Source organism: Acomys minous (genome assembly GCF_964271855.1).
Source record: "Acomys minous genome assembly, contig: scaffold_85, whole genome shotgun sequence".
Taxonomy (NCBI): Eukaryota; Metazoa; Chordata; class Mammalia; order Rodentia; family Muridae; genus Acomys; species Acomys minous.
This window is the reverse complement of record NW_028182126.1, coordinates 27,956-96,617: the sequence shown is the minus strand read 5'-3', so window position 1 is coordinate 96,617 and position 68,662 is coordinate 27,956. Positions and strand designations below refer to the sequence as shown.

Here is a 68,662-nt window from a genome sequence, read left to right as displayed (position 1 = left end):
ATTTTGTATTTTCTTCTTTAGCCACAGGCATCATGATTTCAGCCAAGAAGACAAACATCAGAGCTCAGGGATCAATTTCCCTATTAGGCTGTTTTGGACAAACTTGAGGCAGGAAACTTTTCATGTGACAACAACTTTGGCTGATGAAAACAGCATCAGAGGTTGCCATGGTAGGTGAATTGGGAGAAGGTCACAAAATGCCCATGGCAGACACACACAGACAAAATCAGTGGGCCATGCTTTTCCAAACCAAAAACAACCAGTGAAGTCCCCTCTTCTTCCTGGCTATAAGTGTCCCCGAATATTATTCTATGATACATCTGTGTCTGGAGATCACTAAGATGTCTATACCTAATACAATTTTTTATTACTCACTTTGGAAAAGACCAATAGTCCTGCTGCTTTCATCACTTCCAAATTATCTACTTATTACTTCCTTTATCAATCACTAGGTACAGGCGTACTTGTGAGCCACCCCTGCATGTAGACCTCATCCACGATTTACCCTGCTCTGAAAACATCACTGTGTGAGAAGTTCTTCTCAGTTCTGTCACAAGTATAATAACTTGAATGCATCACAATGTGTCCTTTAACGTGACATAACGAGGGAAGCTATCTTGAGCAGAGCTCTATTTCTATCCACCAGCAGTTTAGGGCAGTGAATGCACTATATATTTTGATATGGTAATGAATAAGTACCCCTCCTCCAAAATAAATTGACTCCCCTAAGAAAAGATGGAGAACAGAGTGAACAAAACCCAAATGAAACATTAAAACTCTACAATAATAAATGGTGTTTTTCTTGGGCTATGGATGTTTATCTTCATTGGGAGTTCGCTTTATGTTATTATTGCTCTTATTCGGACAGTAAACAAGGTTGGACTCAGGGATTTCTCATTTTTTTCCTTTATTCTTATTTCTTAGATCTAGAAATAAGGGTGGAAAAGAAAGAAGGAGGAATGTAGAAATAGATAGGTATGACAGAAAAGAAAGATTATTGTACCTACTCCTCAACTTAAGGCCTTAACTGTTACTCACAAACAAGGTTATTTTAAGTTCATATTGATGCAAAATAAGTTCATAAAGAAACAGAGCTTAGGAGCTGTTTTGTATCTGGGAAGGTTTTATGTCTCAACCTGGACTTTGTTCAGGTTAGTTTTTATTCTGTGCTCCAACTACAGAATAGTGTACTTAGTAGTTAGTAGTTTTTCTTCAAACATCCTCCTGTTCTACTCTTTGACAGAAGCAAATTTTGTTTATAGAAAACAACCTCTGTACAGTGACTACAAGTACCAAACATTGCATTTAGGTTGCTCAGTGTCCCAGAAGGATGTTAAAAGTTGATGAAAACCAATTACTTTTGCTCATTTGGGTTCTCCTCAGGAAAAAAATGTAATGGAAAGAGTATCATACCAGAGTTCTCAGCTGTGGATTCTTGAGTAAATTTAAAAAATCACTGTCATGGTGAAACAATCTCAACATTATTATGAATGTGTTTTCTGGGCTAGATTTAAAATCTTTATGAACTTCTTAAGTTTTCTATATCCCAACATAGGTTCCAATAATTGTAGAGACAGCTATTTGAAGATACTTCTCTCTTCAAATGGCCTAGAATTTTGTGATGTAACAAGGTATCCTAGTTTTTTCTGTTGCAGTGGGAAATATCATGACTAAAACAATTTAGGGGAATAAAGAGTATATTTCTATTTACACTTTTAGGTCATAGACCTGTTGTTGGGAGAAGTTAAGGCAGGACTATTAATCACAGCTAAAACTAGAGCAAGAAATATGGAGGAATGCTTCAGGCTGACTTTCTTGCCAGCCTGATAATAAGCTAGCTTCTTCTTTCAACTGATGACCACTTGCCTAGGGAATGGTACTGCCCATAGTGGGCAGGAATGCCCTACCAAATTATCAATAAAGACATGTCCATATCCATCCTATTGAGACTTTAGGTGAGAGTAGCCTGGAAGAATGGGGAAATAGAAGGATCCACAGGGTCTGGAGACCTACAAGAAGAACTTTAAGACAGGCAGATCTGGGTCCTGGGGTCGTCCTCAAACTAAGGCACCAGCCAAGGAGAATATAGGCAGTAAACTTCGAACCCCTACCCAGACCTAGCCAATCAACAGGATATTCCCACCGTTGAGTGGAGAGTGAGATCTGACTCTCACACGAACTCTGGTGCCCCTTTTCTGACCATATCCCATAGATGGAGAGGCCTGGTGGCACTCAGAGGAAGGATAGCAAGTTACCAAGAAGAGACTCGATAACCTAAGAACATATACAGGGGGAGAAGATCTCCCTCAGTCACAGACATAGGGGAGAGGAGAAGGAGGAAGTGGGAGGGGGGAGGATTAGGAGGATACAAGGGAAGGGCTAACAATTGAGATGTAATATGAATACATAATTTAAAAAGACATGTCCATATCACAGATATATGCATAGAACAACTTTATAAAAACACAATTACTCCACTGAGATTCTTTTTCAGTTAATTCTAGGCTGTGTCAAATTGACAGCTAATACTAACTAGGACACAAGTTTTGGAGAAACTTCTATCATGGTGCCATAGCATTAACAGACTGCCTAGATCTTTCCTCTCTGCCTAGCCCCTAAGATACCTTCTCTCTGGCTGGCCACTCATTACCATGAAAGCAGGCTTCTTAATTGTATAATAGACATCAAGATCATGAGGGGGTGGTAGAAGGGAGAGGGAGGTAAAGTAAAAAATTAGAATTTTTTGTGAAGAAATGTCTTTAGTGGATGTAACAACTGTCAACAAAGCACTGGTTAGCCAATCAGCAGGGCAGAAGTACAGGAATTGGAAGGTGGGACTTCCTGGAGAGTGGAGAAGCCAAGAGTTTACAGTTAGCTGTTGAGAGTTGATAGTTGATGGAGAGTAGGAGGAGAGAAGCCACTGAGGATCAGATGGGCAAGTGCTTGGGGTATATGTAGGTTATGAGGATTAACGTAGTTTAGTTTATTGTTTAACAAGTAACAGTTTAGATTCTGTCTGGCTTAGTGCTTGCAGCTTTGAATTACATTTCTGTCTCTTTGTGTCAGTTATTTGCTTTGTAGGCTGAACAGATACATTTTACTGTAACACTTGGTTTTTTAAAATTATTAATACATTACATGACAAAACAGTTGCAGAGATAGGAGAGAACCATAGTAACCCAGAAACTCTCAAAATATAATGAAGAGAATTGGTGTTTGTCCCAAGAAGCCTTTCTAAGAATCAATGAGGAAGAGTTGATGAGAGTACTTTTTCTAGTTTCAGAGTAGTGATGCACACTACTCTTGTTGGGTCTTTGTGTTTGTTTGTTTGTTTGTTTTTCAAGACAGGGTTTCTCTGTGTAGCCTTGACTGTCTTTGAAGACTAGGCTAGTTTTGAATGCACAGTGGTCCACCTTCCTCTGCCTCCCTGAGTTGTGGGATTAAAGCCAGGTGCCACCATGCCTGGCTTATTGTTGGGTCATTTATAAGTGGATATTAGCCCCAAATAGGTAGTCCTCTGAGAGACTCCATCCAGTTGGGGCTTGGGACAGATACTGGGACTCAAAGCTGGATTCTTAGCAGAGCACTGAGAGTTGTAGGGATGAGTTGGGGGCTAGAAGGTCCTGGAGGGACCAGAGCTCCACAGGGAGACCATCTAGGCCTGCATGTCTGGGCACAGGTGGGCCTGCAGAAACTGATGCACAAGTCAAGCACAATGCATGCAGAGAACCAAGAACCCTTGTTCAGATGTAGCCAATAGACTACTGATTCTCCACAAAGCAGAGAGGGGCCACTGTTGCTGAACCTCTGACATATACTCTAGTGCCCATGATTTGGTCACTGGCCCTTGGTAAGAAGGCCTAGTGAGAACACAGAGGAAGGGGACACAGGCTATCCTGCTGAAAACTCATAGGCTGTTACCAGAGGTCTAGAGGAGGAGAATAGTCAGAAGAGGGAGGGTGGGAGGAAATGGGAAGATAAGAGGGAGGGGATAACAATCAAGATGTACTGTAAGTAAATTATAATAAATAAAATATACATTTTAAAAATCTGAGTTGTGGAGGGTGTTGCTGCAGAGACTGATGCACCAACCAAGGACCATGCATGCATGGCAGGGACATCAACACTCTGCTCAGATGTTGTCAATAAGCAGCACAGTATCTTTGTGAGTCCCATAATATTGTGAGTAGGGGCTACTTCTGACATGGACTCTGGCCCCTTAACGTTGATCACTTCCCCCCTGTAGGGCAGCCTTGCCAGGCCACAGAGAAAGAGAATACAGGTAGTACAAGTGAGACTTATTAGGATGAGTTCAGATATTAGGGAGGGGTGCTCCCCCTGCTTAGGACTAGAGGAGGAAGAGAGAATGAGATCTGGAGACGAAGAGGGAGGGAGCTACAATCTGGTGTAAAAGAACCTTACTCCTGGTTTGGCATCCTTTAATTGGGCAATTACCTATGCTGAAGTTAGGAAAGCAGGAAGAAGGACTTGGAATCATACCCGCTTAAAGAAGAAATGAGAAATGAAACATGTTATATATCTGAAATAGGCAGCAATGGCTTGTCTGTGAAAATTAAACTAGTTCTAACAGTTGTTGACTTAGCTTGTTTGACCTTTGAAATGGATCCAAGATATGTTAGTATTACCGTTGACTGCAATCTGTAAATCCTTTTACAGTTAAAAGTATTGTTGTATTGAGGATATCATCTTTCTCTTTTCTGTAGCTTTTAGGCTAGTCACCTAGCTATCTGGAGCCATGAGTCATGGTGAGAAAACCTTAGGGGCCACTGGAATGAGGAAAAACATTCAGGCTGATAGCCTGGCTATATTGGGGTCACAGGGTGTGGTGAGACTCTAAAGGAATAATGAGGTAGCACAGAATTGATCCCTTGGCCTTCAATTGAGTTATCCAGTCCCTCTGAGAGAAGAGTGGGTTTAAGGTGGATTCCTGAGGTGAGGATAATGTCTGTTTTGTAAAATGTGATGGGTGAAATAAGTGGTATTTTGTGAGGTGCAGCATTTTATATCCTAGGGTAGACAGGAAAGGTAATAGTTGGTCGTTAAGTTGTGAGGAGGGAGATGGAAGACCTCCTCATACCAAGATGTATATCGAGTCCTTTCTCTAAGTGGGGTTTTAATGCATTGACCACAGCTTCCTGGAAAAGGATTGGGCTGATAGCTTGAGTCTCCTCTGTCCCTGTTAATGAGGGTGGGGGTACTGAAAATGCAAAGTATTCACAGTCTTGATGGTGGAAAGGGTTAGAAAAACAATCTTTGATATCTGTTACATAAGAAAGGACATTGGTTGGGATGTCTGTGCTATTGCTAACTAAGCAACACTGATAGAGATGGCTGGGGCAGAGAGTAGCCCCTGGTGTGGAAAACCCATTCTCAATGTATTTAATTGGCCTCTCAAACCTTGTAAGCAATTTGAGATTAAAGAGATGAATTGTGAGGGAAAATAAATATTTTAACAAACTTTTGGGAAACCTGCAGCCTGGTGTCTTCACCCCAATTCAAACCTGGAAATGGAGAGGTTGTCAGGATTCCCAGGGGATTCTGACATCCTCCTTCCTCCAGTGCAATCTATGGGAAGGGCCTGGTTTGGTTCCGTTGCTGTTGCCACTGACACCAGTGTTGTAACCTGGGAAAGAGCTTGCAGTGTGCCATGGTGCCTTCTTGCCCATGGCACATAACAGGCTTGATACTCATGCACACAGCAGAAAGGACTGTGAATGAGGCTGGGGATGGTGCAAGCAGGGTTGGGCTTTTGTTCCTTGTCCCTGTCTCAGCTGGCTGGTGGGAAATGGCAGAAAAGTGTTAAGGACTGAGTGGAGCCCAAGCCAGACAGAAAGAAGGGCCTAGTGTAACTTGGGCAGATCAGTGGCTGTTTTGTGAGCATCTGGTAATGGGGGTCTGGCAGGGAGCCCTGAAACAGATAGAAACAGAGGAAGGAGCCTGGTTTTGTTCAGGTGGACAAAAATGTCTGCTTCAGGAACAGCTGAATGCCTGATCCTTCAGACTGGCACTGTGGTAGATTGAGCTGTGCTACTGCGGATGGGCACTGAGGTGTGCCAAGAGGCTGTAATAAATGGAGTCTCAGACAGTCATGGTGGAGGAATGGTGAGCAAGAGAGTGAGCACCTGGAGCATGCCAGCCAGCTTTTAATTATAAGCCTTGCACAAAATGGAGGGATTCTGTTGGTCAATGTGTCTGATTTGTTATGGCTAAGGGTACCAGGATACTTAATCTACATAGAGCAGTACAGTATATCATTTACATGTAGTAACATGCGGCCCTATAACAAGGAGAAAACACTCGTCAATTATCCTATGGGTGAAGGGAATATCTTCTAGGTAACAGTAGAAGTCATTTTCTGAAGGCTTTGATCTCCTCAGCATAGACTTGGGTGCTTCCAGAAATTCACTGTGCTTATTGGGCAAGTTCCATATCAGGAAAAGTTGGGGCTTGTAATTTTCCTTGAGGATTATGTTACACTCCTTACAAGATCTGTGGTTTTCAGAGCAGGTGTAGTGAGAAAGATAGAAAATTGAAAGAGGGCACCAGCATAATTGAAGAGGTTTTTTATTAATTTTTTTTGTGTGTGCCACATCTTGGTGTTGGAGATGCTGCTGTTCAATACAATGAATTAAATATAGTGGATTTAATTGGGCCCTGAGGTGGTGCAGGCCAGGTAGCAGGACTCAGTCAGCAAAGGCAAGGTGATCATAGTTGTCCTAGTGGGAAACAGACAAAGAATGTCTATAATGGTCTAATCCATCACAATCAGCACATTCCAAGTGAATTTTATGATTGTTGAGACCATTGATGCTATCTACTCCAGTATAATAGATAAGGAGCCTATTGAGTCATTGTTGGGTCTGTATAAGTGGAAACATCTCAAACAAATTTAAAAAATGCTGTATGAAATTGTGATAAAAAGGAATCTAAGACCTGAGTCAACTTCCTGACCTGAGGTGATTTCACATCCAGGACCTCTTAAGAAAAGACTGGCAGATTTCCTTGAGGGAAGATCTTGATAAAACTTCTCAAAAACTTTTACTTTTTAACTTCTAGGAACATAATCGAGATAGACCTGCTGCATAATACAAGAGTAATTATACAAGGGGAATAGAAACCAACCAGAGATTTCTGTGTTCATTGGACACCAGTTCTGAATAAATATGGATTCCAGGAGATCCCAAGAAATGTTGTTACACTTCAGATAAAGTAAAGCCTTTTAAAGGTCAGGTGGATAATAGAGTTTTGGCCAAAATTCAACTCACAATAGCGGTCCCCTAACTCAACTAGCAGGTACTTTAAAAGGGAATGATTGAAAATTTTCTGAGAAAGATATCTGGAAAAGATGTATGTGAATAGATCTCTCCAAATGGGCCAAGAGTTTGACGTTCCTTGTTTTCAGTGAAAATGCACACCAAAAGGTGATTTCATCTGAGGAGGAGGAGTTCAGTTGTCAAGTCAATAAGATGACACAATCTGGGGACAGGTGTCCTCTTTCTCCAGCCTATCCTGTCATTACCCAATGGAGCCATAAACAAAATAGTCATGGTGGCCGAGGCAGGTGCTATGCATGACCTTAACAACATGGACATCTAATCACCAATGCTTACCTGGCTAAAGGTGCTGCAGAGTGACAGATATGCTAACAGCAGAGACCCACATTGAGCAACAGACATGGAACTATTTCCTGAGGTGACTAGCTGATGACATCAGGTGCCTAGATGACTACTCTGGGCTGCTTACTCCATAGGGAAATGTTTTGTCCTTAACAACATAGATACTTATTATGATTATGGATTTGCCATTTAGCACATAATGTTTATGCCTAAACTACCATCCATGGATGTACAGAATGCTTTATTCACTATTGTGGTATCCCACAGAATATTGTAGGGGACCAAGAAACACACTTCACAGCCAGAGAAGTAAGACAACAGGACCACAATCATGGAATTCACTGGTCTTGCCCAATTATCTCCTGTTTTGATGCACTTGCCTTGTTGGAATTGAAATGGCCTTTTGAAAACATGGTTACAGTATCCATTGATAGCAATAACCTGGAGGTTAGGGATGGGTTCTCCAGAAGGGTGGTATATGCTCTGAATAAGTGTGCAATATATTCTGTTTATTCCAGGGCTAGGATCCACTATGCAGGAATAAGGGATTAGAAATGGGGAATAGTTCCAATATCATCTCTAGTGACCAGTAGGAAAATTATGCTTCCTATTCCTGAAAATCTTGAGCCCCTATGGCCTAGAAATATTTTTTCAAGAGCAAGAATTGTTCCTGCTAGGAGACACAACAAATATTATAATAAACTTGAAGTTCATACTTCCTCAAAGGCAACAGTCGGTTTATGATGGTTAAGCTGATACAGTAAGAAAAACTACAAGTTTCAGGAGGGTTATTGACCAATCTTACCAAGAGGAAACTGAATTGCATCTCTTCAATGGAGGTAACAAAGCTTATTTCTGCATTTCAAGTGATTGTTTAGGGCATCTCTTGGTGTTAAAACATCCTGTGGTTAAAAATCAATGGGAATAATTTCTAGGTCCAGGGTCTCATCTGTTGAATTTTTTATGCAACTGTGTTTGTTTTTCTTAGCTTATTTCTTAACCAAGCTATCACCCAAATAATTAACTCTCTTTTATAATACAAAGCTTCATAGCACAATCTGAGCAGTTTAAGTCTGTAGTTAACCCTCTAAGGTATTTTGTCTTACTCCCAGCCAACATCCCATAGATAATTGCAATTTTGCAGCTTTCCTTGGCTCCAATTCTTTCCTCCTCAACTTCCTTTGCCCTCTCTTTTCACTCCTTCCCTAATCTCTCTTCCTGTCTAGCAGGAAGTCCAGCCCTATTCTCTGGCCTGTTAACTGATTGGCTGTAAGATGCTTTATTGACATATCAGGGGACAATTGCAAAGCAGAGTTTACACATTTAGATTGAAAAATCAGAATTTAAACTATAGAAAACTTTATGCCTACATTTCTCCATTTTAATATAATAAAAGGCTACTTTTATTACATTAACAAACTATATACAATCATGAAAATTATTAGGTAAGACTTAATTTTGTATAAATAAACATATTTTATTATCAATCAAATTTTTCTCATCTAAACAAGTTAAGTTTAAGTATGAGACTGTAACTATCTAGTCTTCAACTCCATATGAGATTCAACAAGGAATAAATATTATCTAATTATGTAGGAGGTGAAGGCAAGCAGCTTCCAAAAGCATTGTAATGATAGAGCTATTTAGCTGCCTGGACTGTCATTCAAAATTTTCTGTAATGTTAGAGCCTCATCTTCAGTCTTCTGAGCCATAATACTTGACAGTTTTTCTGTGAAGCAGGAATTATTAAGTCTTGGCTACCTTGTCCTGCAAATCTTGACAGTCAACCCTCCTGCATCCAGTTTCTCATGTTTGGACTGTATTCTGTATGTAATTGACACAATTGCCTTTTCTAACCCAGTGGCTATCTTGCCAAATATGAAGAAGCCTTTGATGCTCCCTGAAGTAGAATGGGATGTTGCCAGAAGTAGTCTTGTCTTAGGTCAAAAAAGCCTTAAGTTACTATCATCTTTAAATGGCATATTCTGTAGATCTCTGAGGTTTTTTGAAGACGATCTATGTATCTATTTTATCTGAATTGCTTGTTTTTAGCTATTTTTATCAGTCAATCTAGGAAACATGTTTTTAATAATTATTGTTTTGAGGTGATGTTGGGTTTTTTATTATTTAATTAATTTATTTAGATTACATCTCAATTGTTTTTTTTTCTTTTTTTTCCTCCTTTATTAATTTATTCTAGTTACATCTCAATGGTTATCCCATCCCTTATATCCTCCCATTCTTCCCTCCCTCCCATTTTCCCCTTATTCCCCTCCCTTATGACTGTTCCTGAGGGGGATTACCTCCCCCTCTATATGATCATAGGGTATCAAGTCTCTTCTTGGTAACCTGCTGTCCTTCCTCTGATTGCCACCAGGTCTCCCCACCCAGAGGACATGGTCAAAGGTGAGGCACCAGAGTATGTGAGAAAGTAATATCCCACTCTCCACTCTACTGTGGAGAGTGTTCTGTCCATTAGCTAGATCTGGGTAGGGGCTTAAGGTTTACCGCCTGTATTGTCCTTGGCTGGTGCTTTAGTTTGAGCGGGACCCCTGTGCCCAAATCTGCCTATCATAATGTTCTACTTGTAGGCTTCTAGGACCCTCTGGGTCCTTCTACTTTGCCTTTCTCTCATGATTCTCTCATCTAGAGTCCCACTAGAATGTCCTCTCCTCTGTCGCAGTTTCCTGGTAAGTGAAGGCTTTTGTGGGACATGCCCATTGGGCTAATATGCAGATATAAGTGAGTATATACCATTTGAGTCTTTCTGCTTCTGGATTAACTCACTCATTATGATCATTTCTAGCTCAATCCATTTATCCTCAAATTTCGGGAATTCCTTGTTTTTAATAGCTGAATAGTATTAGATAGTGTATATGTACCACAGTTTCTTTAACCATTCTTCTATTGAGGGACACTTAGGCTGTTTCCATGTTCTGGCTATTATGAATAAGGCTGCTATGAACATGGTTGAGCAAATTTTCTTGCTGTTTGCTGGAGCATCTTCTGGGTATATTCCAAGGTGTGGAATAGCTGGGTCTTAAGGAAGCCCTATTCCCATTTTTCTGAGATAGCACCAGATAGATTTCCAAAGTGGTTGTACTAGTTTGCAATCCCACCAGCAATGAAGGAGTGTTCCTCTCTCCCCACATCCTCGCCAGCATGTGGTGTCGCTTGAATTTTTTATCTTAGCCATTCTGATGGGTGTAAGATGGAATCTCAGCGTTGTTTTGATTTGCATTTCCCTGATGATTAAGGAGGTTGAGCATTTCTTTAAGTGTTTCTCAGCCATTTGATATTCCTCTGTTGAGAATTCTCTGTTTAGTTCCATGCCCCATTTCTCGATTGGGTTATTTGGTTTGGTGGTATTTAATTTCTTGAGTTCTTTATATATTTTGGATATTAGACCTTTGTCAGATGTGGGGTTGGTGAAGATCTTTTCCCAGTCTGTAGCCTGTCGCTTTGTTCTCTTTACCGTGTCACCTGCCTTACAGAAGCTTCTCAGCCTCATGAGGTCCCATTTATTAATTGTTGACATTAATGCCTGGGCTGTTGGTGTTCTGTTCAGGAAGTTGTCTCCTGTGCCAATATGTTCCAGGCTCTTTCCCATTTTTTTTTCTAAGTGATTTAGTGTCTCTGGTTTTATGTTGAGGTCTTTAATCCACTTGGATTTGAGTTTTGTACAAGGTGACAAATATGGGTCCAGTTGCATTTTTTTTACACATAGACATCCAGTTAGACCAGCACCATTTGTTGAAGATGCTATTCCTTTTCCATCGAATGGATTTGGCTTCTTTGTCAAAAATCAAATGACCATATGTGTGTGGATTCATATCTGGGTCTTCTATTCGATTCCACTGATCAACCGGCCTGTTGCTGTGCCAGTACCATGCTGTTTTAATTACTATTGCTTTAGAGTACAGTTTGAGATCAGGTATAGAGACTCCTCCAGAGCACCTTTTATCGTACAAGATTGTTTTAGCTATTCTGGGTTTTTTGTTTTTCCATATGAAGTTCAGAATTGAACTTTCAATGTCTTTAAAAAATTGTATAGGTATTTTGATAGGGATTGCATTGAATCTGTAGATTGCTTTTGGTAGGATGGCCATTTTTATTATGTTAATTCTCCCTATCCATGAGCAAGGTAGATCCTTCCATCTTCTCATGTCATCTTCAATCTCTTTCTTCAGGGTTTTGAAATTTTTTTCAAACAGGTCCTTCACTTGCTTAGTAAGAGTAACTCCTAAGTACTTTATATTGCTTGTGGCTAATGTGAAGGGTGTAGTTTTCCTAATTTCTTCCTCTGCAAGTTTGTCATTTGTGTATAGGAAGGCTACAGACTTTTTGGAGTTAATTTTGTATCCAGCCAATTTGCTGAAGGTGTTTATCAGCTGTAGGAGTTCTCTGGTGGAATTTTGAGGGTCACTTATGTAGACTATCATGTCATCTGCAAATAGGGATAATTTGACTTCCTCCTTTCCCATTTGAATACCCTTGATCTCCTTATGTTGTCTTATTGCTCTGGCTAGAACTTCGAGTACTATATTGAAGAGATATGGAGAGAGTGGGCAGCCTTGCCTTGTTCCTAATTTTAGAGGAATTTCCTTGGGTATCTCACCATTTACTTTGATTTTGGCTATTGGCTTCCTATATATAGCCTTTATTATGTTGAGGAAAGTGCCTTGTATTCCCGATCTCTCCAAAACTTTAAACATGAATGGGTGTTGGATTTTATCAAATGCTTTCTCTGCATCCAAAGAGATGATCATGTGGTTTTTTATTTTCAGTTTGTTTATGTGGTGGATTACATTGATGAATTTCCGTATATTAAACCATCCCTGCATGCATGGAATGAAGCCTACTTGGTCATGATGAATGATATCTCTGATGTGCTCTTGTATTCGTTTTTGCAAGTATTTTATTTAGTATTTTTGCATCGATGTTCATCAGAGAAATTGGTCTGAAATTCTCTTTCTTTGTTGAGTCTTTGTGAGGTTTAGGTATCAATGAGACTATGGCCTCATAGAATGAGTTTGGTAATGTTCCATCCCTTTCTATCTTTTGAAGTAGCTTGAAGAGTATCGGTATTAGCTCGCCCTTGAAGGTCTAGTAGAATTCTGCACTGAAGCCATCTGGCCCTGGGCTTTTTTTGGTTGGGAGACTATGAATGATTACTTCAATTTCTGTAGGGGAAATGGGACTATTTAGCTTGTTTATCTGTTCATCACTCAACTTTGGCAAGTGAAATTGATCAAGAAAATCATCCATTTCCCTTAGATTTTCAAATTTTGTGGCATATATGCCTTCAAAGTAGGATCTTATGATTCTTTGTATTTCTTCAGTGTCTGTTGTTATGTCTCCCTTTTCATTTCTGATTTTGTTGATTTCAATACTGTCTCTCTACCTTTTAGTTAGTTTGGCTAATGGTCTGTCTATCTTGTTGACTTTCTCAAAGAACCAGCTCTTGGTTTTGTTGATTCTTTGGACTGTTTTCTTAGTTTCTAATTTGTTAATTTCACCCCTGAGTTTGATTATTTCCAGACGTCTCCTCCTTTTGGGTGTTTCTGCTTCTTTTTTTTCTAGGGCTTCCAGTTGTGTCGTTAAGGTGTTTATGTGCGATGCTTCCAATTTCTTTTTAAAGGCACTTAGTGCTATGAATTTTCCTCTTAGCACTGTTTTCAATGTATCCCACAAATTTGGGTATGTTGTTCCTTCATTTTCATTGAATTTCAGAAACTCCTTGATTTCTTTCTTTATTTCTTCCCTGACTCAAGTGTCATTTAGCAGAGAGTTGTTTAGTTTCCACATACGTGTAGGCTTTTTGTTATTTCTGTTGTTGGTGAATTGCAGCCTAAGCCCATGATGATCTGATAGGATACAAGGTATTATTTCAATCCTCTTGTATCTGTTGAGGCTTTCTTTGTGAACTACGATGTGATCAATTTTGGAGAAGGTTCCATGGGGTGCAGAGAAGAAGGTATATTCTTTCTTGTTTGGGTGAAAGGTTCTATAGATATCTGTTAGATCCATTTGACCCATGGCAATGGTTAATGATGTTATTTCTCAGCTTAGTTTCTTTTTCTATAACTTGTCCTTCAGTGAGAGTGGGGTGTTGAAGTCTCCCACTATTATTGTGTGGGGATCGATGTGTGGTTTAAGCCTTTTTAGCAGATCTTTTACAAATGTGGGTGCCCTTGTATTGGGAGCATAGATGTTCAGAATTGTGATGTCATCTTGGTTGACTTTACCTTTGATGAGTAAGAAGTGTCCATCCTCATCCCTTTTGATTAATCTTGGTTGAAAGTCTATTTTGTCCGATATTAAAATGGCTACGCCTGTTTGCTTCTTGTGACCATTTGCTTGGAATATTTTTTCCAACCTTTTATCCTGAGGTAATGCTTATCATTATGGGTGAGATGTGTTTCTTGAATGCAGAAGAATGTTGGATCCTGTTTATGCACCCATTCAGTTAGTCTGTGTCTTTTTAATTGGAGAATTGAGACCATTGATGTTGAGAGATATTAACGACCAGTTACTATTAAGGGTCTTAATTTTGATGTTGGTTCCAGTTGAGCGTTTGTGTAGTTGTGTTTTTGCCATGGTATAGTTATCTATTTCCTGAGTAGTTTTGATTGTAGCTTGACCCTTTGGGATGAAGTTTTCCTTCTAGTACCTTCTGTAAAGCTGGATTTGTGGATAGGTACTGTTTGAATTTGGTTTTGTCATGGAATATTTTGTTTTCTCCATCAATGGTTATTGATAGTTTTGCTGGGTAAAGTAGTCTGGCCTGGCATCTGTGGCCTTTTAGGGTTTGCAGGATCTCTGTCCAGGCCCTTCTGGCTTTGATGGTCTCTGCTGAGAAGTCGGGTGTAATTCTGATAGGTTTGCCATTAAATGTTATTTGGCCCTTTTCCCTTACAGCTTTTAATATTTTTTCTTTGTTCTGTATGTTTTGTGTTTTGATTATTATGTGACGGGCAGTTTTTCTTTTCTGGTCAATTCTATTTGGTGTTCTGTATGCCTCTTGTATGTTTATAGGCATCTCTTTCTTTAGATTGGGGAAATATTCTTCTATGATTTTGCTGAGAAGAGTTTCTGGGCCTTGGAGTCTGATATCTTCTCTTTCTTCAATGCCTATTATCCTCAGATTTCTTCTTTTCATGGTGTCCTTAATTTCTTGGATGTTTTGTGTCAGGAGTTTTCCAGATTTGGCATTTTCTTTATTGGTTGCTTCAAGATCTGTTATTGTATCTTCTAGACTTGAGATTCGTTCTTCCATCTCTTGGATTCTGTTAGAAAAGCTCAGCATTGTGTCATTCGCCTTCTTCTCTGAGGCCTCACGTTCTCATTTTTCTTCTGTCTGTGTGTTTATCATTGAATCCATTTTCATTTTCATATCTTGAACAGATTTTTTAATTTCTTTCATCTGGTTGTTTATATTTTCCTGAAATTTTTCCAGTTCCACTCTATGTGCTTCTTTTATGTCTTGCACCTGCTTCGCTGCTTCTTCCTGCATCTGATTTCGAATTTTATTTGTTTCCTCCGTTTCCTCATTACCAAGGATTTGAGGTCATTTTCTTGTGTTTCCGTTGTATGTGAGTTCTCCGGGTTGTTTTCTTTGGGATAGCTGGGAACTGGAGACGTCATATTGTTTTGGGGTTTTTTGCGAATGCTTTTATGCTGTCCCTTAGACATGTTGCCATCTCTGTTTTTGTTGGGTAACTTCCAGAGTTGAGTGGAGGGAGTCTGATGATAGATTCACTTGTTTTCTCATGATTTCCATAGGCTGAGAGCCCTGATACTTCACTGGTGTGGATGGCAGGAGGTTAGCCCTGTAGTTTTGCGCTCTCACCGCCAATGATCCTCAGCTCCCCTTTGCTGTGGGTCCTGCAATCGTTCTGGGTCTCTGAATGATCGTTGGGTCAGGCCAAGGTATCCACAACCTTTTGGGTCCCCTGCCAAGTCCATCCAGGGATACTGGGCCCTAGCCACATGTCGAGCTCAGCTAGTTTCTCAGGGCCTGAACCGTCTGCCACAGCAGGAGAACTGCAACTGCACTGAGCAAGCACCTGGTGGAAATGAGTGCTCCGCCCAGCTTGCGTCACAGCAGGAAAACCAAGGCTGTGCTGAGCAAGCACCCAGGGTATAACTGAGTGCTCTGCCCAGCCCGCGTCACAGCAGGAAAACTGCGGCAGCGCTGAGCAAGCACCTAGGGTAGAAGTGAGCACTTCGGCAGGCTTGTGTCACAGCAGGGAAACTGAGACCGTGCTGAGCAAGCACCCAGGGTAGAAGCGAGTGCTCCACCCAACTTGCGTTGCAGCAGGAAAACCAAGGCTGCGCTGGGCAAGCACCCAGAGTATAACTGAGTGCTCCACCCTGCTCACGTCACAGCAGGAAAACTGCGTCTGCGCTGAGCCGGAGCCCAGGGTGGGAGCAGGCACTCTGCCTAGCCTGTGTCACAGCAGGGGAGCTGTGCCTCGGGCAGAATTGCCCGCCGAGCCGAGCCAGCCTCTCCACAGCACAGCTCACTGAGCAAACCCAGGACTCCGAGCAGAACCGTCCGCTGAGTCCAGCCTGGGTCTCAAGGCACCACGCGACCCAAATCCTGTCCAGAGTCCCCTCTCCCACAGCAACTCCCACCATCCACCACACTAATCGCCTCCACTGGAAGGCTCTGAGCTGCAAACCTCAGCCACCACCGCTGTCGCCGCTGGAGCTGCTTGCACTGCTGGAGCCGCTGATGGCACTGCTGTCTCCACCACCGCCGCTCTGATCTGAGAAAGTCCACGCTCCTCCCGTGTGCAGGGGGAGGCAGGTCCTCCGCACCCTGGTCCCTCTGAACCGTGGAGCACTTCTGCTGCCGTGGTGTGGGGACCTTGGTGTTCCTGGCTCAGAAATCTGTGCAATTCCCTGAATTGTTCACTGGAGCTTTCAAACAAGGTCCACACTGCTCGCCGCCATCTTGGATCCCCTCTGTTTTTAATAATTAAATAAACTAGTATCTAACATGAATATGAGTTTGATTTTCAGACTAACATAAATTTCATACTTATCTTTTTTTGTCTATGAATACTTATTTTGGATGGTTTTATTTTTATTTTTTATATTTTTCTCCTTTATTAATTTATTTTTGTTACATCTCAATGGTTATCCCATCCCTTGTATCCTCCCATTCTTCCCTCCCTCTCATTTTCCCCTTATTCCCCTCCCCTATGACTGTTCCTGAGGGGGATTACCTCCCCCTGTATATGTTCATAGGGTATCAAGTCTCTTCTTGGTAACCTGCTGTCCTTCCTCTGGGTGCATAAACAGGATCCAACATTCTTCTGCATTCAAGAAACACATCTCACCCATAATGATAAGCATTACCTCAGGATAAAAGGTTGGAAAAAATATTCCAAGCAAATGGTCACAAGAAGCAAACAGGCGTAGCCATTTTAATATCGGACAAAATAGACTTTCAACCAAGATTAATCAAAAGGGATGAGGATGGACACTTCTTACTCATCAAAGGTAAAGTCAACCAAGATGACATCACAATTCTGAACATCTATGCTCCCAATACAAGGGCACCCACATTTGTAAAAGATCTGCTAAAAAGGCTTAAACCACACATCGATCCCCACACAATAATAGTGGGAGACTTCAACACCCCACTCTCACTGAAGGACAAGTTATAGAAAAAGAAACTAAGCTGAGAAATAACATCATTAACCATTGCCATGGGTCAAATGGATCTAACAGATATCTATAGAACCTTTCACCCAAACAAGAAAGAATATACCTTCTTCTCTGCACCCCATGGAACCTTCTCCAAAATTGATCACATCGTAGTTCACAAAGAAAGCCTCAACAGATACAAGAGGATTGAAATAATACCTTGTATCCTATCAGATCATCATGGGCTTAGGCTGCAATTCACCAACAACAGAAATAACAAAAAGCCTACACGTATGTGGAAACTAAACAACTCTCTGCTAAATGACACTTGAGTCAGGGAAGAAATAAAGAAAGAAATCAAGGAGTTTCTGAAATTCAATGAAAATGAAGGAACAACATACCCAAATTTGTGGGATACATTGAAAGCAGTGCTAAGAGGAAAATTCATAGCACTAAGTGCCTTTAAAAAGAAACTGGAAGCATCGCACATAAACACCTTAACGATTTCATACTTATCTTAAACAGTTCACAATAGCAGCTTTCAAAATGACTAGAATTTAATATTGCAGTTTTAATAATTACTTAGGTACAATACTTTAGCATGTTGTAGCAAAATATAATACAAAGATCTAAATAAATATAAGATTTTAGGTTTAAAATGTTCTTTGGTTTATAAGCAGATTCAATAATCTAACCTTTTACTTATCATCCTTATAACCAACTCCTTTAAGCAAAAACAAAAATCTGTCACCCATAGTATGACAAAAAACCGTCCACCACCACACTGGCAAAGGAATGGGACATAGTTTTCTTTTGCAGGGGAGGAAGAAATGTGTGGTATTGTCCAGTCTAAAAAAGCTAGTTGAAACATTTTCTATCCAGTCTCTAAATGCTGAGAAAGTTCCCAGCTCAACTGAATTCATGACTGGAACAGTCTGTGATGCTGGATCACCTAGGTAGCCATTTTGAAACTGTCCCAGGTGAAGACTTTCAAGGAAACATAGTCATTCAGGCCATCTAGAGGGAGGATAACCTGGGCTACTTATCTTGGCTTTTTTGGTGTCTGGTCCTCTTGCTGTGCAAAATATATTAACTTTCAATGGTAGTATACATACATATACATATATATGTATACACACACACACACACACACATATATATATATATACATTTATACATACACACATACATATACATATGTGCACTGAGCACAGTTTGGTTAAAGACGATTCTCTCTAAAATAACATTTTATCTATGCCATTTAAAAGATTGGCACGATAAGTGCTGTGGAATTTGTAGTCAAAGATTTATTGCCATGCATAAGTAATATCCTGGCTGGAGATATTTTCATATCTCAGGCAGTTTCAGTTCTGCTCCTATGTGGAGGGATCAACAAAGGATATTACCTTCCTAAGGACTTCACTTTCTTAGACCCAGCTTCCCTTCTAGACTTTCCCAGTTAAGAGGCTTGAAGCTTTTCAGTCTGTGTCTTGCTCCCGCTTCCAGGAGACGCCTTTTTAATATATATAATACAAGGCTTCACAACACAATCTGAGAAGTTTAAGTCTGTACTTAACCCTGTAAGCAATTTTGTCTTACTCCCAGCAAACATCCCAGAGATACTGGCAGGTTTGTAGCTTTCCTAGGCTCCAGCTCTTTCCTCATCTTCCCTTGCCCTCTCCCCGTGGCTCCTTTACTAACTCTTCCTATCCTGGCTGGCAGGAAGTCCAGCTCTATTCTCTCCCATGCTCTGCTTTATTGATATAACAGAGGGAAAATTGGGGAGTAGGTTTTATACAACATTTATACAGAAAATCAGAATTTAAACTACAAAATAACCTTAGGCACACATCCATTCCTGCACTGAATGACTTAGGTGGCTACCTGGCAAAGACAGGCAAGATCTCTATGAACCAGCCTCCTGGTTGCATCAAGCCACTGTGCAAACACAGGAACAGTGAGCTACAGCCAGCTCCTGTATCCTCCATCTACAGGACATCATTCCCCAATGCCAGGTAGCCAGAAGGACAACCAACACCTCAATTCCTGGAGTCCCTTGCTGGACATCTGGGTACAGGCTTTAATAAAGTCAGAAATATTTCAGAGTTTTTATTGGCCTCCCCAATGACTGACATGCAGGCCTAGCATTTCCAAAGACCAATTGTTTTAAAGGATATTTTTGCCTCAGGGGTAGGAACCATTCTCTCCACTGTTTCTCTTAGTCCAGCAATGAATTCCTCAAAAGGTTCCTCTGTCTTATGTGGTATACTAGAGAGACGTCTGGTATTTGTATCTCCCACAGATATGTGTTTACAGGTTTCTATAGCAGCCACTATAACTATCAGTAATGCTTCTCTAGGCAATTTTAGTCATCTTAGATAATTTGTCATGAACTGAGTCCTCATATTCAACTTTCCAAAGTAAAATACTGCCTCCTTTTAAGCAGGCTTTAGCCACCTGGAACCAATCAAAAGTTGTCATCCATCGAGAGGCTAACTTTCCACATGAATGAGAGTGTATGGAGATGTGGGTCCATAGGCAGATGTAGCCTGTTTTAGCTCCTTAAGATGTTTAAATGGCAGAGGATGCCAGGAAGGCTCCTCATTCCATTCATCATCTCCAATAACCACAGGAAAGCATCTTAGAGGTTCACCCTGTTGTTGGGACTGCTTAACAGCAACAGCAAAGCTCACAAGTCCTTTTGTCTTCCTTTTACATTTTTTAGGGGATCCTGGGGGTTTGGCTTATGGCCAAGTGCTGCACAGAAAGCCACTTTGGTTCATGGTATATTTTTTTCCCCTTTCTAAATCAAGTTCTTCTTCTGAGGCCAAATTTTCCTGTCCTGATTCATCAATATCTTTTTCTGAACTGCTTTCCTGGGGCTCTTCTACTAAATGATCAACAGTGTTCCTAGATCTTGTGTGGGATTTCAATAAATGGAGTTCCTTCATGAGGAAAAGAGGCTAGAGATTCTGATTTATGTGAGGGTTCTCCTTCATCTGCTAATGCCTGTGGAAGCACATTCCATCTAGTAAACAATGTCATTGGCAGGCCTTTACCTCCAGTCCCCTTGAATTGGATTGAAATGTCTGTTTCTATATTATCTTTTTTCTTAAGAGTACGTTTGATAATATGGGTGAAAATCTACCTATCTTTGGATTTACCTTGTCCCATCTTGAGGGATATGTAAGGGGTATACACAACAAAATCAGAGCTAATGGCACCTGACAGAAATCTGGTACTGCTGGTACCACAAATGCAGCTGGGTGCTGATGGCATGTACATTATCAACCTGTGCTGATGGCAGCACGTGAATTCAACTCTAAGACTGACAACTGAGACTAGCTTTTGTTTCTCTGTTACTTTCTTTGTTGTTAGGGGTCCAGTTAGACTGGCAACTGACGCTTAGTTCTCTGTATCTGCACGACTAAGACGGATGATTCTTTCTGTTTCTTTTTTCTCATTTCTGGAGCCACTTAGACTGGTGACTGGTGTTTTCTTTATCTGTATCTGAGGAATTAAGACTGCCGATTCTTTCTCTGTTTCTTTCTCTCTTTTCTGGAGCCCGTTAGACTGGCATTTTTTCTCTATATCTGAAAGACTAAGCCTGATGATTCTTTCTTTTGTGGGACCAGTAAGACTGGCATTGACACTTCTTTCTCTATATCAAGACTCACGATTCTTTGTTTTCTCATCTATCTTTTTTAGGCTCTCAGGATGAGCTTGTCCACATCAACTTATCTATCCAAGGTCCCGGTCCAGGCGCCAGTTGTTAATGCCTGGCTTCTGCCCTAAGACATCCAGAGCAGGGTCTCAGGTGCTGGATATAGATGCCCTTCTAGTTTGCATCATTTCCTGGGTCACCACAGCTGATGGCTCAGGCAACTGATCAGGATCAAAAGAGCAAGGAGGGAAGGGAATTCAGGATTTTTTCTCTAGGGACTGACTGTACTGTGGTCAAGGAGGATAATTTGAAGTGACCACAACCTCATATAACTGAGGCTATAAAAGTGGCTTTAGCCAGAAACTGTATGTGGTGGGGATTGTCATAAAAGGAGGCTCTTTGATCTGTAGATAGGCCTTTTTGTGTAGATCTCCAGTAAAGCTAATGTGAACTTAGGGTCAGGTAAAAAATGGCACTGAGTCTGCTAACTTATTTGCAAATCTACAGAGAAATAAGAAATAAGAGAGAGATAGAAAACAAACTACTCACACACCTATCCACAAATCAAGCCATAAAGAAAATACTAGAAGAAAAACTTCAAAACAATGAGGGTAAATTACACCCAACAAACACAGGAAATAAATAATTCCATACCCTCAAATGAAAAAGAAAAAAAGCACACACAAATACCTACAAATACCACCAACATCAAAATCACAAGAATTAACAATCTTTGGTCTTTAATATCCCTCAACATTGATGGTCTCAATTCACCAAGAAAAAGGCACAGGCTAAGAGAATGATTGAAAAACAAGACTCATCAAACAGTTGTATATAAGAAATACACCTCAGGCAGAAAGATTTATATTACCTCGGAATAAAGGCCTGGAAAAATGTTTTCCAAGCAAACAGACAGAAAAATCTAGCTGGAGTAACTGTTCTAATATGTAATAAAATAGACTTTCAACCAATATTAATCAAAAGAGATGAGAAGGGTTTATTCATACTCATCAAAGGAAAAATCTAACAAGATGACACCTCAATACTGAAAACATATGCTCCTTGAAAGGGCACCCACATTCGTAAGAAAGACAATAAATATTCAAACACACATTGAATCCCACACATTAACAGTAAGAGTGTTCAACACACCTCTCTCATCAAAGCATGATCATCAAGACAGAAACTAAACAAAGAAATAACAACACTATTTGATGTTATCAGTCAATTGGACCTATTAAATATATACAGACAATTCTATCTAAACATAAAAGAATATACAGTCCCATAGGATTTCAGTTGTAACTTCCCAAAGGGATTCAATGAGGGCTTCTAGATCTGAGGTTGGCTGCAGTTTATGGCCCTGATTTCAGACTCGGTAGGCCTGGAAGAAGCAGCATTTATGGCAGGGTCTGCAATTAGTTCTGGGCCCTGACAGACTAGGGCTAAGATGAGCTGAAAGTTGGGAGAAGTTTTTCCTCCCTGATTATTAGGATTATTGTTGCATAAGAGACTCAACTTCGGTCCACCATCAGTGTAAAAACAACAACAATAACAACAACAACAACAACAACAAAAAAAAAAAAACCTGTGGTCATGTGAGGTGCTACGTGAAGCACCTCCTCCCAAAGAAAAGAGATTTGGTTTTGTTGAATTTTAAATTTGTAATTTAAATATGTAATTTAAAGTTACATATCTCCCTAACCTGAGGGTCTTTCTTATGTGATAAACTGTTCCCCATGGTGATATATAAAGATTGGTGATGGTCAATGTTCTAAATGCAGTTTTCCAAGAGTGATTGACATGCCCCCACAACCACAATCATGCTGAGATTTAAGAATCTGGCAGCCATCCTAATGACTTGCAAGTGACCACAGTATCACAAGTTTTTTGTTTTTTTTCTGAAAGGCTAAAATACAATTGCCTATACCCAGGTTGTGTATAACATGGAGGACCACAACCAAGAGCCTTAGTTGTTCTGCAAAACATATCTGATACCTTGCTCAGTCACCTACTGAAAGCAAACTAGAAAATAAATAGTGACATGTCCCTCAGAGTGTGGAAGCCTCCTTAGGCCTGATAACTCTCTCCTTTTTTTTGCTCTAACTGGATGTTGTTTGTTTGTTTTTTGTTTGTTTGTTTGTTTGTTTGTTTTTGCCCCATAAGGTGGGAGCCAGCTGTCCTTATGGTAGATGAGGCTGGCCTTGGTCCCACATCCTTCAGGCTGTTCTAGGAAATGCTTGCTTCTGGATGAGAACTTTCTTGCTCAGGGGTGGCTAGGCCACTTTAGGGTGAGGCATGTTGCCTGGGCACTATGCCTTCTAAGGATGTGGAAAATGAGTTTCCATTGGGTGTCACAGCTTACATCTCTTTAGAGTGAGGCTGCAGGTCTAAGACGGTAGTAAAGACTTAGGATTTCCACAAGCCTGTGATGGCTATACTTGTTACAACTCCTTGTTTGAGCTGCTGTGCCAACCACAGCAGAGGCAGGCTTATTTCTGAAACCTCCTGGCTGGGTGGGATGCTGGTATGCTGTCATGCAGGCCTGGTAGTGCTTCACCTGTGGTCAGCACCAACGTATTGGCGGTGGTGAAGCAGGTTCCAGCAGTTGCAAAGGGAGTTTCACCCTTGCAACCTGATTATGGGGCTTCCAGTGATGGTTCTTTCCAGAATAAATGAGGTCTCAGATGGTCATGGTGCAGGAATGGTGAGCAAAACAGCAAGTGCCTCCCACCTCCAGCAAGCGAGCCAGTCTTCGTTTATAAACCTTGGGCTGTTGGCAAGGTGTTTCAAGAGTCAAAGTGTTTGATTTGTTATGGGTAAGGGTGCCAGGACACTTAATCTACATAAAGTGGTATGCTCTCTCATTTATAATCAGTAGCCTGGACCCTATCCAAAGATGTATAAAATAATACTTAATTATCTATTGTCTATGAGGTGACTTCTAGGTATAATTAAATCTCAGTTTCTGGAGGTTAGGATCTTCTCAGCATGGGTTGGAGTATGCTCAGGAATCTCCTGTGCTTGCTGGTGAAGTTGCATATAAGAAAAGGGTTTGGTTTCTAATCTTCCCTGAGGGCTATGCAACCATCGTTCTAAATTCTGGGGATACCAGACCAAATGGAGTGAGACTTGGTAAGAAAAGAGAGTCTGTCTTCACAGACCAAGCATGAAACAGCTATCTGGAGAAGTCAGACTTCAACTTTATCTAGCAGAGTCCACAATACTCATTTTTCTCCCTGTAGAATATCTTTTCCTTATATTAGGAATAAAACAATCTCTACTTCTGAGGGCAGACCAATACCTTTCAGCCTTTTCTCTGTCTACCTAACCTCAGAAAGGGGTACATGGTATTAAAACCTTCTGTCCCACGTCTGAGAAGCCCAGCTTTTCAACCACATCAGAAAGATAACAAAACCAATAATGGAATGCACCTGGCCAAACTACATCAGCTACTGCTGCCTCATACAGATGGCATTTAGGATGTTATTAGAATAAGAGACTCTAAAACTCTGTTTTCATACAGCCATAAATTTTCTTCTGGGATACTCACTATCCAAACATGATTTTTATGATCAGGTTCAAGATCTTTCCCTGAGATCATTTAAAATTATATTTTCACTTCCATTGTGAAATATCCATCTATGGGTTGTCTCTGCCAATGTTATATGCTAATCAAAGCCAGATTAAAAGCATAAAAAGGGCAGGTTTATTTGATAACTGAGGCTCCTGTGTGAATTCAGCACCCTCACAGGTCAGGGCCAGAAGAAGTCACACCTCAACTATGGTAGGTAGGGTTTTTAAGAATTGCAGGTGAAGGAACATGATGTGTCTGCCTCCTGCTGGGCTTGAAGAGATGGTGGCTGCAGGTGAAGGGGTTGGGGCTGTCCTTAGGAAGGCCAGGGATATGGATGCTTTCCTTCAAGGGGAACTGGACCATGTGGGGGAGGGGAGGGCAACTAGAGATTCCATCTGGACATCCATTGCTTCTAATTCTCTAGGAAAGAAATTTAATTCATAATTATGTGTATAATGTTCATATTACCTCTGCTGTAGAGGTTTAATTACTCCATGCATCCAGCAAAGCTTGTTACTAACTGAGCTCAGCATGGTTCAGTGAGTGGACAGGTAGTGCAGTGGAATTGAGTTTGTGGGATTTTAGTTAGTGGAATTCAGAGGCAATTTTACCAGGAAAGTTTTACAGAGACACGTTGTTGAGAGCACAATTTAGACACAGGTGAGGATGGAATGAACAAAAGAATGTGGAGGAACCAGAAAATTAGAACAGATTGTTGGAGTTAGTTTGAGGCCAAGCAGAGCAGTTTAGTCAGATGCTGAGAGAAGTCAAGTCGAATCAACCAGCTTGGAGTGGATTTTGAGCCAGAACAACTGAGATGAACCAGGCAGCAAGAGTACAGAAGGAACAAGAAAGGGTGAGCTTATCCAGAAGTTAGTCCCATAGACTGAAAAAAAATTATGTCTATTGGTTTGTACTGAGGCTAGGAGCTTCCAGGACTAGGCCTAGGTTAACAGACAGAGGCAATAAGCTTCCAAGAAGACAATTACATCAGGCAAATGCCGGGTGTTGTGGTGCACACCTATAATCCCTGCACTTGGGAGACAGAGGCAGGTGATCGCTGTGACTTTGAGGCCAGACTGGTCTACAAAGATAGTCCAGGACAGCTAAGGACAACACAGAGAGACCCTGTTTTGAAAAACCACACCAAACCAAAACAAAACAAAATATATACTTTTAAACAAATACTTGCTTTTTAATATATATTTTATTAATTTATTCATATTACATCTCAATTGTCATCCCATCCCTTATATCCTCCAATTTCTCCAGACCTCCCACTTTCTCCCACTCCCTTCCTCTATGACTGTGACTGAGGCCGACCTCCTAACCCTCTATATGCTCATAGGGTATCAAATCTCTTCGTGGTAGCTTGCTATCCTTCATCAGAGTGCCACCAGGTCTCCATATCCAGGGGACGTGGTCAAATATGGGCCACTAAAGTTCGTGTGAAAGTCAGTGCCCACTCTCCACTCTACTGTGGAGAATATCCTGTCCATTGGCTAGATCTGAGTAGGAGTCCAAAGTTTATTGCACGTATTGTCCTTGGCTGGTGCCCTAGTTTGAGCAGGACTTCCGGGCCTAGATCCACCCATCATAATTTCCTACTTATAGGTTTCTAGGACCCTCTAGATCCTGTTATTTCCCCATTCTCTCATGCCTCTCTCACCTAGAGTCCCAATAGGATGTCCTCCCCTGTGTCCCACTTTCCTGGTAAGTGAAGACTTCCATGGGACAAGCCCCTTGGGCTAGTGTCCAGATATGAGTGAGTATAAACCATTTGACTCTTTCTGCTTTGGGGTTAACTCACTCATTATGATCATTTCTAGTTCACACTATGGACTGCTACTCAGCTATTAAAAACAAGGAATCCCTAAATTTGTGGACAAATGGGCAAAGCCTTGTCTTAATAATAGCCTATGAACTACAAGATCGGTCATGCACATCCTATTCCTGAGCTCTAGGTTTCTAAGCAATTACTAGTTATCAAATACTACCTATTTATGTAGGTCCCCAAAGAAGAGGATTCATTTTCTTCCATATGCCAAAATAATGAAATATGAAAATAGAATATTTTACTATAATTTCAAACTTTGAATACTCACCTGAAATAATTGAAAATGAGAACCTGTTAAACTAATGTTTGAAAGACAATCAGCCCTAGTAATGTTCAATTTATACAGTAGAATATAATAAAATATTCCTGAGTCCAAAATCAATAAAAGCAATCACATGACATTTAATCTTTTATCATAGAAGGACAAAGTGAGTATAGCATGGCTGAACACAATGACACATCTTCACCATCAGCACTTGGTAGACAGAGGAAGGCAGATTTCCATGAGTTTATGCCACACTGGTCTACCAATGGGCCTTCAAGACAAGGAAGGATACAAAGTGAATTCTTATTACATTAAGAAAGTATAACATGATTCTCAAGCATAAGATAAAGTTAATGGTTCCAGTACAAAGATACTTCAGTACAATGGATGAAGATTTATGGACCCACATAATCAAATCATATTACACCTGAACATTAAAAGTGTCACAGTATGGCACTAGTTCAAATCATTGTGTTACATTTACTAACATAGATTAAGTTCATTTTAAAATGAATTTTATATGTCTATTCCTTCCTGAATGTGTTTTGTGTCTAATGTCACAAGAGTTCTTATGTGGCCTTAACAAAATGATGTAACATTTTGGGGCAAAGATCAAGCCAAGGAGAGCTGTACTGGAAGCCAAGATAGAGAAGGCTTCCATAGCCACCATGACCTTCCCCTTTGTGCTGTGGTAGACAGGGAGGAAGGTGACCCAGACACAGAAGAATACCTGCATGCTGAATGACAGGAACTTGGCTTCGTTGAAAGTGTCAGGAAGATTCCTGGACAAGAAGGCCATGCTGTAGGTCCCAAGTGCCAAGGAACAGAGGTATCCCAGGACACAGTGGAAGGCAACCTCTGAACCCTTGTTGCACACAAGGATGATGTGACCATGTTCAGCATGAGCATCTTGATCAATGAAGGGTGGAGAGGTAAACAGCCAAGCTGCACAGAGAACAGTTTGGATCAGTGTGCAGATGGGAATGATGAAGTTAGGGGCCCTTGATACCATTAACCACCTCACCATTCTAGCTGGAACAGTGACCTTGAATGCAATAACCACTGTGATAGCTTTGGCTAAGACTGTGGAGAGAGCCACAGTGAACAAAATTCCAAATGCTGTCTGCTGCATGATGCAGGTGGCTGTGTTGGGCTGTCCAATGAAGAGCAAGGAACTGAGGAAACAGGCGATGAGTGTCAATAACAGGGTGTAGCTGAGAGTCCGATTATTGGCCTTGACAATGGGTGTGTCTCTGTGCTTCACAAAGACTAAAAGAACCACAGCTGTGAGTACAGCTAAGAACAGTGCTGTGGTGGTGAGAGCCATCCCCATGGGGTGTTCATAGGCCAAAAAGCTCACAGATTTCTGGAGGCAATAGTTCTTTTCTGAGTTAGCATGATGACTTTCTGGACACTTCACACATTGATCCATATCTGTTCAGAAAGGAGAGTTATTTTGAATTAATCCTCAGGGTTTTTTTTTCTGCTTAAGCTGTTATTCAGCTTCAGGTCATTGAGATGCTTCTTTTTTTAAAGATTTATTTATTTTATTTTTTGCATATGAGTGCTTTATCTGCAGAAGCAGGCATCAGATCACATAATAGATGGCTGTCAGCCACCATGCAGTTGCTGGGAATTGAACTCAGGACCTCTGGAAGAGTAGATGAGGCTCTTAACCTCTTATCCATCTCTCCAGCCCTGAAATGCTTCTTGAATGGGCTTGCTTTATTTTTTTTAGTATCAAATTTTAAGTATTCTATGAATTATTTCAAATTAATACAGCCCTATTTGCCTATGGTGACAAAATCAAAGAAGCTCATTGCTTTTCCTTTTTTGTGTGTGTACTTTCCCTGAATTTGTGACTTTTGTTTTCTTGTTGTAGATTTTAAATTACAAACTTGATCTGACACCCTCAAGTACAGTTCTTAAGAAGAAGGTTGGTTATATATAGTTGTCAGAACTTTCAAAGGAGAGGAGAGATGACATCTCAGTACAACTGATGGATGCTTTGTGCTTGGAATGAATTTGTGACTTTTTTGCATCTATTTTATAGTTCATAAATATAATTTAAAAGTACATTGTATAATTATAACTGTCCTTGCAGAAGCTCCATGCAACAGCAGCTCTAAATTGATGCTGAGACTCACCATCAAACATCTAGCAGAGCATGGCCAGTTTCACGGAACAGGTGGGGTTAGGACAGAAGGACCTGGGGGATAAGAACTCCCCAAGAATGCAAAGTGTCAACTAACATACGTCCAGAGGACATATGGAGACTAAAGCCCCAACCAAGGACCATGTCTGGAATGGACCTAGGCCACCTACACACATGTACCCAATTGGCAGCTTAGTATTTCTATGGGCTCCCTAGGAAGGCAAGCAGGAGCTTTCTCTGACATACTATCTCCCCTTCTTTCTGATAACTTCCCTCTGGTGTGGCTGCCTTGCCCAGCCTCAGCGGAAGAGGATATATTCAGTCCTGATGTGACTTGATATGCAGCCCTGTGCTCATTTTGGTGGCTTGCTCCCTTTTATTAGTAGTAGGGGAGGCAGGATAGGAGAGGAAGGAGGAATGTATGACTGGAGCAGAGGAGAGATGTAAACAAAACAAAACAAAACAAAAACGTATACACCTTGGATTTTAACGCCACATTTCAATTAAATCTTTGTGTGTTTCTAAATCTTATCACCATATCAATACATCTGTCTATTTTCTTGTTTGAGCAAAACATTTATGAAGTTTGTTTTTTATGAGAATCAAATTCTCATTTAATAACTTGGGTGATTTTTGTTTATTAATCATGGACCTCTAATGAATTTTTCTTCTGATATTTTCTCAAGCTTATCACACTCTCACAATTTATTCTTTTATTTTGAATGCTTTGTTTTCTTTTCTATAGTAGAATGTATGCTTCAAGTATAGATTTTGACTTAATTTAGGTACATGCTATATGTCTCATTAACTAATTTATATAAGGATAACACTACTCTTTAAAAATATTTCCTTATTCTACAATATTGCATCAGTATATTTTGAATTTCAAAGTTTGATCATGCATGCTTTCATCCTACTTTGTCTTTTATGTATAAGTAATATAGTCAATAACACAAAACCCTGACTAAAGTGCTACTATCTGCGCATATTGACAATATTTATGGACACACATTATAGCTAATGTGCAAAGGATAAACATTTATCAAAACAGTATTTTCTGGCATTATGAACCCACATTCAAAGTCAAGGGGAGAGAGAGCATATCACACAAGGAAGAACTTGATGATGCCATTTAGCTTAATGATATTATTGTGAAACACCTTTTTAAATCTTTGTGTTTATGCACAGTGACAAGCAACACTCTCATTCTTACACAAAGAAGCCTCTCCTTACAATGATCTGTGATGAAGGCCAAGAAATATAATTGGAAGATCCTGAGAATAACTAATGATTTAATGCCCATTCATAAACAAGTATTTGTATATCACACATTGTAATGTTCAAGAAATATAATGGAAATGAAGGTGTAAACAATTATAAGATGAGAACTGCAAATTGTCTGCTTCTAGGCAACATATGCATTGCACTAAGGAACTCTGTACAATTACCCACAAGTTCCCTGGTTCATGAATAAGAAAGAGTAAACTATCTTACTAACCTTACCTACTAAACTATCTCTGCAAAGATATTCAAAGAAAGGAGAAGTTAGTTATTACCCTTGTGTAACAACTGATGACCAAATCAGGCGCCAAGGTACACTCAGAATCCAAGGGTCATGAAGATGATGATAAATAAATAAAATAAATCACACACAAAAACGAAGAAAATCATGAAACAAGGAAAGGAACAATTATGGACAAGATGAGTTGACAAGTGTTAATAGGGGGAATCATACATTGGTTACATTGAATACATATGGAAAATTATAAAATAAAGAACTTGACAAAAATAAACCAAATGTATGCCATTCTTGCGAGAAAACCAGGTAGATTGTCTGCAAATCTTCCACTCTCTAGTTTTCCCTATATCCTATCTGCTGTCAGAAGTCTATGGGAGGGGAATAGGAGAGAAGGAGGAGGGAGAGTGGGAATGGGAAGATGCAAGAGAGAGGCTAACAATAAGGATGTAATCTGAATAAACTATGACAAAATTTTTAAAAGCCTATTCTTTTCTGAGAGACAGATAAGGACTGCTTTTTTGATAAAAAAAAAAAAAAGGAGATGGGAAGGAACTGGGAGAAGTGTAAGGAGAGGAAAATATATGCAGATTATGTTGTATGAGAGAAAAGTCTATGGTTAATAAAAGGAAGACAGATTTAAAAAGAACATACTACAGGAAATCTATCTTAAGTTAAACAAATGAAACTTAGTCATGATGAAATAAATTATATGTAATAGGGAAATAAGTACAACTCTTCAGTCACCTACTGTGTAAAAAAATACAAACCTGTACAGGGAATAATCATAAAGAGAATGTGAGAAATCCAAACCTTAAAAGAATACTACATGTAATTGAGCATGGTGTGAAAACAGAGAAATGTTGTGATAAACACTGTGTTCTTGGTGAAATAAAGCAGACTGATAATTTTAGTGCAAAATAGGTCACCTGAGGGAACAGTGTCTGCAATGGAGCAACAATGTAAGTCAAGATGATTTCAGTGTCTAGGCTGTGTCTCTTCAAAGGAAGGAAAAGTAACAGCAATGCTCAAATTTTATAGTCAAGGAAAAAAAGTTTATCTCTTACTTCTCTCCCATCCCTCTTCTTTTTTTTCCTCCTTTATTAATTTATTCTAGTTACATCTCAATGGTTATCCCATCCCTTATATCCTCCCATTCTTCCCTCCCTCCCAATTTCCCCTTATTCCCCTCCCCTATGACTGTTCCTGAGGGGGATTACCTCCCCCTCTATATGATCATAGGGTATCAAGTCTCTTCTTGGTAACCTGCTGTCCTTCCTCTGATTGCCACCAGGTCTCCCCGTCCAGGGGACATGGTCAAAGGTGAGGCACCAGAGTATGTGAGAAAGTAGTATCCCACTCTCCACTCTACTGTGGAGAGTGTTCTGTCCATTGGCTAGATCTGGGTAGGGGCTTAATGTTTCCCGCCTATATTGTCCTTGGCTGGTTGCCTTAGTTTGAGCGGGACCCCTGTGCCCAAATCTGCCTAAGTATTGCAGACTCCTGTGATCAAGTCTGAGAGTTCTCTGTAAACAAGATTTTACCTGTCTCATTGGAAATCTCATTGTCTGCACAAGGAATGCAATCAAAGCAGCAGGCAGCCTTGCCTTCCTGGGCAGCTTTCCTGAATCCAGGCCTACAGCTCTCACTGCACACAGACTGAGGGATCTGAGAGAAATAACAGCTATTAGAAAATGCTCAGCACTTTTGTGAACATTTAGAGTAAATAGAGAATTTATGAGTATCATCAACAGTAAATTTGCAAATACTTATACTGACAAATGAAGGTAATGTGTTTTGGTATTATTAATTTTGGCAGTGGGTTTGATTCTGATTAGTCCACATGCTTAAATCTTGGTACAATACCACAAAGCTGTTGTTAAGAGTAGGTCATTAAAGTAGTGTTCTAGAAGGTCAAAGTATGATTTTTGGTGAACCTGTCTCTGTACTTACTGGCTCCTAGTGGGGACTTTTATATTCTATATGGTTGGCAATGTTGATTGACATCTTTGCATTGTTTGGGTTCATCATGGGAACATATCTTAGGCATCTGTGAGGAGTTTTATGACATATTTACTTGAGGTGGAAAGAGCCACCACAAAATGGGCATAATCATTTCACTGTCTACTGTGACATAGAAAATGAAAAGGAGATAGAAGGGCAGCAGCCATATTCTTTGGTCTCTGACTGTGATGTAATCACCTCCTCTGACTCCTAAAATATTCTCTCTGCACTAACATATAAATACATGCTCACAGTGTCATCTATTTCAAGCCTGTATTCCTTTACTTGCTTTTGTTACTATTTATCTGATGTAGCAAAGCAAGTATAACACACACACCACACACATACACACACACACACGCACACATACACACATGTCATGCTATCCTACCTTTTAAAAGCTTACAAAATAAAAATGCCATTTTACCCATCACTGAAATATACTCATCTGCTGACAAACATAAAGCTCTTATTGTTTGAAACAGTAACAGAAATCTAACAGACACTCTATTCATAAGAACTGTATAAGCATGAATAAAATTTAGGAAAAACTTTTCCATTGATCAGAGTCAGGGAATGAGAAATTAGTCTATGTTGGATATCCTATGAGTAGATTCTTATTGTTAATTGTATATGGGTTGGTATGAAATAAATGTCCAAGTATTATTTTCCTGAGAATTATTTTTACTTTTCTGAAAGGTCAAAGCGGTGATATATGTCATAACTCACCTTTGTAAACTGTATTGGCCATTGAATCATCTGCTCAGTTAAAGAGAACTGCTGACCCTGAGGAGTCTTTGGAGAGAAGGTTCCTACTTTGACCTTTAATCTCATGCCCTTTGGGAAATTCCAAATATTGAAAATGTCATACTCTGAATCTAAGTCTCCTTTCCCATCCATTACGATGTGACCTCTCACATGATCTTTCTGTAGGGTCTTCTTTAGGAAATGGAGGAGCTAGAAGAGATGCAGGAACATATGTTGAAGTACATCTAAGGGACTATAGTCATTTTCTGATGTCGTAAAAGAATCTCAGTTGGCACAACTATATCCACTGGAAATGGTGAAAGTCATGAAGCCAGCACAGCTGTTTGTCATTGTTATATCCTGCTGCAGGGTGTGGCTGGCAGGGCCATCCCTCTACATAGGGTCGGGGCCTCCCCTCTCTCTGAGATTCACTATATCAACAGGACAGTTTGGTTCCAGGTCACCCTTTTCCCTATCTCTCTACCCTCTCGCCTTCTTTTCCCCCTCCAATGCCGCTTCCAAAATACCTATATTTATATTATAGTTTCCTGGCCAATTAGCTCATTCTGTTTATTTAATCAATCCGACACCATTTTCACAAAGCAGAGCCCAATGCTGTGATCACTGTTGTTCTGTGTTTTTCAAGTTTTATCCTCTGCATGTTGCATTTTGTGGACATTATGCATTATGACACATTTTATGTCTTTTCCTGAGAAAATTATTACTGGGTTTTTTAAAAGAAAAATCCTAAATGTAGAAAGAGTATCTTGTGTATTGTACAATTCAACACCTGTCACTAAGAACATATATGGCATATAGAAAAAGATAGAATTGAAGGTGGACATCTGTTAGCCAGAAAGAATTCTGGGATATGCAGGTGTGAGAGATTCGTTGGTGAAGATGTGAGGACAGGTGCAAGATACCTGAGCAGAGGTAAGCAGACATGTGGCAGAATGTAGATTGGTATAAATAGATTATTTTAAGCTGTGAGCTAGTCAGTGAAGAAACTAGCTATATGGTTTAGAACTTTGTAAACACATTTTAAGTCTGTTTATTCCCACAGCATTGGCCTTGGAGGAAAACACCCCACAACATAATGACATACCATTCATGGGACATAAAATCCAAACTAACATGCTAAAAGTCCGGGACAGAGAGAGAAATCTTAGCGTCCCCACCCCCTGAAAAAAAGCTTCAAAGCTATTTTTTTTAAAGAGGCCTGAAGACAAAACAATTCTGAAAATAGGGACACAAATGGGTCCAGAAAAAAGCAGCTGGAAACAAGATTTTTCTAACTAAAAAGCTGGAAAGGAGCAGCAAATTGCTAAGGTTAAGCAGAACTCAGCCTCTTTAAACAGAGCTCCTGGATATCAATTTTTAAAAAGCTGACAATGATTGAAAGTGGTCTGTGAAAACATAGCTCAGTGGGTAGTGGTCAGAGCGTGCAGCCATCTCTCCAGGAAGTCCAGTCACAGCCAGCAGAGTCCACATTATCTGGAGCAGCCAGCAGAGCAGCAGGGATCCCACTGAGAAGCCCACAAACAGCTGACAACATTGCAGGACCACCCCTTCCTATCTGGTAGGTCATGGCAGAAGGTTTAGCCCTTTAAGGCTTGAACTCTGTGTAAGAGGACAGCCTTGCATGAGCAAGCACAGCACAGCACAGGAAGCTGGGTCCAAGTTCAAACACAGGAAGACACCAAAAAAATCCTGACTCAGTCAAACAGCTCAAAAAGACCCAAAACTAAACTAAACATTTAAACTCGTGTTTTAGTGCTGATGGATGCTTATCATTAAAAGGGTTTAGTTACAAGTTGTTAATGATTTTGATTAGGGAAAAAACAAGATATAGAAACAGACTCATGGATTTATCTTTCCTTTTCTCTATCCTTTCTTTCATTAGGTATTGGGAAAGGTGTTCAGAAGCAATGGGAGCAGGATTTAGGAATAATATAGGATTAATAGGAAAAGGAGGTAGATTATTGAATCTCCTCTTAAACCAAAAATCATTTTATGAACTGATAATCTAACACTGCTCTAATATTTTCTATGTTGATATAAAAATAAGGTTATTATTATTTATAATAGTCTGGAATTTTGAACCTTGATACTGAATTATGGTTGCTTTTGATACCTATACCTTGGTATTGATTATTGTATATTGATAAAAATTTAAAGTTATTTTGATACACATAGGTGCATATGATTCAACTTTTGTATAATGTATTAGATCTATACAATTCATTCATAAAGAGAAGGCTTACTTCCAGTCCTTTTAAAAGCTGCTATTAAAAACTCTTTAGGATAATTAGGTAATGCAAGTTAATAGTCAATCAAAATCATGGCTAGGTCAGATATTAGTCTAGCTTATCACATAAATATACATCCTAGGTTAAACACATAGTAAGTAGCTAGGAAAAAACATTTGCCTATTGAGATATACTAGAGAACGGTAGATAATTATTAAGCACTATATAAATATGTGCATATATACAGATGGTCTTCAAAGGCCACAGAGACCAGCCTTAATTGCATTTAAAAATGTTTTATTATTTTAAGGAGTTTGCTTAAAAAATGGCAAGCTGCAACTGGGCAAAGAAATGTCCTTACTCCATCGGCAGACAATGGGCAGAACTTGGACACAGGCAAAGTCAACTGCTAAGCTCTGTGAAGACAGAGTAAGCAAGTCCTTCCTAATTCTTGCTTCACAAATATGTGTCAGATATTCTGGGCAAGAAGGCTGAAGATGGTGTTTCAACATTATACATAAGTTCTGGATGACTATAATGGCAGCCAGTTGTCTGTCAATTCTCTATTTTGTAAAATGCTTGCTTATATTTCTGACATACTAAGGTAGTATTTTGTTCTCAGGCCTTGATGAGGTTGAAGACTTGACAGTTACAGACTTAAAATTAAGCTTAAATTATTTAGAATTTAGGAAGAAATTTTTAGGCCAAAAATTTTAGGTTGTTAAATAAAACCTATAATAAAAACTAAGGCACCAACCAAGGACAATCTGTGCAGTAAACATCAAACCCCTAACCAGATCTAGCCAATGGACAGGACATTCTCCACAGCTGAGTGGAGAGTGAGGTCTGACTTTCACACGTACTCTGGTGCCCCATATTTGACCACGTTCCCTTGATGAGGAGGCCTGGTCACACTCAGAGGAAGGATAGCAGGCTACCAAGAAGAAACTTGATAAACTATGATCCAATAGAGGGGAAGGAGGTCCACCTCAGTCACAGACATAGGGGAGGGGAATAGGGTGAAAGCGCAAGGGAGGGAGGAATGGGAGGATACAAGGGATGGGATAACAATTGAGATGTAATATAAATAGACAGTACAGCACTTTCTCCATGTACATATGGAGTTGACACTGTGATCTTACCTGATTTTCTCATAGTTGTTCTTATTGTATATAGTTGATTATTAGAAGAAAAAGCCTTTTATTGCACATAAAAAGGGTACTGTAGAGAGAAGATCTTGTGTGTTGTGTGGATACAACACCTGTAGATAAAAATCTATGGACTATAGGAAAGAATAGATAGAAGGTGGGACATCGCCAGACAGAAAGTATTCTGAGATATCCTGGTGTGAAATAATTTTTGTTGAAGATGTGTGGAGGAGAGATGTATGGAACCTGAGCAGAGGTAACCACCCATGTAACAGAATGTAGATCACTATGAATAGATTATTTTAAGTTATGAGCTAGTAAGAGAAGAGCCTAACTGTATGGCCATGGTATTTGTAAACATATATGAAAAATCTCAACTGTTCACACTAAAGAGATTATGAAGAGAACTATGAGGCAACTTGTTATGTGAATTTAATGTTGACTTTTTCTCTATTCTTGCCATGCCTTTTATAAAAGACACTTACACATGGTTTTCCATTTACCTCCAGAGAGGCAATCCAGTATGCTTATGATCTAAAACTTATGCTGCCCTATTGGAGTGCCATTGAAAAGAATGAAAGTCACAGTGCTGATATTACAACACACAGGAAGGGATATTACCTGCCAGTGGAAGAATACCATTTCTTCTCCATTAGCATATTGCTGTATCTGTATTTGTTGAAGACTCATCTCATGAAGACTGTAGGCCACAGCATACACTGCATTGTATATATTATAACTCTCCTCACTCATGGCTGTGTCAAAAATATGTCTGGGCAGTAACTCCAAAGAAGCATTTGGTTGACAGTTCTCCAAAATTTGACAATGAAACCCATGAAATGAGCAGTTGAAGAATAAAGCCCAAAACTTAGGAAGAAAAATGTCTTCTGGATATTTGTAGGGAGTAAGTGTGTGAAGAAAATTGGTAAATCCAACCATCTCTTCATGGTGGTGTGAAAATATGAGACTCCCATGAAGTGAGCCTACCATGAAATAATCATAATGGTTGTCAACATCCCATGGAAAGTTCAAGACCCAGACTTTCCATGTCACTAAGAGTTTTGCAATGTGAAACATTAAGCCTTGTGAAGAAACAATGTTCCCATAAATAACTATGACATTTGCTGATGATTTCAGAATGATCTCCAGATTTTCCCCCAAGTTATTGGAGTCTATATATGAAGTGGCAGGGATAATATTCACAAACTCAATACAGATGTTACCATTGTCCATATTTTCTCTCAATTCTAACAGAAACTGAATCCCTTTGTGGTCATCTTGGAGGATCAGACCAACCCAGGACCAGCTGAAATGAAGCAGCAAAGAGACTATGGCAAGTGAGAGATAGGTGTCCTTGGGAGCCATCTGATAGAGAGAAGGAAACTGACCTTGGTCATTCAAGGTAGAATCGAAAGGCCCAAAAGTGAGCTGAAGAGAAAACACATGGGAAACCAGAGAAAAAACACTGGCATCAAACACAAGCTCAGTCTTGATTCAACAGGTGGAAACAGTCCTGATGAGAATGGGATAGTAATTTTTAATACAAACCCATTACAATGTTTTCCACAAAAATTACAGGTCTCATCCACCTCTCCTTCCTGGAAATGTGGATATATCGATTACCCTTATACCTTCTTTGGTACCTGACATCAAAGTATTTTTTTTCACCTGAAGTAATTGTAGGCCTTGGAACAGAGGCCTCATTCCTAAAGTCTTTCGACTTCATACAATCTTAGTTAGGCATAGAATGAGTTCAACCTCTGAGACTTAGACTTACTGCTGAATAAGCTCACCCTTTCTTGTTCATTCTGAGTTCTTCCTGACTGGTTCTACTCAGGTGTTCTGGATCAAACTCCTTTCTAGGATGACTGTTTCAATCTGGGTACTGTCTCTGACTCTAACTGAATTGCTCTGTTTGGCCTCAAACTGACTCTAGCAGTTTGTTGTAATATTCATGCTCCTTATTCTCTGGCTCCTTCTATCTTCACCTTTATCTCTCTTGTCCTTGTTCTGTAGGTATGAGAACTTTCTGGAAGGGATCTGGTATTCTGCAAATCTGTACCTTGATGCACCCCAGAATTGCTTCTGATGTCTGACAACTACATCAGTGTGCATTGCTGCATCTTCGCATTCTCGGTATTGACAAGATCTATTTGACCAAACTGAGTACACTATCTTACTGAAAGATGAACTGCTGTTCAGATGAACTATTTCCTGTTTATTGAATTAATGATTTGATTTATACAATTTTAAATTAGAAATTGTTTTAGATCTTCTAAAACAATAGCATCAATAAATACCTTTGAGAACCTACAGATGCCTCATTAGGGAACAGCCCTGAGCAGAATTGTGGCCTCAAATAAGCTTTCACTGCAGTTGGCACCATGTATGTTGGTGCCCACAATAAATATGGGAAAGTTGGTTTAAACTTCCCATGAAGCCAAAATATTATGGAGCTACCTGGAAGATATCTAAAGTATAAAATCTAATGTCTAAATGTACAAATTGTTCTGTTATAATTCTTTATGCCCTGTCACTTTATGGTGTTATATGCTAACATTTTAAATTTACTTTGTTTCTTAGAAAGAAAGATCAAATAATTGTCCGGAATTCACTATAAATGTATGTGTGCATGCATGTGCGTGTGTGTGTGTCTATTTTCTATTTCTATTTTTTCATTTTTAAATATTTTATTAATTTATTCATAGTACATCTCAATGGTTATCCCATTCCTTGTATCCTCCCATTCCTCTCTCCCATTTTCCCCTTACTCTCCCCCCTCATGACTGTGACTGAGGGGGACTTCCTATCCCAGTGTATGCTCATAGGGTATCATGTCTCTTCTTGATAGCCTGCTATCTTTCCTCTGAGTGCCATCAGGTCTCCCCATCCAGAGGACATGGTCAAATATGGGGCACCAGAGTTTTGTGAAAGTCAGAACCCACTCTCCACTCAACTGTGGAGAATGTCCTGTCCATTGGCTAGATCTGGGTAGGGATTTGAATTTTACTGCATATTTTGTTCTTGCCTAGTGCTCTTATTGATTATTTACCTGTGAATTCAGAAATAATTGAATAGACTCAAGGCTCCTCAGTAGCCCTCTCATACAAACAGGCAAATTTTAGCTTACCAGGGATCTCCACAAAAGAACTTATCTACAGAGCAAAGTGCCTCTTTTCATGACCCTCTCAGTTTTTTTGCTAGAATCTGCATTTACAGCCCTGGATGTAGGAAACTTTTGGTGAGTCTGAGTTCTCTTTAGCTGTGGTAAAGCCAGTCTCTAGAGAAGGCACTCTGAACTCCCTCCTGTCATGCCTCCTTAAATCCTGATTAGTTGCCTGAGATGAAGTGAATGGAGATTCTGCATCCAGTACCAGAAATCCAACCCTGGACTTGCCAGAGCAAAGACAGACTTTGAAACCTCACCCACCTGAGGTATGTTGTAGAGTTGTAGCAGTGTAACAATATAGGAAGATGTTGCCATTGCTGTTCCTGTGAATGCAGCAAGTGATGTTTTCTTCTCTCCACAGGGGTAATTAACCATGAGATTGATGTCCCGTGTTAACCAGACCATGAGACGACAAAAACTAATTACTTCATAGTATAAAACAGTATAAAAATCAAAGCCCAGAGTTGTGTTGGGTAGAAGATATGGATTCTTGTTGACCTCCTCAATGGCAAATATCAGGGCCAGAAACACCTGGTAGTTCTTAAAATTATACCTGCACAAATTCCATAAAATTACACAGTATAAAGACATAGACCATTGAAACTTCCTATTTAGTGCAATGGCTTTTCTAATTCAAATCCCAATATTTTTTTATAAAATCCAGTTTTTAATAGCCTTTCATAAATGGCTAGAATTAGAAGAATGCATAATTAAGTAGGATTAAGCAAAATTCTACAGTATTGGGCTGGAGAGATGTCTCAGAGGTTGACAGGACTGACTGATCTTCCAGAGGTCCTGAGTTCAATTCCCAGCAACCACAAGGTGGCTCACAACCATCTACAACCGTGTCTGATGCCCTCTTCTGTCCTGTAGGTGTACATGCAGGCAGAGCCCTGTACACACAATAAATAAATACATCTTTTAAAAAATTCCACAGTAGTAGCACTCATTAATTATGAGGTCTGTGACTTTAATTTATTTTTAAATTGCTTTATTTATCTTTTATGTGCAAAAACCTATCCATGAATAAGAAATTAGAGTCTGGAGCTGGGTGTAGTGGTGCACACCTTTAATCCCAGCACTCAGAGGCTGAGACAGGTGGATTGCTGTGAGTTCAAGGCCATCATGGTCTACAAAGTGAGTCCAGGACAGCCAAGGCTACACAGAAAAACCCTGTCTTGAAAAAAAATTAGAGTCTGACAAAACATCAGAACTTTGATGTCTGCATCTTGGATCTTCAGCCTCTACAATTATTTTTAAAAATCAGTTTATCTTTCTCCAATCATCTTGTTTTCTGTGACAATCTCCTATTTTTAAAAAAGCACAAACTTAATTCAAATAATATATATCCACAGTTGTCATCTCTATGATTTATCTTTGAATAGTGTCCTAGAATATAATATGTAGAGTGTTCTGGTCTCAAATTCATGGAGATATTCCTGCCTCTGATTCTTCATTGATGGAATTAATTCATGTGAACCCCCATCCAAATTTATTTTCCTTTGCGTATATTTGTGAGATGTGTGAATTGATTCTGTGTATTTTAGTCTGTCCATAGATAAATACATGAAAGGTCAATAACTAAAAGAGAAGGACATTTAGTGTTAGTCCAAGCTGTCCACATAATTTCACAAAGTGTCTCTTGACCAGTTGAATTAAATATCAACTGCCTGATTGACTGACTCATTTAATTGATTTAGACAGAGTTTGACCATGTAGTCAACACTCTGTAACCAATCTGGACTTGAAATTACTAAGATTATTTCTGCCTCCCCTTCTTCAGTGCTGTGAAAAAGAGAGAATAGCACATCAACTGACACCACATTTTCTTTATTGTTCTCAGTGCATAAGCCTGGCACTCTAGCCAGCAACCTTGTAGGGAGTCATCTCTCCCTGTCTCTCTATTCCCTATAACAATTAGATTACAAGAGGACATGCATGCTGTCTGGGAGATATGAATCCAGGTCCTCACACATGCACCTACAGCACTTTATGTTATTACTCAATTTTTGATCTGTTTAACAATAACATGGTGAGGAAAAAAACTTACACTTTTTATGATGTCAAAACTACCCCACCCAAAGGAATAGAATTTCATTTTACCATCAAAATGTGCTGTTCAGAAAACAATCTCTTTAAGGTTATATTTGGTAAAATGTCCTTCAGTTGGGCATAAAAATATTCAATATTAAAATATTGCAGGGTTTCATAGAAAAGCAACATCGGTGGATATATCTATATCTATCTATATCTAATCAACCTTAAACATACTTGAAAAGAAAAGAGGCAGAGCATCTCTAGATATAATTTTTTCTTCAGAATTCTGTCCTTTGAGTCACATATATTTATTTTTATTTTTTATGTTTTATTTTTGCTTTGTTCATGTTTAGAGTGTGTTTTCCTTTGTTTGTTTGTTTTCTTGCTTCAACAAATATTTGCATCTCTGATTTGTTGTATTTCTTTACTTCTTTTTCAACCATTTTTCCCTTTTGATAGTTACAGGTCTGCTACATATCTGACACACATGCTGGCTCAAAGAAAATTCTATGTTTTATTCCTTTCTCTATACTCCTTTTCAAGGATGCTGCTGATATTTACAGATTGAATGCAATGAGGTATGTTTCTTTTGAAATTAATGGATTTCTCTAGAAATTTCACAGAAAAAGAAGTGCAACAAAACACATAGAATATATCATAATTAAAAATGAATAACTAAGGATTCAGTCGTAGCCAGGCATGGTATTGCATACCTTCAATCCCAGCACTCGTGATGTAGAGGCAGGTGGATCACTGTGGGTTCAAGGCCACCCTGGTCTACAAAGTGTATCTAGGGCAACCAAGACTACACAGAGAAACCTTGTCTCAAACAAAACACAAACAAACAAACAAGCAAACAGATTCACTTGTATTTACCAGGATGAAATGAAAACCACAACATTTAGGACCAGTGTGAGAGAAAAAAAAGAGTAAAGAAACAATGCAGAGACTAGCAATAAAATATTTTAATTAGTCTGGCCTGGCATCTGTGGTCTCTTAGCATTTGCAGGATCTCTGTCCAGGCCCTTCTAGCTTTTATGGTCTCTGCTGAGAAGTAATGTGTAATTCTGATAGATTAACCATTGAATGTTATTTGGCCCTTTTCCCTTGCAGCTTTTAATATTTTTCTTTGTTTTATATATTTTGTGTTTTGATTATTATGTGATGAGAAGTTATTTTCTGGTCTATTCTGTTTGGTGTTCTGTAGGCCTCTTGTATGTTTATAGGCATCTCTTTCTTTAGATTGGGGATGTTGTCTTCTACGATTTTGTTGAGACTATTTTCTGGGCTTTAGAGTCTGGCATCTTCTCTTTCCTCGATGCCTATTATCCTCAGATTTCTTCTTTTCATGGTGTCCTTGATTTCTTGAAAGTTTTGTGTCAGGATTTTTCCAGATTTAGCATTTTCTTTAATAATTCCTTCCAGATCTACGAATATATCTTCTAGTCCTGAGATTCACTCCTCTTGTAGATTCTGTTAGACAGGCTTGCTCGCCTTCCTCTCTGAGCTCTCACATTCCTGTTTTTCTTCTGTGTGTTTATCATTTAATCCAATTTCATCTTCAGACCTTCAACTGTTTTATTGATTTCTTTCATCTGATTGTTTGTATATTCCTTAGTTTCTTCCATTGACTCCTTGTAGGCCTTCAGAATTTGAACAGTTTTATTGATTTCCTTCATCTGGTTGTTTGTATTTTCGTGAATTTTTCCATTGCTTCTCAATAGGCCTCTTTTTTGTCTTTCACTTGTTCGGCTGCATCTTCCTGTATTTGATTATGAATTTTATTTGTTTCCTCAATTCTCATCCTCATTATTATGGGTTTGAGATCATTTTCTTGTATTTCTGTTATTTTTGAGTACTCTCGGTCATTTTCTTTGGGATAGCTAGGATCTGGAGATGCCATATTGTTTTGTTTGTTTGTGTGTGTGTGTGTGTGTGTGTGTGTGTGTGTGTGTGTGTGTGTGTGTGTGTTTGTGTGTGTGTGTGTGTGTGTGTGTGTGTGTATGATTTTACACTGTTTTTTAGTCATCTTGCCATCTCCGGTTTTGGGAGTTAGCTTCCAGAGTTGGATGGAGGGAGTCTGAGGTAAATTCACCCATTTTCTCTTGATTTCCCTAGGCTAGAAGCTCTGATGTTTCTCTGTTCTGAATGGCAGGAGGCCAGCCCTGTATTTTGGGTCTCTCACAGCTAGTGATCCCCAGCTCTCCTGTACTGTGGGTCCTGTAATCATCTTGGATCTCAGAATGTGCACTGGGTCAAGCCAAAGTGTCCACAACTTTCTGGGTCCCCTTGTTGCACCGGAGTTCTGCAGGGACAGAAACAGGTCGGGTGGACAGGGTCTGATAGCCACTCGACTCCCTGTCTCCCTGAGATTTCCTTAGTCCTGGAGCTCTAATGCTCCACTGGCTTGTGGTTCCTGGTAGCATTTTTGGACCCAGACTGTTCACAGAGTCCAGGTAAGTGTCACAGGGCCCAAACCACATACACACTGAGTCCAGTTAGCATCTATGCACCCATCCTGAGTGTTGAGTCCAGTTTGCATCTCTGGACCAAAACAGGTCTTGGGGCCTAATCCACACACTTACTCCAGTTAGCATTGACTCCAACCTGGGTCTCAGGCCCAAACCGCACACTGAATTCTGCTAGGGACTCTGGACCCATGCCATGTGCTGAGCTCAGCTATGGTCTCAGGACCCAGACCAAACACTGAGTTCAGCTAGAGTCTCAGAGCCTGAACTGAGCCAAGTTCAGCTAGGTTCTCTGGACCAAAACTATCCCCCTAGTTCAGTCAGGGACTCTGGGCCTGAACCACCTGCTAACCTCAGCTAGAGTCTCTGAGTGCAAACTGACCACCTAATTCAGCCAGGGTCTTTGGGATCAAACTGTGTGCTGAGCTCAGCCAGAGTCCCAGGGTCAAGACAGTGCACCAAGCTCAGCAGGAGTCTCTGGGCCCAAACCACCCACCAAGCTCAGCCAGGGACTCTGGGCCCAAACCGTGCACTGTCAAAGACAATGCCAAATCTGAAAAATTCCTGACAAAAAATATCCAAGAAATCAAGGACACCATGAAAAGATGAAACCTGAAAATTATAGGCATTGAGGAAAGAGAAGAGATCACTCCAAGGTTCAGAAAATATCTTCAACAAAATCATAGAAGAGAATTTCCCCCAATTTAAAGAAAGAGATGCATATAAACATAAAAGTGGCCTATATAACACCACATAGAATAGACCAGAAAAGAAAATCTTCCCACCACATAATAATAAAATCACAAAATATATAGAACAAAGAAAAAATATTAAATGCATCAAGAGAAAAAGGCAAAGTAACGTACAATGGAAAACCTATCAGAATTGCACCTGACTTTTCAGCAGAGACCATAAAAGCCAGAGGGCATGGACAGAGGTCCTGAAAACCCTAAGGGACCACAGATGTCAAGCCATGCTTATATAACCAGCAAAATTATCAGTAACCATTGATGGATAAAACAAAATATTCCATGACAAGAAACAAATTAAAACAGTACCTATCCACAAATCCTGCTTTACAAAAGGTACTAGACAGAAAACTCTACCCCAAAGGGACATGCCACAACCAAAAGTACACAGGAAATAGATACCTACACCATCACTAAAACACAACTACACAAACTCTACTGTAACCAACATCAAAAATTAAGACTCTTAACAGTCACTGGTCATTAATCTCTCTCAACATCAATGGTCTCAATTCTCCAATAAAAAGACACAGACTAACTGAATGGATGCATAAACAAGATACAACATTCTTCTGCATTCAAGAAAGACATCTCACCCATAAAGATAGACATTACCTCAGGGTAAAAGGCTGGAAAAAATACCAAGAAAATGGTCACAGGAAGCAAACTGGTGTAGCCATTTTAATATCAAACAAAATAGACTTTCAACCAAAATTAATCAGAAGGCATGAAGAAGGACACATCCTGCTCATCAAAGGTAACATCAACCAAGATGATATCACAATTCTGAATATCTATGCTCCCAATACAAGGGCACCCACATTTGTAAAGGATCTATTAATGAAGCTTGAACACACATCGATCTCCACCCAATATTAGTGGGAGACTTCAACACCCCACCCTCACTGAAGGATAGGTCATTGAAACAGATCCTAAGCTGAGAAATATCATTAACAAATGCCATGAATCAAATGAATCTAAGAGATATCTATAGAACCTTTCACCCAAACAAAAAGGAATATACCTTCTTCTCTGCATCGCATAGAACCTTCTTTAAAATTGATCACATAGTAGGTCACGAAGCAAGCCTCAACAGATACAAAAGGATTGAAATAATTCCTTGTATAATATCAGATCACCATGGTCTTAGAAGGCACTTCAAGAACAACAGAAATAATAAAAAGTCTACACATAAATGGAAACTAAGCAACTGTCTGCTTAATGACACGTGGATCAGGGAAGAAAGAAAGAGAGAAATCAAGGACTTCCTGAAATTCAATGAAAATGAAGGAACAACATACCCAAATTTGTGTGCTACATGGAAAGCAGTGACAAGAGGAAAATTCATAGCACAAAGTGTCTTTAAAAGGAAAATGGAAATATCCCACATAAGCAACTTAATGACACAGCTGGAAGCCCTAGGGAAAAAAAGCAGAAACACCCGAGAGGAGTAGATGTCTGGAAATAACCAAACTCAGGGTTGAAATTAATAAATTAGAAACAAAGAGAACAGTCCAAATAATCAACAAGACCAGGAGCTGGTGCTTTGAGAAAATCAACAAGATGGACAAACCATTGGCCAAACTAACTAAAAGGAAGAGAGGTGGTATCCAAATCATCAAAATAAGAAATGAAAAGGGAGACATAACAACAGACACTGAAGAAATACAAAGAATCATAAGATCCTACTTTGAAGGAACATATGCCACAAAATTTGAAAATCTAAGGGAAATGGATGATTTTCTTGATCAATTCTACTAGCCAAAATTGAGTGAAGAACAGATAAACAAGCTAAGTAGTCTCATTTCCCATATAGAAAGAGAAGCAATCATTGATAGTCTCCCAACCAAAAGAAGTCAAGGTCCAGATGATTTCAGTGCAGAATTCTACCAGACTTTCAAGGATTTGCTAATACCGATACTCTTCAAGCTACTCAAAAAGATAGAAACAGATGGAACATTATGAAATTTATTCTATGAGGCCATAGTCACATTGATACCTAAACCTCACAAAGACCCAACAAAGAAAGAGAATTTCAGACCAATTTCTCTTATGAACATTGATGTAAAAATGCTCAATTAAATACTTGCAAAACGAATACAAGAACACATCAAAGATATCATTCACCATGACCGGGTAGGCTTCATGCCACACATGCAAGGATGATTTAATATATGGAAATTCATCAGTGTAATCCACCATATAAACAAACTGAAAATTAAAAAACACATGTCCATCTCCTTAGATGCAGAGAAAGCATTCATAAAATCCAACACCCATTCATGTTTAAAGTTTTTGAAAGACCTTGACAGACCTTGAAAAATTAATTTCAACTTTGTAGGGAAAAACAAAAACCTCAGAATATCTAAAACAATCTTGTATCATAAAAGATCTTCTGAAGGAATCTCTATTGTTGGTCTTAAATAATATTGTATAGCAACAGTTAAAAAAAAAAAGACCAGCATGGTATACTGGTATAGAAATAGGCCGGTATATCAATGGAATCAAATAGAAGACTCAGAAATAAATATTTGCACCCATGTACACTTGATTTTCAAAAAAGAAGCCTAAAAACAAGCAATGGAAAAAAGGATACCATCTTCAACAAATGGTGCTGACCTAGATGCTTACCTATAGAAAAAGTCAAATAGATCCACATTTATTACCCCATGAAAACTAAAGTCCAAATTGATTAAATACCACAATATAAAATCAGACACACTAAATCTGTTAGAAAAAATGTTGGAAGAGCCTTGAACTCATTGGACAAGGGGAATAGTTCCTGAACAAATCACCAAAGGCTCAGGGTCTAATATCAACAATTAAGGAATGAGACCTCTTGAAATTGAAAAGCTTCTATAAGGCAAAGGACAGTGCCAGCAGAACAAAATGAAAGCCTAGAGACTGTGGAAAGATCGGTACCAACCCTACATGAGAGTAAGGGCTAATATCCAAAATATATAAAGAACTCAAGAAATCAAACACCACCAAACCAAAGAACCCAAGTTTCAAAAGGAGTCCAGAGTTACACAGATAATTCAAAACAGAGAAATGCCAAATGCCAAGACACACTTAAAGAAATGCTCAATGTTGTCATGGAAATGCAAATCAAAATGACTCAGAGATTCCATCTTATACCTATCATAATGGCCAAGATGAAAAATTCAATCAAAAACACATGCTGGCCAGGATGTGGACAAAGGAGAACACTCCTCCATTGCTGGTGGGAGTGAAAATTTGTACAACCACCTTGGAAAGCAATCTAGTGCTTTCTCAGAAAATTGGGAATAGTGCTACCTCAAGACACAGCCATACCTCACCCGGGCATTTACTTGAAAAGTATTCCACCATACAATAAGAACATTTGCTCAACTATTCTTAGCAGTTTTATTAGTAACAGCAAGACTTGGATACAAGCTGGATGCCCCTCAACTGAAAAAAAGATAAAGAAACTGTGGCACATTTATGGAATACTGTTCAGCTACTAAAAACAAGGAAATCTTGAAATTTGCAGGAAATGGATGGAAGTAGAAATGATCATCCTGAGTGAGGTAACCCAGCCTCCGAAACACAAATGTTATATACCCACTTGTAATAAGATGTTAGCGACATAATACAGGATAACTACCCTACAATACACAGACCAAAAGAATCTAAATAACAAGGAGAACCCTAGGGAGAACACTTAATTCTCATTCAGAAGGGCACAGAGACTAGACACTGCAAGCAGTTGAAGAGACAGAGCAGGACAGGAGCCTACCACAGAGGTCCTTTGAAGTACTCCAACAAGCAAGGTATTAAAAAAGATGCTGAGATGCACAGCCATACTTTGGAGTTGAAAGCAGTGGGTCTTATGGACAATTTGGGAGATAGAAGAACTTGGAGTAGACAGGAGTTCCACAAAGAGTCCAAAGAAGCCAACAAATCTGGGCCAGTGGTGGGGGCTGCTGCAGAGAGTGATGCACCAAGCAAGGACCATGAATGACCAGGAGCTCTGCTCAGATGTAGTTCATAGGTAGAAGAGTTGCCCTGTGGTTCCCATATTATGGGGAGTAGGGGTAACTTCTGACATGGACTCTCATGACCACTCATTGAACACCTTCCCCTGGCAGGCAGCCATGCCAGATACTGAAGAAGTTGATACAAGCAGTCTAGAAGAGACTTGAGGTCATAGGATAGGGTGGGGGGAGGGGCTTCCCCTTTCTGAATACTTGGAGAGGGAGAGGGGGAAGGGCATGAGGTAGAGAGTGTGGAACTGGGAGTCAATGAAGGAGGGGGCTACAGATGAGCTGTAAATTGAACAAATTAAAAATAAAATAAAATAAAACATAGAAAAGAAAGTAGAATATTAGAAAGGTACCAGATTGGATGCTGTAGAGAATACTAGGTATTTGAATTAAGTAACATGATGAAATAAAACTGATACTCACCTGGATGCTTTATCTTTCCTGGCGGGAAGGTTCTATGCACGCTACCAAAGGCTGATGGATCATGGTTAAAGAGAAGTGGGAAGATTGTCAGGGACAGAGGCTTGGGGGATAATCTCAAGGAAGGAAAATTTTCTGTCCAAGTACTTGCACCTTTAACTCAGAATGATTATGAAAGTATGTACAAGATGATGTATGCTTAAACATGACAAAATACCAGCATGGAGAAGGAGATGGACATGAAATCTAACCCCTAGCAGAGATGCTATTGAGATTCCATAGTTACTGGGGGAGAGATGGTCAGGTTCTTCACTGTTGTCACTTCTAGGAGATCAACCCACATAAGGGAAGACTCCAACTACAATAGTACTTTTAGAAAACAAAATGTACTTGACTTGAAAAAAAGAAACACTTACTTGGGTAGAGGCTAAAGTTAGAGACAGTGAATATGGAAGGTGTGATGGTACGGGTGAATATGTTCAAAATGTTTGTGTGAAATTATTAAGAATTAATAAATACTTTTATAGGCCAAAATAAAATACAATTATGTCTAGTGGAGGGACATTTGTCAGAATAGGGAGAAACAACAGAAATAAGTATATTTTTGCTTCTGGATGGTATATTTTAAAATGTATACATATATAAAATATTAATAATATTGAGCATATACAGGGGGAGGAGGTCGCCCTCAGTCACAGTCATAGGGGAGGGGAGTAGGAAGAAAGTGGTAGGGAGGGAGGAATGGGAGGACACAAGGGATGTGATAACCATTTAGATGTATTATGAATAAATTAATATATTAATAAAATAGTAATAATATGTATTGTTTTGACAATTTAATGCATGTAAGCAAAGGCTTAAAACCACAGTACAGAGTGCAATCTCTGCTACATATTTCATGATAAAGCAGAAAAGAGGCTACAAGTATCCAAACACAAAGAAACAATGAGAAAATAAAATCTTTATAACCAAGACTTCATTCCTGTTTTTAGAGTCATATTTGACTACACATTGTATGTAAAAAAGTTATATGATTCATATATGATAATTAAAACTTTGTTTAAAATTAAACAGAATTTTATTTGATACTTTCTCATTCTTTTCTTACAGTGAGTTTGAAATATGCATTCTATACTTTGGTTAAATCTTTGTCTTGATTAATAAATTTGAAGCATCTACATATTTGTGAACACATGTAATATCATTTTTCTTTTAAGACAGAATTCTTTTCTCCTCATTTCTGTTTTGTATCCATCTTTTCATCTATTCAGATTCATGTCTCTCTCTCTGTCTCTCTCTCTCTCTCTCTCTCTCTCTCTCTCTCTCTCTCTCTCTCTCTCTCTCTCTCTCTCCTCTCTCAGGCAAATTCTAAAACTCCAGCACAACTTGTTGTACATACAGTGTTAAGACAGTCAAGGCTACATGGGGAAACCCTGTCTCATGAAAAGAAAAAGGAAAGCCGGGCGTGGTGGCACACGCCTTTAATCTCAGCACTCGGGAGGCAGAGGCAGGTGGATCACTGTGAGTTCAAGGCCAGCCTGGTCTACAAAGCAAGTTTAGGACAGCCAAGGCTACACAGAGAAACCTTATCTCAAAAAACCAAAAAAAGAAAAAGAAAAGAAATGAAGGAAGAGAGAAAGGAAGAAGAAAGAGAAATGGGGAGAGAGAGGAGAGGAGCAGAGAGAGAGAGAGAAGAGAAAGGGATATAAATGTTTATCTGGGTATGGTAACAAACGCCTTTAGTCCCAGAACTTAGAAGGCAGGTCTCTCTGTGTGTTCTAGGCTAGCCTAATCTACAGAGTGAATTCCAGGACTGCAAGCTATGTGACTTAGAGAGGCCCTGTTTCAGAAAAATAAAAATAAAAGGAGTGAAGGAGCACATAACACACACACACACACACACACACACACACACACACACACACTTCTAAAAAGTATTTTAATTAGCTTACTTAAATGAAACACCATACCCAAAGCAAATTGCAGAGGAAAAGATTTATTTGGCATTTTTTTTTATCATATTAACTATTGCTGTGATGAAATAACCACATCCAAATGTAAGATAAGGAGAAAAGCTTTTATTCCACATTTTACTCCATCACTGAAAGACATCAGGGCAGGAACTCAAACAAAGTCAAAATGTAGAAGTAGGAGGTGGTGATACAGAGGCCATGGAATGTTTATAGTTACTGGTTTGTTCATAATGGAATTCTTAGCCCTCTTCCTTATAGAACTGAAGACTACTAGCAAAGGAGGGGCCCCACCCACAATGTTCTGGGCCACCCCCATCAATCACTAATTGACAAAATGCCCCATAGGCTTGGCTATAACCCAATTTTATGGAAGAACTTTCTTAAGTGATATTCCTTTCTCTCAGATAGCTTTAGCAAGTCTCAAGTTGATATGCATCTATGCAGTGCATTTGGCATATACTTCAGCACTGTCCTTTGTTTGAGAAAGTTAAAATAGGAACTCATGCTGGGCAGGACCTGTAGGCAAGAGCTGTGACCCAGAAACCATTTATTGGCTAGCTCACTGTGGCCTTCTCAGTCTGATTTTTTTTTAATGGAACCCAGGACTACCTGCTCAGAGGTGGCACCACCCACAATGGGCTGGGTCCCTCCAAATCAATGATTAAAGAAATACCACAGGGCTGCCTATAGCCTGAACTTTTTTTTTCTTCATATCATATATTTACATTATAATTCACAACAGTAGGAAAGTTACAGTTATGGAGAAGCAACAAAAATAATTTTATGGTGGAGGAGGTCACCACAACATGAGGAATTGTATTAAGGAGTTGCAGCATTAGGAAGGTTGGGAACCACTGAATTTGGTGGATGTTGATTATTGGTTACTCCTAGGACAGAAGTGCCACTATTGACCTTTCATGATATCTGGCCACGTTGGTCATTATTGCGGTTCATAGGAATTACAATAGGTAGGACTTTTATCCCTCTGTAGCTTACATGGTACCTTCATATATTATGAGCCTGATCTTTTTGAGGCATTTATTCAATTGAGTCTTCCTTCTCTCTACTGACTCTAGTTTGTTTCAAGTTGAGATAAAACTAGCCAGCACAGAAAGAAATATTAGACAAAAAACCAAATGATAAGAAATTGATAATACTAGTTTAAAGTAAAAATAATGATTTCCTAAAAATTAATCTTATATGGTCATATACAACATTCTTGTTAGGATAATGGTAGTAACAATATGCAGAGAAATTAGTAGGAAAGGGCATAAATCTGAGAAAATTTTTGTATTATTTGTAAATGTAACTGCATCAGATAACTTACATTGAAAACCAGAAAATATATCATGACTTATGTACTTCTTCAATTAGAGGAGATAAAGTTGGAACACCATAAAAAAATACTTTTCATTTAATTAGTTTAACAGAAAATTAATATATAAAGGCTTGAGTTCATGACTATTTCTTTATATGTGTTAGATAAATGGTAGAACAAATCACACAGTATTGAGAATGACTGCCTTTGGTCTGTCCTCAGCCAGATTCTGACAAAAATCCCTTACATCAGAGAGGTTGGTGTACAGGTGATGGGATGCTTGTGTTTGTGTTTCCGGCTATGCTGAAAAAACTCTTCTACACATTACTGCCTCTTTGTTAACTGACCTGAGAAAAGGGGAGCTAAAAACTACAACCAGAATTCCAATTAAAGAACAACCTGGAGATGAAGGAAGATCAGTTGATACAAAAACAAAAACAAAACAAAACAAACAACAGCAGCAGTAACAACAACAAAACAGACACCAAAGTCATACTACTGAAGTGAATGATTACAGGCCAGATACATGGTAGCCCTCCATTAAATATTTAGAGGACACTCAATAGCCATTCTGACTGAACACCAAGAAATGACCACGGGGCTGCAATTCATAGAAATAGAGACTTAAATTATAAGGCCACAGGCAAGAGTGGAGAAATGTGCTCAGGATTGAGATAGAGTTGGGGGTGGAACCATTTTCACTGCTGGTACACAGAAGGATTAAAAATGGAGAAATCAATCCAGTATGATTTTTAGACACTGGAGAAAATGTCCCAGAACACTTGTAGTTGCTTCATTCAATCTTTTTTTTTTTAATGCTGGGTGAAAATGTAATAAAAATTTGTTTAAGAGTATGTAGAAAATATGTTTGGGAATTGCATTCTATAAGAAAAGATTTTAAATCTTTTATGACAAAAATACCATTTTCCTTTCATGATCTATTTTGATTATATTTTGAAAGATATAAAAAGGTGAATTTTTATGACCTGGGCTAGTTCACATCTCTTAGGACACCTGGAGGTCCCTCATCCCTGAGAGGTCACCATATTCATTCCAAACTTAGTTTGGACCCCTGATCTGAATGGTGAACTACAGCCAAGAACTCCTGGATTCAAGTAGTCTTCCCTGTCTCAGCCTCCTGACTCTCTGGGTCTGGTCAAGGTATTGGAAATAAATGGCTACAGAATGTTCAGCTCTAAATGGGGCTGTCATATCACATCACCCAATCCCAATGCTTAGAATGATTGCAAAAGATGGGTCAGAAAGGCTGTAAGAAGCAGAAGACAGAATGACTAAAAGGAGAGAGTGTTTTCCAGAAACAACAAAACAGTTGCTCACATGAACTCTGTTGTGACCTGAAAAACATGAAACCTGACAGAATCCCATGATGGAGAGGGAAAGTTGGCAGGTGGTCTGGAATGAAGTTCCACCCACAGCTGGGGAGCTTTTGGCCACCCATTGCTGATGAGAAGGACAGAATCATTTTCCTTTAAGGGTGTGATCCTTGACAGTTCTAGCACACTTCAGTGGATGATCACACATCAGCAGTGTTTTCTGACAGTGCTAACTGGGCTCAATGGATGCATTTAAAGCAAAACAGAACAGAAAATAGTGATACACAGTTGGGTGGGCAAGGAATGGGGGTGAATCTGGGAGGAGATGGGAGAGGGGCATGAATATGATCAAAGCATAATGTATGGAATATTTGAAGACTTAATAAATAAAACAAATACTTTAAAATACAAAGGTTAATTTTTTGATACAATTCTATACTGATCATGGACAAGCCAGACACTCATGGATCACATAACTGAAAGTATATTCTTTTTTTTTTTTTTTTTTTTTTAATACATTTTTATTAATTTATACATATTACATCTCAGTTGTTAGCCCATCCCATGTATCCTCCCATCCCTCCCTTCCTCCCACTTCCCCCCCCTACTCCCCTCCCCTATGTCTGTGTCTGAGGGGGATCTCCTCCCCCTGAATATGCTCATACGGTATCAAGTCTCTCCTTGGTGACCTATTATCTTTCCTCTGAGTGCCACCAGGCATCTCCATCCAAGGGACATGATCAAATATGGGGCACCAGAGTTTGTGTGAGAGTTAGATCTTCTTCTCCACTCAACAGTGGAGAATGTCCATCGGCTAGTCCGGGTAGGGGTTCAAGGTTTTTACTGCCTATTTTTTCCTTGGCTGTTGCCACAGTTTGCGGAGGACCCCAGGGCCCAGACTCGCCTGTAGTTTTCCAGGACCCACTGGATCCTTCCATTTCCTCTTTCTCCCAGGCTTCTCACACCTAAAGATTCAATAGGATGTCCTCCCCTCTTACCCATTATTCTGGTAGGTACAGTTTTTCATGGGGACGTACACCTTGGGCTAGTGTCTCGATATAAGTGAGTATATACCATTTAGCTCTTTTTGCTTCTGTGTGAACTCACTCATTATGACAATTTCTAGTTCAATCCATTTGTCCACAAATTTTGGAAATTCCTTGTTTTTAATAGCTGAGTAGTATTCCATAGTGTAAATGTACCACAGTTTCTTTATCCATTCTTCTGTTGAGGGACACGTAGGTTGTTTCCAAGTTCTGGCTATTATGAATAAGGCAGCTATGAACATGGTTGAGCATATGTCCCTGTTGTGTGGTAGTACATCCTCTGGGTATATTCCAAGGAGTGGAATAGCTGGGTCTTGAGGAAGCCCTATTCCCATTTTTCTGAGAAAGCACCAGATAGCTTTCCAAAGTGGTTGTACTAGTTTGCATTCCCACCAGCAATGCAGGAGTGTTCCTCTTTCTCCACACCCTCGCCAGCATGAGGTGTCAGTTGAGTTATTGATCTTAGCCATTCTGATGGGTGTAAGATGGAATCTCAGTGTCGTTTTGATTTGCATTTCTCTGATGACTAAGGAGGTCGAGCATTTCTTTAAGTGTTTCTCAGCCATTTGATATTCCTCTGTTGAGAATTCTCTGTTTAGCTCTGCGCCCCATTTCTCTATTGGGTTATTTGGTTTGGTGGTGTTTAATTTCTTAAGTTCTTTATATATTTTGGATATTAGACCTTTGTCAGATGAAGAGTCGGTGATGATCTTTTCCCAGTCTGTAGGCTGTCGCTTTGTTCTCTTGACAGTGTCACCAGCCTTACAGAAGCTTCTCAGCCTCATGAGGTCCCATTTATTAATTGTTGATGTTAAGGCCTGGGCTGTTGGTGTTCTGTTCAGGAAGTTGTCTCCTGTGCCTATGAGTTCCAGACTCTTCCCCACTTTTTCCTCTAACTGGGTTAATGTCTGTGGTTTTAAGTTGAGGTCTTTAATCCACTTGGACTTGAGTTTTGTGCATGGTGACAAATAGGGGTCTAATTGCATTTTTCTACATGTAGACATCCAGTTAGACCAGCACCATTTGTTGAAGATGCTGTCGTTTTTCCATTGAATGGATTTGGCTTCTTTGTCGAAAATCAGGTGAGCAAATGTGTGTGGATTCATCTCTGGGTCTTCAGTTCGATTCCATTGATCCACTAGCCTATTGCTGTGCCAGTACCATGCTGTTTTAATTACTGTTGCTCTATAGTACAGCTTGAGATCAGGTATGGAGATTCCTCCAGCGGATCTTTTATTGTAAAGGATTGTTTTTGCTATTCTGGGCTTTTTGTTTCTCCATATGAAGTTGAGAATTGTTCTTTCAATATCTACAAAATATTTAGTAGGTATTCTGATAGGGATTGCATTGAATCTGTAAATTGCTTTTGGTAAGATGGCCATTTTTACTATGTTGATTCTTCCAATCCACGAACATGGTAGATCCCGCCATCTTCTGATGTCATTTTCAATCTCTTTCTTCAGAGGTTTAAAGTTTTTTTCAAATAAATCCTTCACTTGCTTGGTTAGGGTTATTCCTAGATATTTTATATTGCTTGTGGCTATCGTGAAGGGAGTAATTTTTCTAATTTCTTCCTCTGCCTGTTTGTCATTTGTATATAGGAAAGCTACTGACTTTTTTGAGTTTATTTTGTATCCTGCCAATTTGCTGAAGGTGTTTATCAGCTGTAGGAGTTCTCTGGTGGAATTTTGGGGGTCACTTATATACACTATCATATCATCTGCAAATAGGGATAATTTTACTTCTTCCTTTCCCATTTGGATCCCCTTGATCTCCTTTTGATGTCTTATTGCTCTGGCTAGAACTTCAAGAACTATATTAAAGAGGTATGGGGAAAGTGGGCAGCCTTGTCTGGTCCCTGATTTTAGAGGGATTTCCTTGAGTATCTCTCCATTTAATTTAATGTTGGCTATTGGTTTGCTATATATAGCCTTTATTGTGTTTAGAAAAGTGCCTTGTATTCCCGATCTCTCCAGAACTTTAAACATAAATGGGTGTTGGATTTTGTCAAATGCTTTTTCTGCATCTAAAGAGATGATCATATGGTTTTTCTCTTTCAGTTTGTTTATATGGTGGATTACATTGATGGATTTCCGTATGTTAAACCATCCCTGCATTCCTGGAATGAAGCCTACCTGGTCATGGTGAATGATGTCTTTGATATGCTGTTGTATTCGCTTTGCGAGTATTTTGTTGAGTATTTTTGCATCAATGTTCATAAGAGAAATTGGTCTGAAATTCTCTTTTTTTGTTGGGTCTTTGTGGGGTTTAGGTATCAATGTGACTGTGGCCTCATAAAAGGAGTTTGGTAATATTCCATCCATTTCTATCTTTCGGAATAGCTTGAATAGTATCGGTATTAGCTCCTCTTTGAAGGACTGGTAGAATTCTGCGCTGAAACCATCTGGCCCTGGGCTTTTTTTGGTTGGAAGACTATCAATGGTTGCTTCTATTTCTATAGGCGAAATAGGGCTATTTAATTTGTTTATCTGGTCTTGGTTCAATTTTGGTAAATGGAATCGGTCGAGAAATTTGTCCATTTCCCTTAAATTTTCAAATTTTGTGGCATAAATGTCTTTGAAGTAGGTCCTTACGATTCTTTGTATTTCTTCGGTGTCTGTTGTTATGTCTCCCTTTTCATTTCTGATTTTGTTAATTTGGATAGCTTTTCTTTGTCTTTTAGTTAGATTGGCTAACGGTTTGTCTATCTTGTTAATTTTCTCAAAGAACCAGCTCTTGGTTTTGTTGATTCTTTGGATTGTTGTCTTTGTTTCTAATTTATTGATTTCAGCTCTGAGTTTGATTATTTCCAGGCGTCTACTCCTCTTGGGTGTTTCTGCTTCTTTTTTTTCTAGGGCTTCCAGATGTGTTGTTAGGTTGTTTATGTGGGATGACTCCATTTTCTTTTTAAAGGCACTTAGTGCTATGAATTTTCCTCTTAGCACTGCTTTCAATGTGTCCCACAAATTTGGGTATGTTGTTCCATCATTTTCATTGAATTTCAGGAAGTCTTTTATTTCTTCCCTTATTTCTTCCGTGACCCATGTGTCATTAAGTAGAAAGTTGTTTAGTTTCCACGTGTTGGTATGCTTTTTGTTATTTCTATTGTTGTTGAAGTCCAGCCTTAGACCATGGTGATCTGATAAGATACAAGGTATTATTTCAATCTTCTTGTATCTGTTGAGGTTTGCTTCGTGACCAACTATGTGATCAATTTTAGAGAACGTTCCATGGGGTGCTGAGAAAAAGGTATACTCCTTTGCGTTTGGGTGGAAAGTTCTGTAGATATCTGTTAGATCCATTTGATTCATGACATTGGTTAATGAAGTTATTTCCCGGCTTAGTTTTGAAATCAAAGTCCTATCCTTGAGTGAAAGTGGGGTGTTGAAGTCTCCCACTATTAATGTGTGGGTATCGATGAATGGGGCAAGCTTTGTTAATAACTCTTTTACAAATGTCGGAGCCCTTGTATTCGGAGCATAGATGTTCAAAATCGTGATGTTTTCCTGGTTGACTTTACCTTTGACAAGTATGAAGTGACCATCCTTGTCCCTTTTGACTAATTTTGGTTGAAAGTCTATTTTATTAGATATTAGAATAGCTACCCCAGCTTGTTTCTTGTGACCATTTGCTTGGAATATTTTTCCCCAACCTTTCACTCTGAGGCAATGTCTGTCCTTGTGGTTGAGATGTGTTTCTTGAATGCAGAAGAATGTTGGGTCGTGTTTATGCATCCACTCTGTTAGTCTGTGTCTTTTTATTGGAGAGTTGAGACCATTAATGTTGAGAGATATTAATGACCAGTGATTGGTAAGTCCCTTCATTTTTGGTATTTATAACAATCGAGTTTTTGTGAAGTTGTGATTTTGCAATGGTGTAGTTATTTATTTCTTATGTATTTTTGGTTGTAGTTTGACCGGTTGGGGTGGAGTTTTCCTTCTAGTAACTTCTGTAAAGCCGGATTTGTTGCTAGGTATTGTGTGAATTTGTTTTTGTCATGGAATATCTTGTCTTCACCTCCAATGGTTATTGATAATTTTGCTGGATATAGTAGTCTTGCCTGGTATCTGTGTTCTCTTAGCGTTTGCAGAACCTCTGTCCAGGCCCTTCTGGCTTTCATGGTCTCTGCTGAGAAGTCAGGAGTGATTCTGATAGGTTTGCCTTCATATGTTACTCGTCCTTTTTCTCTTGCCGCTTTTAATATTTTTTCCTTGTTCTGTATATTTTGTGTTGTTATTATTATGTGGCGGGAAGATTTTCTTTTTGGGTCTATTCTATTTGGTGTTCTGTAGGCCTCTTGTATGTTCGTATGCATCTCCTTCTTCAAATTGGGGAAATTTTCTTCTATTATTCGGTTAAAGATATTTTCTGGGCTGTGGAGTCGGTTACCTTCTCTTTCCTCTATCCCTATTATTCTCAAGTTTCTTCTTTTCATGTTGTCTTTTATTTCATGAACGCTTTGTGTCAGGAACTTTTCAGATTTAGCATTATCCTGGATGATTGTTTCCAATTGTGCGATTGTATCTTCAAGTCCTGATATTCGTTCTTCCATTTCTTGCAATCTGTTAGATAAGGCCACCTCTGAGATGTTTGCTTTCTTTTCTGATGCTTCTCGATCGCGTTTTTCTTCCGTGCGTTCTTTTATGATTTCTTCCATTTTTATCTTCAGGTCTTGAACTGTTTTAATAATTTCCTTCATCTGGTTATTTGTGTTTTTCTGAAATTCTTCAAATGCCTCTTTATATGACTCTTTTAAGTCATCAGCCCTCTTGTTTGCTTCCTCCTGCATTTGTTTACAAAATTTATTTGATTCTTCCAATATCATCTTACTTACTAAGGATTTGAGGTGGTTTTCATTTATATCCATTGTTGTTGGGTTCTCCAGGTTGTTTTCATTAGGATTGCTGGGATCTGGAGATGCCATCCTGTTTTGGTTTTTGTTAGCATTCTTTCGTTGTCCCCTTGTCATTTTGGTGAATCTAATGTTGGGAGGTGGTTTGTAGTGACCTTCCCTGTTTGGGAGTGGATAGTTGATGTCTGCTTATAGGTAGGGTGCCCTTATCTGTGGGGAACAGGGAGTACTTCCCTGGACCAGGCTGGTGATTCAGATTCTACTCCTGTAGATTTTTCTCAACACCTTAGGCTCGAGGCTGAGTCCCGCGAAGTAGGTTTCTGTTTGGGCCTTTTCCCCTTACTGCTGTATCTCAAGTCAGCAGTATTGGGATCTAGAGTAAGGTCAGCACACAAGCTCTCTGGTTGTGTAGGTTGATCCCAGCTGTCTGTCTTTCCTGTTGCTTTGTAGCCAAGACCCCAGGTGGATCAGATCTTCTGGGTTGTAGCTGTCTTAGGAGCGTTCAGCCTTTCCCATGAATTTGGGAGTTCTTGCTGGGTCTGCAGGAGCTGACACAGCTAGGATCTGCCTGTTGGAGATTACAGGATCTGTGCCTGTAACCATACGGTTTCAGGCCACTGTCAGTATCTGAGGAGGTAGCAGTTTCCACGCCCCTGTATGCCAGGCCACTCCCAGCTTGTTATAAATTAGCGGTTATACCCTGCACATATGAGCCTCAGCTCCCTATATTGTGGGATACAGCTAGGGAGAGCCCAGTCAGAGCCAGCAGTTCGTCCCCGTGGCTGGGGACAAAAGCAGGTTAGACCGCTCCCAGACGCTTTAAGGCAGCAGTTATTCCCTGCCAGCAAGGCCCACAGCTCCGGATAAAGTGGGCGGTCCTAACGAGGGCGCGCAAGAATGACCCCTGCTAGGTCTATTGATCAGGTAGAGCCCAGTCAGAGCCAGCAGCTCGTCCCCGTGGCTGGGGACAAAAGCAGGTTAGACCGCTCCCAGACGCTTTAAGGCAGCAGTTATTCCCTGCCAGCAAGGCCCACAGCTCCGGATAAAGTGGGCGGTCCTAACGAGGGCGCGCAAGAATGACCCCTGCTAGGTCTATTGATCAGGTAGAGCCCAGTCAGAGCCAGCAGCTCGTCCCCGTGGCTGGGGACAAAAGCAGGTTAGACCGCTCCCAGACGCTTTAAGGCAGCAGTTATTCCCTGCCAGCAAGGCCCACAGCTCCGGATAAAGTGGGCGGTCCTAACGAGGGCGCGCAAGAATGACCCCTGCTAGGTCTATTGATCAGGTAGAGCCCAGTCAGAGCCAGCAGCTCGTCCCCGTGGCTGGGGACAAAAGCAGGTTAGACCGCTCCCAGACGCTTTAAGGCAGCAGTTATTCCCTGCCAGCAAGGCCCACAGCTCCGGATAAAGTGGGCGGTCCTAACGAGGGCGCGCAAGAATGACCCCTGCTAGGTCTATTGATCAGGTAGAGCCCAGTCAGAGCCAGCAGCTCGTCCCCGTGGCTGGGGACAAAAGCAGGTTAGACCGCTCCCAGACGCTTTAAGGCAGCAGTTATTCCCTGCCAGCAAGGCCCACAGCTCCGGATAAAGTGGGCGGTCCTAACGAGGGCGCGCAAGAATGACCCCTGCTAGGTCTATTGATCAGGTAGAGCCCAGTCAGAGCCAGCAGCTCGTCCCCGTGGCTGGGGACAAAAGCAGGTTAGACCGCTCCCAGACGCTTTAAGGCAGCAGTTATTCCCTGCCAGCAAGGCCCACAGCTCCGGATAAAGTGGGCGGTCCTAACGAGGGTGCGCAAGAATGACCCCTGCTAGGTCTATTGTTCAGGTAGAGCCCAGTCAGAGCCAGCAGCTCCTCCCCTCGGCTGGCGACAAATCTCCTGTATTTTCCCTTTCTGCTAGAGAAAGGCAGCGTGCGTCGCCTTAGGGCAGCAGTTATTCCCTGCCAGTAAGACCCACAGCTCCCGATAACCTGGGTGGATCTGTCGCGGGCCCACAAAGATGGGCCCAGTTAGTTCAGTTGTTTGGGGATTGCCGGCAGTCGGGCCACGCAGCTGACGCCAAAGGCAGTTCAGACCGCTGGCGTGAATCTCCTGCCGGAGTACTGCCAGTTCCCTTTAGGGCAGTAGTTAGTCCCTGCAAGCGTGACCCTCGGCTCCCTATAACGTGGGCGGACCCACTGGGCTGTGGGAGCAGACCACGCCGGTTGCTAACTGCCCCAGTTTGCAGGGTCAAACCTTTGTGTCTGGCTTCAGCTTGAGCGCAGGACGCGGACGCGGTCCCCAGATCTAGTTGGTTTTGGTGAGACTCGCCACCTGTGTTTCCACCCGGGTTAGGCAGGTGCCGTCCGCAGTTCGGCGCGGTGTGGATGTACAGGATCAATGGTAGTTTCACCCTATTCGCTGAGACTCCTCAGGCTTGGGGCTCCGGAAAAATCTCCTCCCCAAATGGCGAATTTGGGTTTTTTGTGCTGGCTACAGCTTGATTGTGGATTCCTTTTCAGAGTTTGGGGAGTGCGTTTAGCCCTCGGGGCTGTCGCTTGTCCCGGGGTTGGACCCCCTGGTGGTCTGCGGAGTTTGGGGTCCCACTCACCTACAGTTCTCAAAATCCAGCAGTCTGTGGTTCCATTCAAGTCCCTGGTCTCCTCAGAGAAGATCAGCTATGGTGCCTACTGGTCGGCGCCATCTTGGCTACCCCCAAGTATATTCTTTTCATATATAGGTTTGTTGCAGCATAACCTAAAGAAAAAATCATACAGATGTACATTTGTGACTGAGCTACTGAAAACAGACAGAGCAGATGAAAAAAAGAGTAACAAGAGGCATTAATTATAATGTATAGAAGGGGCTCCAACCAGCATCCAAAGTCCTTAGCCTGCTAGGTTAATCAGACAAATTTGTGATCTTATTTGAGATATGATCCTTAAGAATTTGGATCTAATTTTAATTATTTCATTGAGATACAAATTATTTATCCAGATGTAAAATTTTGGTACCGTGACCATCTTTGCTATGTTAGTTTACAATGTAGTGTGTCAAGACCACCAAACAGCCCATGAATTTTATGTATGAACACATTTCTCCCTCCACCATCTTGTAGTTTTACTTAACACATCACCATGGTGGTAAGAATTAAACATTACTGTCACACAGAGCACAATTTACCTTAAAGAGGATATTTTTCTCATAAATTTTTACTTATTGTCTTCCTACCAATTTTCTTATGTGTTTAAAGACATATTCAAGCTGTATTGCTCTATTTCAATTTTTTACATTTATCCCTAGAGATTTGGGATGTTGGGTATTAAAGATAGCCACAATATATTTTCTCTATAAGGAGACACACTTGAATATTTGTCATTATTTATTATACGAATCAGCATTCTCTTGACACTATTCCTTTATGTGCATATTTCAGAAAAGCTAAAAAAAAAAAAAGCCTTAAGGGGCCACCCTCCCATCAAGAGTATCTTTCTGATCACATCCATATAAATGAAGGAAGGCACTGGAGGGATATATGACAAACAGGTATACATTAAAATTTGTTCATACACACACACACACACACAAACACACACACACACACACACACACACACACACACACACACACATATATATATATATATATATATATATATATATATATATATTGTAAAGAATAATCTTACAAACTGTATCTGTCATGTTCTCATTTGGAAAGCTACTAAACTGCACTCCTGGCATATTCAGATAATCAGTTTTATTCCTTCTGAAGCCTCTGTTGGGGTTGAAGACCAGACAGTTTAGTTTTACAATTAACCTTAGTTGTTTAGGGATTAAGATGTTTTTATGTCTAGATGTATGTTTTAATTTGATAATGATGAGATATGATAGATATTGGTTTACATTCAGAGTTGTAGACTCACCAAGATAGGAAAGATGTTTTCTTCAAGGATGCCAAATACAAATAACCAAAACACTAAGAATGTAACATTTATATAATTCCTGATTTTGTCATGGCTCTTCTTGCTATAGGTAGTTTATTGTATATTTGTGTAATAATATAAATATATATGTAAAAAATAAAAAATAATAAAAATATTTAAAATCTGTTTGAGAATAACACGTTTAACCAAGCAATATTGAAATTTTATAAAATGGGAGACTGGAGAGATGGCTCAGGAGTTAAGAGCACTGGCTGCTCTTCCAGAGGTCCTGAGTTCAATTCCCAGCAACAACATAGTGGCTCACAAGCATCTATAATGAGATCTGATGCCCTCTTTTGGTGTGCATGAGTACATGCAAGCAGAACACTGTATATGTAGTGAATAAATCTTTAAAAAAATAGAAAATGATATAGGCAAAGACATGTGTAGAAAAACAAAGTGATCCCAAATGAAATGATAACAATCCTGTTCTAAGATCAGCTGCATATAACATAGTCACTCTAGCAACATTCCAGGCACTCAGGAGTCTCTGCATTCAATGACATCATCTCTTCTCGCAAGAGCACATCTGGATGTAATAAAAGCCTAGAAGTATCAGGTTATACTAGATTAAATTACCCACACTTTGAAACCTTAACACTGATAACATTCACATCATTTAACATTCTCAAGCATGACAAAAGAAGATCACAAGTTTTCAATTCATATGTGGAAAGCACAATGAGTAGCATCAAAGTTGTCACGTTTCCTTGAAAGAGGAAAAAAAGCACATATGAAAATATGCTTGAAGCGATCTGAGACTCAGAGAGAGTAATTGTGAAAAACCCAAGAAAGTCTTAATCCAGACATTGTTTAAGTTTTAGGAATCCCCAACTCGGAGAATATATAATTGTACTTACCATACATTAAGATTCTGCAAGCGGTGTGGCACATATTCATTTCTAATATACTTTTCTACATGGAAGTCAACAACAGGAATAAATGCACCAATCATCATATCTCCTTCATGTAAAACGTAATCTTTAGTTCTTGCATAGCAGAGACGGTCAGTTGAATCACACACAAAATTGGGAATATACAGAAGTCCAAAGATGAAAATCAAGAACATCCTATTATCATGTGCATCTGCCTAGGCACAAGACTGATAGGTACATACCTAATGATGTCCATCAGGTATATATTGATCTCAAGTGTTTGTGAACCTGTGTGCTTCTCACTTTGTTGATGGGTGCAGCTGTCACACTAATCAGCACACGGTTTTTCCTGATACTTCTTCCACTGCCATTGAGAGTTTGGAAACACTTTTTCCCTTAGGCTCTCTCTACATCTGAGTCCTTGTTTTCTGCTTAACAATAAGTTGGAAGCTCTATTTTGTATTTTCTTCTATAGCCACAGGCATCATGACTTCAGCCAAGAAGACAAACAGCAGAGCTCAGGCATCAATTTAATTATTGGGCTCTTTTGGCCAAATTGAAGCAGGAAACTTTTCATGTGACAACAGCTTTGGCTAATGAAAACAGCATCAGAGGTTGCCATGGTAGGTGAATTGTGAGAATGTCTGAAATGCCCATGGCAGACACACACAGACAAAATCATTGGGCCATGCTTTTCCAAACCAAAGACAACCAGTGAAGTCCCCTCTTCTTCCTGACTATAAGTGCCTCAGAATTTTATTCTATGATGTATTTGTGTCAGAAGATCACTAAGATGTCTGAAGCCATTACAATTTTTTATTACTCACTTTGGAAAAGGCCAATAGTCCTGCTGCACTGATTACTTCCAAATTGTGTACTTAACTCATCCTGTATCAATCTCTGAGTACAGGTGTCCTTAAGACCCACCCCTTCATATAGAGCAGTGTGTTCATCCACTTTTTACCATGCTCTGAAAAAACTAGTGTGTGAGAGAAATTTTTCTCAGTTCTATCTATTTTTCTCAGTTTTTAGAAGTAGAGATAATGGTGGGAAAAAAGAAGAAAAGAAGGGAGAATATAGAAATATATAGGGATGAGAGGTCAAAAAGTAGATTGTTGTACCTACTCCTCAACTTAAGGCCTTAACAGGTACTCACAAACAAGGTTATTTTTAATTCTTTGGTATAGACTTTTGTATATTGATGTAAAATAAGTTCAATTTTGAAACTTTCTTATAGAATTCACATTCAAGATTATTCTTCACACACATTAAATATATTGAGCCATTAATAGGAGATCATGTACCCATGCAACTCAAGTATATTACCAAAATTTACTTTCAATACTTTGAAGGTTTTATTTTAGGCTGTTTAGCATAATTTAGTAAGACAAGTTAATTGTTAGTTGATCAACTCATGGTCATGTCAATTATTAGTCTATTTTCATGAAAAGATTATATACCTTAAGTTTAACAGATAGATAGGATTCGATAGATAGGTAAGTTAAAATGTTAGATAAGGTCTTCAGGAACCTCAGAGACTTACAGACTATGGCATTTAAAGATATTTTTATGATTTTAAGGGTCCTTTGATAGTCAGACAGGTTAACATCTGGCAACACCAAGCTTACCACAGAGAAGATAATGAGCATCAGAAAACCTCCTTATGGAGATGGCCTCAAAAGTGGCAAAAAAGGCCACTGAGGAAAATGTCTTGGTTTCTGCTATAGACAGCATTTTTCCTAAAACTGGGAAAGATTGGATGCAGGCAGAGTTGATGGACAAACTCTACCAAGACAGGCTAAACAAGTCCTCAATAGTTCCTGCTTCACAAACATGACTGCTAGATATAATGGGCCAAAAGGCTGAAGATGATGCTCCAATGTTCTATAGATTTTGGGATGACTGTCTAGGCAGAGAACTGTCTCTGTCATTTTCTCATTTTTAAAAGCTGCTAACTTGCACTTCTTGTTTACTCAGATAATAATTTTATCCTTCTCAAGTCTCTGATGGGGTTGAAAAACAATCAGCTTAGCTTTACAGTTAAGCTTAGTTGTTTAGGGGTTAAGATATCTTTTGGTCTAGATAGCAGTATTTAGGTGGATAGAGATGAGCTATGATGGATATTGATTTAGATTCAGAGTTGTAGACTCACCAAGATAGGAAAGATGTTTTTTCCAAGGTTGCCAGATACAAATAGCCAAAACACTGTGAATGTAACATTTATATAATTCCCAATTGTTTCTTTTTCCTTCTTGCTGTTTGTATCTTATTGTACATATGTTTAATATTATAAATGTATATGTAAAAGTAAAAAAATAAAAAAGAGGAAAAAGTAAATAAAAAAGAGATTTTGTTTAATAAGAAAAAAATAGTATGCTGTTTTACTGTCCTTCATCTTTCCATCTTCTGATCTCATCTTCAATATCTTTTTTCAGATACTTGATGATCTTGTCATATATGTCTTTGACTTGCTTGATTATCGTTATACCAAGATATTTTATATTCCATGTGGCTTCTGTGAAGGGTATAGTTTCCTAATTTCTTTCTCAGTCTGTTTGTCATTTGTGTACAGGGAGGCTACTGATTTTCTAAAATTAATCTTGTATCCATCCACTTTGCTAAAAATATTTATCAGCTGAGGGAATTCTCTGGTAGAATTTTTGGGGCCACTTATGTGTGCTATCATATCATTTGCCATTAGTGATACTTTGATGTCTTCCTTTCTGATTTGTATCCCCTTGATCTCCTTTAGTTGTCTTACTGCTCTAGCTAGAACTTCAAGTACTATATTGAAGAGATATGTCCAGAGTGGGCAGCCTTGCCTTGTCTCTGATTTTAATGTAATTGTATTGAGTTTATCTCCATTTAATTTGATGTTGGCTATCCAGTTTTTATGTACAGGCTATATTATGTTCAGGTAAATGCCTTATATCCCTTTACCTGAATAATGAGGTAGCAGAAATTGATCCCTTGGCCTTCAATTGAGTTATCCAGTCCCTCTGAGAGAAGAGTGGGTTTAAGGTGGATTCCTGAGGTGAGGATAATGTCTGTTTTGTAAAATGTGATGGGTGAAATAAGTGGTATTTTGTGAGGTACGGTATTTTATATCCTAGGGTAGACAGGGAAGGTAATAGTTGGTCGTTAAGTTGTGAGGAGGGAGATGGAAGACCTCCCCATACCAAGATGTATTTCGAGTCCTTTCTCTAAGTGAGGTTTTAATGCATTGACCACAGCTTCCTGGAAAAGGATTGGGCTGTTAGCTTGAGTCTCGTCTGTCCCTGTTAATGAGGGTGGGGGTACTGAAAGTGCAAAGTATTCACAGTCTTGATGGTGGAAAGGGATAGAAAAAACAATCTTTGATATCTGTTACATAAGAAAGGACATTGGGTGGGATGTCTGTGCTATTGCTAACTAAGCAACACTGATACAGATGGCTGAGGCACAGAGTAGCTGCTCGTGTGGAGAACCCATGCTCAATGTATTTAATTGGGCCTCTCAAGCCTTGTAAGCAATTTGAGATCAAAGGGATGAATTGTGAGGGAAAATAAGTATTTTAACAAACTTTTGGGAAACCTGCAGCCTGGTGTCTTCACCCCAATTCAAACTTGGAAATGGAGAAGTAGTCAGGATTCCCAGGGGATTCTGACATCCTCCTTCCTCCAGTACAATCTATGAAAAGGGCCTGGTTTGAGTCCGTTGCTGTTGCCACTGACATCAATGCTGTAACCTGGGAAAGAGCTGACAATGTGCCATGGTGCCTTCTTGCCCATGTCACATAACAGGCTTGATACTCATGCGCACAGCATAAAGGACTGTGAGTGAGGCTGGAAACTGTGCAAGCAGGGCTGGGCCTTTGTTCTTTGTCCCTGTCTTAGCTGCCTGGTGGGAAATGGCAGAAAAGTGTTAATTGCTGAGTGGAGCCCAAGGAAGACAGAAAGAATGGCCTGGTGTAACTTGGGCAGATCAGTGGCTTTTTTGTGAGCATCTGGTAATGGGGG

The 68,662-nt window shown here is 39.7% G+C and overlaps 1 protein-coding gene across 1 annotated transcript; it reads right to left on the bottom strand.

Annotated features, from left to right (window-relative positions):
• Positions 1 to 27,139: 27,139 nt before the first annotated feature.
• On the bottom strand, positions 27,140 to 64,858 carry LOC311591816 (vomeronasal type-2 receptor 116-like; the record flags this gene model as incomplete). Its single annotated transcript, XM_084803441.1, has 6 exons — positions 27,140 to 28,074; positions 31,856 to 31,979; positions 33,045 to 33,272; positions 37,081 to 37,887; positions 39,890 to 40,181; positions 64,650 to 64,858. The coding sequence occupies 6 exons, from the start codon at positions 64,856 to 64,858 to the stop codon at positions 27,140 to 27,142; spliced, it is 2,595 nt and encodes an 864-aa protein (XP_084659567.1).
• Between the last annotated feature and the right edge of the window lie 3,804 nt (positions 64,859 to 68,662).